This window comes from Vicia villosa, linkage group LG3, assembly GCF_029867415.1.
Source record: "Vicia villosa cultivar HV-30 ecotype Madison, WI linkage group LG3, Vvil1.0, whole genome shotgun sequence".
Lineage (NCBI taxonomy): Eukaryota > Viridiplantae > Streptophyta > Magnoliopsida > Fabales > Fabaceae > Vicia > Vicia villosa.
In genome coordinates, this window is record NC_081182.1 from 28,873,375 (window position 1) to 28,945,463 (window position 72,089).

The window sequence follows — 72,089 nt, forward strand, 5'->3', positions numbered from 1 at the left end:
ACGTCAGATCAGAAGAAAGTACAAGTGGCAGGCTACGCTGACTGACAAAAGGAACGTTGGAAGCTATTAAAGGCAACGTCAGTAGACACAGCGTGAACAAGGCTCGAGGTAGTTGACAAAAGCGTGAAACATTAAATGCAATGATGTACGGAATACGCAAAGCATTAAATGCACCCAACGGTCATCTTCTCAAACGCCTATAAATATGAAGTTCTGATGAGAAGCAAGGTTACAAAATTCTGAACGAAATTATTCTGAAAGACTTGCTGAAACGCTGTTCAAATTCAAAGCTCAGAAACTTCATCGTCATCAAAGCTCACTACATTGCTGTTGTAATATATTAGTGAGATTAAGCTTAAACGTTAAGAGAAACATCACTGTTGTGATTATAGCTTTTAAGAAGCATTGTAAAACTCTTATTTGATTACATTAATTTGTAAGTAACTAGAGTGATCAAGTGTTGATCAGGATACTCTAGGAAGTCTTAGCTTGTGTCTAAGCAGTTGTAATTAGAGTGATCACGTGGTGGTCAGGATACTCTAAGAAAGTCTTAGCTTGTGTCTAAGCATTTGTTCCTGGAGTGATCAGGTTGTGATCAGGATACTCTAGAAGACTTAGTCGCGGACTAAGTGGAAAACCATTGTAATCTGTTGCGATTAGTGGATTAAATCCTCAGGTGAGGTAAATCACTCCGCGGGGGTGGACTGGAGTAGTTTAGTTAACAACGAACCAGGATAAAAATAACTGTGCAATTTATTTTTATCGTTCAAGTTTTTTAAGACTACACTTATTCAAACCCCCCCCCCTTTCTAAGTGTTTTTCTATCCTTCAATTGGCATCAGAGCGTCGGTTCTAAGGTGCAAGCACTTAACCGTGTTTAGAAAAGATTCAGGAAGAGAAAAACGCTTCAGTAAAAGATGGCTGGTGAAACTCAAACATCTACATCTGGCTCAACTGAGCAATACTACAATGGTGATGGTAACAATGGTTACACCAGACAACCAATATTCGATGGTGAAAACTTTGAGTATTGGAAAGATAAATTAGAAAGTTACTTTCTTGGTCTGGATGCTGATCTATGGGATCTTCTGTTGGATGGTTACAAACATCCTGTTAAAGCTACTGGTGTAAGGCTCACGAGAAGCGAAATGAATGATGATCAAAAGAAAGATTTTAAGAATCATCACAAATGCAGGACTATTTTGCTGAATGCTATCTCTCATGCTGAGTATGAGAAGATATCTAACAGGGAAACGGCCCATGACATATATGAGTCCTTGAAGATGACTCATGAAGGAAATGCTCAAGTCAAGGAGACCAAAGCTCTTGCACTAATCCAGAAGTATGAAGCCTTCAAGATGGAGGATGATGAAGACATTGAAAAGATGTTTTCAAGATTTCAAACTCTGACTGCTGGATGAGAGTTCTCGACAAAGGCTACACCAAGGCTGATCATGTAAAGAAGATCATCAGAAGTTTGCCCAGAAGATGGGGCCCAATGGTGACTGCATTCAAGATTACGAAGAATCTGAATGAAGTTTCTTTGGAAGAGCTGATCAGTGCTCTGAGGAGTCATGAGATTGAACTTGATGCTAATGAACCTCAAAAGAAAGGTAAGTCTATTGCTTTAAAATCTAATGTTAAAAAATGCACTAACGCTTTTCAGGCTAGAGAAGAAGATCCTGAAGAATCAGAATCTGAAGAAGAAGATGAACTGTCCATGATCTCCAGAAGGGTAAACCAACTCTGGAAGAGCAAGCAAAGGAAGTTCAGAGGCTTCAGAAGTTCAAAGAAATTTGAACGAGGAGAATCTTCTGGTGACAGAAGATCTGACAAGAAGAAGGCTGTCTGCTATGAGTGCAATGAGCCTGGACATTACAAGAATGAGTATCCGAAACTTCAGAAGGAGAATCCCAAGAAGAAGTTTCATAAGAAGAAAGGTCTTATGGCAACATGGGATGATTCTGAATCAGAATCAGGATCAGACTCTGAAGGAGAGCAGGCAAACTTTGCGCTGATGGCGACAGAAGATGATGGATCAGAATCTACATCAGAATCAGATTCTGAAGAGGTATTTTCTGAACTATCTAGAGAAGAGTTAGTTTCCAGTCTAACAGAGCTTCTTGAATTAAAAGCTCATCTTAGTATCAAATACAAAAAGCTGAAAAAGCAATTTGAATTTGAAACTAAGAAGCTTGAGTTGGAAAATTCTGAATTAAAAGAAAAAGTTTTAAAATTATCCAATAATGTTGGATCTCCTTCTGATTCAGAAAAATCCACTCCCAGTCTGAATCATATTCTGAAAGAATATGATTTAAGTTTCAGGAAGTTCTTATCTAGAAGTATTGGCAGAAGTCAGCTAGCTTCTATGATATATGCTGTGTCTGGGAACAAGAGAGTTGGCATTGGTTATGAGGGTGAAATCCCATACAAGCTTGATTCTGTGGATGATATGAAAATATCATACAAGCCTCTGTATAACCAATTTAAATTTGGCCACTCCCATGATATTAAGCACACATCACATGCACAAAGTTTTCACATAACACACACCAAGAAACATGTGACACAACCTAAGAAATATCATGGAACTCAGAATAAGAAGTATCATACTGTTCCTCCTGCTAAATATTTTGCTAAACCCAAGTTCAATCAGAACTTGAGGAGAACTAACAAGAAAGGACCCAAGAGGATGTGGGTACCTAAGGAAAAGATTATTCCTATTGCAGATATCCTTGGCTGCAAAGAAGGAAAAGCACAACATGTCATGGTACCTGGACTCTGGATGCTCGCGACACATGACAGGAAGAAGGTCTATGTTCCAAGACCTGGTGCTTAAATCTGCTGGAGAAGTGAAATTCAGAGGAGATCAGAAGGGCAAAATTATTGGCTCAGGAACTATAAAGTCTGGTAACTCTCCTTCTATTTCTAATGTTCTTCTAGTAGATGGATTAGCTCATAACTTATTATTCATAAGTCAATTAAGTGACAATGGTTATGACATAATCTTTAATCAAAAGTCTTGCAAGGCTGTAAGTCAGAAGGATGGCTCAATCCTATTTACAGGCAAGAGAAAGAATAACATTTATAAGACAGATCTTCAGGATCTTAAGAATCAGAAGGTGACTTGTCTTATGTTTGTTTCTGAAGAGCAATGGGTCTGGCACAGAAGATTAGGACATGCTAGTTTGAGAAAGATTTCTCAGATTAACAAACTAAATCTGGTCAGAGGACTCCCTAATCTGAAATTCAAATCAGATGCTCTTTGTGAAGCATGTCAGAAGGGCAAGTTCTCCAGACCTGCATTCAAGTCTAAGAATGTTGTTTCTTCCTCAAGGCCGTTAGAACTCTTACACATTGATCTGTTTGGCCCAGTCAAAACAGCATCTGTCAGAGGGAAGAAATATGGATTAGTCATCGTTGATGATTATAGCCGCTGGACGTGGGTAAAGTTCTTGAAACACAAGGATGAGTCTCATTCAGTGTTCTTTGAATTCTGCACTCAGATTCAATCTGAGAAAGAGTGTAAAATCATAAAGGTCAGAAGTGATCATGGTGGCGAATTTGAGAACAGATTCTTTGAGGAGTTCTTCAAAGAAAATGGTATTGCCCATGATTTCTCTTGCCCCAGAACTCCACAGCAAAATGGAGTTGTAGAGCGAAAGAATAGGACTCTACAAGAAATGGCCAGAACCATGATCAATGAAACCAATATGGCTAAGCATTTCTGGGCAGAAGCAATTAACACTGCATGCTATATTCAGAATAGAATCTCATCAGACCTATTCTAAATAAGACTCCTTATGAATTGTGGAAGAACAGAAAGCCCAACATTTCATATTTCCATCCTTTTGGATGTGTATGTTTTATTCTGAATACTAAAGATCATCTTGGTAAGTTTGATTCCAAAGCACAAAAATGTTTCCTTCTTGGATATTCTGAACGCTCTAAAGGCTACAGAGTATACAATACTGAAACATTGATTGTAGAAGAATCAATCCATATCAGGTTTGATGATAAGCTTGGTCTTGAAAAACCAAAGCAGTTTGAGAATTTTGCAGATTTTGATATTGATATATCAGAAGTTGAAGAATCAAGAAGCAAAGCTGCAGAAGCTGGCAGTCTCAGAAGCAATGGATCAGAAGATCAAGTTGCTGCATCTTTAGAGAATCTTAGGATTTCTGAAGAACCAACTATCAGAAGATCACCTAGACTTGCCTCAGCTCATTCAGAAGATGTGATCCTTGGAAAGAAAGATGATCCCATCAGAACAAGGGCATTCCTTAAGAACAATGCAGAATGTCAATTAGGTCTTGTTTCTTTGATCGAGCCAACTTCTGTTGATCAAAATCTAGAAGATCCAGACTGGATAATTGCCATGCAAGAAGAACTAAATCAGTTTACAAGGAATGATGTATGGGACTTGGTTCCTAGACCAAAAGGATTTAACATCATCGGTACTAAGTGGGTTTTCAGAAACAAGCTAAGTGAGAAAGGTGAAGTGGTAAGAAACAAAGCCAGACTGGTTGCTCAGGGTTATAGTCAGCAAGAAGGGATTGATTATACAGAAACCTTTGCACCAGTGGCCAGGTTAGAATCTATTCGTCTATTAATTTCTTTTGCCACTCAACACAACATCACTCTTTATCAGATGGATGTCAAGAGTGCCTTCTTAAATGGTTATATAGATGAAGAAGTTTATGTTCACCAACCTCCTGGTTTTGAAGACTCCATGTCTCCAAATCATGTTTTCAAATTAAAGAAATCATTATACGGATTGAAACAAGCTCCCAGAGCTTGGTATGAACGTTTGAGTTCTTTCCTTCTGGAAAATGATTTCACTAGAAGAAAAGTGGACACTACTCTCTTTTGTAAAACATTTAAAAAGGATATTTTAATTTGTCAAATATATATTGATGATATTATCTTTGGAACATCTAATGCTACACTTGGAAAGGAGTTTGTTGAGTCTATGCAGGCTGAATTTGAAATGAGCATGATGGGAGAACTCAAGTATTTCCTTGGGATTCAAATCAACCAAACTTCCGATGGAACCTATGTTCATCAAACGAAGTATGTGAAAGAACTTCTGAAGAAGTTTAATCTTTCTGAAAGCAAAGAAGCCAAAACTCCTATGCATCCAACATGTGTACTGGGTAAGGATGAGGTAAGTAAGAAGGTAGATCAGAAGTTGTTCAGAGGTATGATTGGATCTCTTCTATATCTAACTGCTTCTAGACCTGACATTCTCTTTAGTGTTTGTTTGTGTGCTCGATTCCAATCAGATCCAAGAGAATCTCATTTAACAGCGGTTAAGAGAATTCTAAGGTATCTGAAAGGTACTACTAATGTTGGTTTAATTTACAGAAGATCTAAAGATTACAACTTAGTAGGATTCTGTGATGCTGACTATGCTGGAGATAGAATAGAAAGAAAGAGCACTTCTGGAAGTTGTCAATTTCTTGGAAGTCATCTGATCTCATGGTACAGCAAGAAGCAAGCTACTATTGCCCTCTCAACAACAGAAGCAGAATATGTTGCTGCTGCTGGTTGTAGCACACAAATGCTCTGAATGAGAAGTCAGCTGGAAGATTATCAGATATATGAGAGTAACATTCCTATTTTCTGTGATAATACTTCTGCTATATGTTTATCTAAGAATCCTATCTTACATTCAAAAGCTAAACATATTGAGATTAAACATCATTTCATAAGGGACTATGTTCAGAAGGGTGTTATATCTTTAAACTTTGTGGATACAGACCATCAATGGGCTGATATCTTTACAAAACCCCTTGCTGAAGATAGGTTTAAGTTCATTCTGAAGAATATTGAAGGATAGAAAAACACTTAGAAAGGGGGGGATTGAATAAGTGTGACTTTAAATCTTGGACGATAAAAATAAATTGCACAATAATTTTTATCCTGGTTCGCTGTTAACGAAGCTACTCCAGTCCACCCCCGCAGAGATGATTTACCTCAACCTGAGGATTTAATCCACTAATCGCACGGATTACAATGGTTTTCCACTTAGTCCACGACTAAGTCTTCTAGAGTATTCTGATCACAACTTGATCACTCTAGGAACAACTGCTTAGACAACTTCTAAGACTTTTCTAGAGTCTACTGATCAACCTGATCACTCTAGTTACAAACTGCTCAGCCAACTGCTAAGACTTCCTAGAGTATACTGATCACACGATCACTCTAGTTCCTTACAACTTAATGTAATCTATTCAAGAGTTTACAAATGCTTCTTAAAAGCTATAATCACAAACTGTGATATTTCTCTTATCGTTTAAGCTTAATCTCACTAAGATATTACAACAGCAATGTAGTGAGTTGATGAAGATTCTGAGCTTTGATTGAATAGCGTTTCAGCAAGTTTATTTTCGTTCAGAGTTGTTAAGAATTGGTAACCTTGCTTCTCATCAGAACTTCATATTTATAGGCGTTGAGAAGATGACCGTTGAGTGCATTTAATGCTTTGCGTGTTCCGTACAGCATTGCATTTAATGTTATACGCTTTTGTCAACTACCTCGAGCCTTGTTCACGCTGTGTCTACTGACGTTGCCTTTAGTAGCTTTAACGTTCCTTTTGTCAGTCAGCGTAGTCTGCCACCTGTACTTCCTTCTGATCTGATGTTTGTGAATACGACGTTTGAATATCATCAGAGTCAAACAGCTTGGTGCATAGCATCTTCTGATCTTCTGACCTTGAAGTGCTTCTGTTGCGTGATACCATCTTCTGATCTTCAGTGCTTCTGATCTCATGTTCTTCTGATGCTTCCATAGACCCATGTTCTGATTCTGCTTCGACCATCTTCTGATGTCTTGCCAGACCATGTTCTGATGTTGCATGCTGAACCATTTGAGACACAACTTCTGAGCGCTGAATTATGCGTACTCTTTATATATATTTCCTGAAAGGGAAATTGCATTGGATTAGAGTACCATATTATCTTAAGCAAAATTCATATTATTGTTATCATCAAAACTAAGATAATTGATAAGAACAAATCTTGTTCTAACAATCTCCCCCTTTTTGATGATGACAAAAACATATATAAATGATATGAATTTGCGATCAGAAAGAGTAGACGGCAAAAGACAAATTACACAGCTATAGCATAAGCATATGAATATGTCTCCCCCTGAGATTAACAATCTCCCCCTGAGATAAATAATCTCCCCCTGAAATAAATACTCGAAGAATTTTAATAAAAGACTTCCCTGATTATTTTGGTAGAGACGATCATATAAGCTTCTGCCTTCAGAGAATTCATAGCTTCTGACTTCTGCTTCCATTGGACAGCTTCAGAACTTGAATTTCTTTAGATCCTTAGAACACTCACAGCTTCTGATTCCTGCTTCCATCGTGGACAGCTTCAGAACTTGAATTTCTTTGATCTTCAGAACATTCACAGCTTCTGACTTCTGCTTCCATTCAGGACAGCTTCAGAACTTGAGTTTTCTGGATCTTTTAGAACATTCACATCTTCTGATTTCTGCTTCCCTCGGATAGCTTCAGAACTTTGAATGTCTACCAACATCACTTCATGCTAGATTTGTATCAGAACATTGTTGAATGTACCAGAGCATCATCAGAGCATCTCTACATCCTGAAATGTTACAGAACAAAAACTAAACGACAAAAGTCAGCATGAACGAGTTAGAACATAAAATGTATGTTTGAACACATTATATGTATCAGAGCCATATAGGCTGAAATAATGTATCAGAGCAAATAATGTATCAGAGCCATAACATTATATGTATCAGAGCAAATAGAATTTTGTCAGAACAGGATAGACAATGATATTCAAATTCTATTATCAGTGCTTCTGATTCATTCTTCTTTCTTGCTTCTGATCTCTGAAGCTTGACAGCACTCAGCTTGCTTCAGTTTCCAAGAGCTTATTCCTTTTACAGAATAACGCTTCTTATGGTTTTGCTTCTAGTGTTTGCTTCTGAAGATTCACTTCACTTCTCTGTACCTGCAAAACACTTAAACCATATAGAACTTGCAGGTCTTGTTAGTGAATGTGTGGGAGCCTTTACCCAGCAACTGATAGATTTAATCAAATCATTTATCATTTATCTTCTCCCCCTTTTTGTCATATCATCAAAAAATAGAAAAGATTCAGATGAATAAAACAGAACACATGGAGGAAGAAGATGATTTCATTAAGGTTCAACCATTGGGTACAGAAGTACAAAATGAAAAGATCAGATGCACAGAAACAAAACAGATGCAAAGAAAAGAAAGAAACAGCATAGACTCAATCTAAGATGGCCCTAGTCTTGACAAGATCTTGGCCAGCATCTCTTTCATCTCGTTGTTGTGTCCTTCTTGCCTCTCAATGAAAGCATCATACTTGTCATTGCGTGAGCTTTGCTCATCCTGTCTCCTCTGAATTTCTTCTAGCGTTTTTGCAAGACGAGAAGGTTCATCAGAAGAAGCTTCACAACTTTGATCCACAGGAATGACAACTTGATCTGCAGCTTCCATAGAAGTATCATTTGCTGGGATATCCTCAACAGGGTCTGATTCAGCAACATGATCTTCAGCATCTGCTTCTTGCATAGAAGCATTTCCATACTCTGCAGCAGGAATTTCCGAGTCTCCATTCTCAAGTGCCTGAAGAATGGCAGCTAGATTCCTTGGAGCAAAAGGACCTTCAACTTCTGGTGGGTCAACAACTTCTGGAATGACCAAGTTTGGATCTTTCTCAGACGGGTTTTCCCTCAGATAGTCAAAGAGAGTCTTGAAATCTCCTAGCAGAACAGGATACTCAGGAATCCAGATAACCATGTCCCTGCATGGGTTTGCTTCCATTGCAGCAGCCAGTCTCAACTGTTCCATCTCATCCACAAAGGGCTTCTCTTCCAAAAGATATCTTCCTTTGAGGCGGGCAAACCAGAAGTCTTCATAATTCCTCAGAATTCCACGAGGCCGTGGGGCAGCAGCTACACAGGCTTCCTGAAGTTCTAAAAACAGAGCATCTGATTTTCTGCGAAAGATCCTCCAGAAGTTCCACATAGCAACATCATTCAATCCAGAACTTTCAGCAATTCTGAGAGTATCAAAGGTACTTCTGAGATTCTTCTTTATGTTTTCAAAAACTACACCAATAGGATATACAGGGCGGGATTTTATTTGGGTTTTTGAAAAGGCAGGGTTGGAGGTGAAGTATGGAAGAGGTTCTCTATCCAACCTATAAGAAGATTCTGCTTCAGTATCAGAATCTAACACTACCACTTCAGCTTCAGGACGAGGCTTGGGAGTGTAGTTGCAATCACGGAGCAGCTGCTCATGTGATGCAGAGGTTGGAAAAGGAGAATCACAAGGATTGTTTTGAGAGGTGGAGGGAGTATGTTCAAGAGTGGTATTGAGAGAAGGTTGAGATGGAAAGAGAGTTTGAAGGGGTGGTATATCCAGAACAGGATTTATGGTAGGTGGAGAGGAAGGAATGGTTAAAGGAGAAGATGGAGGTGTAAGAACATGGACATAAACAGGTGATTCTGATGTGGCTTTTTCTGGTTCAGGTGTAGGGACAATCTCTATTGGTGCAGCTTCTGAACAAACAGCAGGAACAGAATTTGGTTCAGAAATGCATATACCTTTGGAACCTCTCAGAAAAGCTTTGGCCACATCCTCAGTCTTTTTCTGCTTCTTACTCTTCGGCTCTTCAATAACCTTTGCTTTGCCGCTAGCGATTTCTTTCCTTCTGACATAAGCCAGAACTTCTGGTTGATTCTCAGCCTCTTGAGCAGCATTTTCTTCATCTGAGCTTTGAATAATCATCTTCCTTTTTCTGATTTTCTTCTTCTCAACAACTTCAACAACTTCAGCATTGTTATTTGACTTCTTCTTCTTTTTCTCAGCTTCCTTCTTTTTCTTCTCAAAATCAGCAGAGACAGCCTTAACAGCCTTTGCAATCACTTCTTCTGGGACCACTTCTTTCTTGGTGGTAGCAGCAGGATGATCAAACTTTCTTTTGGTCCTTTCCTCCTTCTTACGATTCACTTTAATGGGAGCACCTTTGTCTTGATCTTTAAGACTCTTATCCTCTTTTTGTGATTTCAGATACTTAGTTCTGACTTGAGGTACCTCACTATTGAAGAAGGTTTTGAATTCAGCTAGAACTGGCTCTCTTCTGATTGTTGTTCCAGCAAGAGGTTGAGGAGTCTTAATGATAGCCTTAATCACGTTCATCCTCTTTAAAGTGAATGCGTTCAGACAAGCCCCAGATGTGACAGCAAGGTCTTTCACAATACCTTCAGATTCCAGACTCTCAACAATCTTGGAATGCACCAGAAGGTTTGTAATAATTCTACCAAAAGGAATGATTGTTCCACCATTTTCTTTTCTGAAAGCGTTTCTGGAATCCTTTACTGCTTTCCACATATGGTTGAAGATAATGTAAACCACATCAACCTTCTTCTGAGTGGCAATGCAATAAAGAATATATTTTTGCTCATTGTTTATGAAGTCAGCGGCATGTGTCGCTTTCCTATGGTAGAAGCACCCAAGAATGATCTTTGTCCAGATTTTGTAGATATCTCTCAACTCCTTGACGTGTTTTGTTTTCTTGATATTTAAATAGAGAGTGGATAGAACATCTTCCCAATCTTCCCTTTTATCGACTTCAAAAGCTCCTTCCGCGTTCTTCAAATCAAACATCACTCTTAGGATGTTTTCAGTAATAACAACAAACTTTCCATGGACGAAGGAAAGTATTGATTTTGGAGCAACCACAGCATGTGCCCAGAACTCCTTGACAAGATCTGGATAAACTGGGCCAACGAACTCAGCAAACAACGAGGTCCATCCTTGAAAGATGATGTCTTCTTTAAGATTAAATCCATGTTCTTCAAGGTTGTCAAAGTCAACAATAAGTTCACATAGAACTTCTAATTTGTTCTTGGGAATAGAGCATGCAACAACAGGAGTAAGTTGCAACGTTTCTTCTTGGAGATGATGAGGAACAGATGACTCAGCATTTTGGGATGAGAAGGCAGCCATTGATGCAGAACGAACGAAAACGAGCAAGAGAAGCGAACTGGGTTTTCGATTAGGGTTTTTAGAAAACGGCTAAGAACTTTTCAAACGAGAGAATGCAAGGAGAGAGAGAGAGACAAAGGAGCGAAAAAGATGTATGATATGATTTGAAAAGCATATATAGAGACGGATTTGAAAAGAAAAAAATAAGAAATATAAATTGAACAGTTCCAGAATCAAAGGAAATCAATTTTATTAAATGATGAGTGACGTGAGGAGAGAGAACGTGGTAAATGAAATGATTTAAAACAGTTACCTAGGTCGGCGTCTTTTCCACTGCACGCTTTGTACTAACCGTACAGATACGTGTTCATCATCAGATAATAGATGACAGCTGTAAATATCAGAGAGATTTTACGCCTTCAAATTCTGATTACTGCTTCTGAATTGATCTAATTTCTCTTCTGGAAATACTCCTTCTGAAGTGTGTTGATATAAGTCTGAATGATCTTCTGATGTACACAGCTTCTGGAGGTTCACTTCTTTGTTCTGCAGCTTCTGATAAGACAAAACTGTATCTGCAGAAATTCTTAAGCTCTTTGTTTCATCAGAAACAAGTTTATCATCAAAACAGATGTTTATTGATTTGTCCACAATCAATGTTTCAATGTTGTATATTCTGTAGCATTTAGAGCATTCAGAATAATCAAGAAAGAAACATCAAAGCCTTAGAGGCAAACATCATAGATGGTTCCAAGACTAATAAGCTTCTTTTCTGAATTCCTACAAACATAGTTTCTTCAACAGATTTAAGAACCAGAACTTGGAAGACAATCTTTCTTCCCTTCAAGTGTTGAAAGCAACTTGAGTCCAGGTGTCATGTCATGTTGAATGTTGTCTTCTTTGTTATCAAGAGAATCTGCAAAAGAAATAATCTTTTTCTTTGGTACCCACATCTTCTTGGGTCCTTTCTTGTTAGATTTTCTCAAGTTCTGATTGAACTTGGGTTTGACATTATAAGCAATAGGAGGAACAGCATGATAATTTTTAATATGAGTTTCATGATATTTCCTAGGTTGTGTCACATGCTTCTTGGTGTGTGTTATGTGAAAACTTTGTGCATGTGAAGTGTGCCTAATATCATGAGAGTGGCCATACTTGAACTGATCATACAATGGCTTGTATGTGAGTTTCATTTCATCAACAGGTTCAATTTTGTATGGGGTTTCACCCTCATAACCAATGCCAACTCTTTTGTTTCCAGACACAGCATATATCATAGAAGCTAGCTGACTTCTGCCTAGACTTCTAGATAAGAACTTCCTGAAACTTAAATCATATTCTTTCAGAATATGGTTTAGGCTAGGAGTGGATTTTTCTGAATTAGAAGGAGATCCAACATCATTGGATAATTTTAAAAGTTTATCTTTCAATTCAGAATTTTCAAACTCAAGCCTCTTTGTTTCAAATTCAAATAGCTTTTTCAGCTTTTTGTATTTAATACAAATCTGAGACTTGGATTCCAGAAGTTCAGTTAATCCGGAAACTAACTCATCTCTAGTAAGTTCAGAAAATACCTCTTCAGAATCTGATTCTGATGTAGATTCTGATCCGTCATCTTCTGTCGCCATCAGCGCACAGTTAGCCTGCTCATCTTCTGAATCATCTTCTGACTCATCCCAGGTTGCCATAAGACCTTTCTTCTTATGAAACTTCTTCTTGGGATTCTCCTTCTGAAGATTTGGACATTCATTCCTGAAGTGTCCTGGTTCATTGCATTCATAGCACATGACCTTCTTCTTGTCAGATCTTCTGTCATCAGAAGATTCTCCATGTTCAAATCTCTTTGAACTTCTGAAGCCTCTGAACTTCCTTTGCTTGCTCTTCCAGAGTTGATTTACCCTTCTGGAAATCATGGACAGTTCATCTTCTTCTTCAGATTCTGATTCTTCAGGATCTTCTTCTTTGGCCTGAAAAGCGTTAGTGCATTTCTTGATATTAGATTTTAATGCAATAGATTTACCTTTCTTTTGAGGCTCATTTGCATCCAGCTCAATCTCATGGCTTCTCAAGGCACTGATCAGCTCTTCCAGAGAAACTTCATTCAGATTCTTTGCAATCTTGAATGCAGTCACCATAGGACCCCATCTTCTGGGTAAGCTTCTGATGATCTTCTTCACATGATCAGCCTTGGTGTATCCTTTGTCAAGAACTCTCAATCCAGCTGTCAGAGTTTGAAATCTCGAAAACATCTTTTCAATGTCTTCATCATCCTCCATCTTGAAGGCTTCATACTTCTGGATTAAGGCAAGAGCTTCTGTCTCCTTGACTTGAGCATTTCCTTCATGAGTCATTTTCAAGGATTCATATATATCATAGGCTGTTTCCCTGTTTGATATTTTCTCATACTCAACATGAGAAATAGCATTCAGCAAAACAGTTCTGCATTTATGATGATTCCTGAAATGCTTCTTTTGATCATCATTCATTTCTTGCCTTGTCAGCTTTACGCCACTGGCATTTACTGGATGTTTGTAACCATCCATCAGAAGATCCCATAGATCACCATCTAGACCAAGAAAGTAACTTTCCAGTTTATCTTTCCAGTATTCAAAGTTTTCACCCTCAAATACCGGCGGTCTTGTATAACCATTGTTACCGTTGTATTGCTCAGCAGAGCCAGATGTAGATGCAGGTGGATTTGTCGGAGTTTCACCAGCCATCTTTTAAATGAAGCGTTTTTCTCTTCCTGAATCTTTTCTAAACACGGTTAAGTGCTTGCACCTTAGAACCGGCGCTCTGATGCCAATTGAAGGATAGAAAAACACTTAGAAAGGGGGGGGATTGAATAAGTGTGACTTTAAATCTTGGACGATAAAAATAAATTGCACAATAATTTTTATCCTGGTTCGCTGTTAACGAAGCTACTCCAGTCCACCCCCGCAGAGATGATTTACCTCAACCTGAGGATTTAATCCACTAATCGCACGGATTACAATGGTTTTCCACTTAGTCCACGACTAAGTCTTCTAGAGTATTCTGATCACAACTTGATCACTCTAGGAACAACTGCTTAGACAACTTCTAAGACTTTTCTAGAGTCTACTGATCAACCTGATCACTCTAGTTACAAACTGCTCAGCCAACTGCTAAGACTTCCTAGAGTATACTGATCACACGATCACTCTAGTTCCTTACAACTTAATGTAATCTATTCAAGAGTTTACAAATGCTTCTTAAAAGCTATAATCACAAACTGTGATATTTCTCTTATCGTTTAAGCTTAATCTCACTAAGATATTACAACAGCAATGTAGTGAGTTGATGAAGATTCTGAGCTTTGATTGAATAGCGTTTCAGCAAGTTTATTTTCGTTCAGAGTTGTTAAGAATTGGTAACCTTGCTTCTCATCAGAACTTCATATTTATAGGCGTTGAGAAGATGACCGTTGAGTGCATTTAATGCTTTGCGTGTTCCGTACAGCATTGCATTTAATGTTATACGCTTTTGTCAACTACCTCGAGCCTTGTTCACGCTGTGTCTACTGACGTTGCCTTTAGTAGCTTTAACGTTCCTTTTGTCAGTCAGCGTAGTCTGCCACCTGTACTTCCTTCTGATCTGATGTTTGTGAATACGACGTTTGAATATCATCAGAGTCAAACAGCTTGGTGCATAGCATCTTCTGATCTTCTGACCTTGAAGTGCTTCTGTTGCGTGATACCATCTTCTGATCTTCAGTGCTTCTGATCTCATGTTCTTCTGATGCTTCCATAGACCCATGTTCTGATTCTGCTTCGACCATCTTCTGATGTCTTGCCAGACCATGTTCTGATGTTGCATGCTGAACCATTTGAGACACAACTTCTGAGCGCTGAATTATGCGTACTCTTTATATATATTTCCTGAAAGGGAAATTGCATTGGATTAGAGTACCATATTATCTTAAGCAAAATTCATATTATTGTTATCATCAAAACTAAGATAATTGATAAGAACAAATCTTGTTCTAACAATCTCCCCCTTTTTGATGATGACAAAAACATATATAAATGATATGAATTTGCGATCAGAAAGAGTAGACGGCAAAAGACAAATTACACAGCTATAGCATAAGCATATGAATATGTCTCCCCCTGAGATTAACAATCTCCCCCTGAGATAAATAATCTCCCCCTGAAATAAATACTCGAAGAATTTTAATAAAAGACTTCCCTGATTATTTTGGTAGAGACGATCATATAAGCTTCTGCCTTCAGAGAATTCATAGCTTCTGACTTCTGCTTCCATTGGACAGCTTCAGAACTTGAATTTCTTTAGATCCTTAGAACACTCACAGCTTCTGATTCCTGCTTCCATCGTGGACAGCTTCAGAACTTGAATTTCTTTGATCTTCAGAACATTCACAGCTTCTGACTTCTGCTTCCATTCAGGACAGCTTCAGAACTTGAGTTTTCTGGATCTTTTAGAACATTCACATCTTCTGATTTCTGCTTCCCTCGGATAGCTTCAGAACTTTGAATGTCTACCAACATCACTTCATGCTAGATTTGTATCAGAACATTGTTGAATGTACCAGAGCATCATCAGAGCATCTCTACATCCTGAAATGTTACAGAACAAAAACTAAACGACAAAAGTCAGCATGAACGAGTTAGAACATAAAATGTATGTTTGAACACATTATATGTATCAGAGCCATATAGGCTGAAATAATGTATCAGAGCAAATAATGTATCAGAGCCATAACATTATATGTATCAGAGCAAATAGAATTTTGTCAGAACAGGATAGACAATGATATTCAAATTCTATTATCAGTGCTTCTGATTCATTCTTCTTTCTTGCTTCTGATCTCTGAAGCTTGACAGCACTCAGCTTGCTTCAGTTTCCAAGAGCTTATTCCTTTTACAGAATAACGCTTCTTATGGTTTTGCTTCTAGTGTTTGCTTCTGAAGATTCACTTCACTTCTCTGTACCTGCAAAACACTTAAACCATATAGAACTTGCAGGTCTTGTTAGTGAATGTGTGGGAGCCTTTACCCAGCAACTGATAGATTTAATCAAATCATTTATCATTTATCTTCTCCCCCTTTTTGTCATATCATCAAAAAATAGAAAAGATTCAGATGAATAAAACAGAACACATGGAGGAAGAAGATGATTTCATTAAGGTTCAACCATTGGGTACAGAAGTACAAAATGAAAAGATCAGATGCACAGAAACAAAACAGATGCAAAGAAAAGAAAGAAACAGCATAGACTCAATCTAAGATGGCCCTAGTCTTGACAAGATCTTGGCCAGCATCTCTTTCATCTCGTTGTTGTGTCCTTCTTGCCTCTCAATGAAAGCATCATACTTGTCATTGCGTGAGCTTTGCTCATCCTGTCTCCTCTGAATTTCTTCTAGCGTTTTTGCAAGACGAGAAGGTTCATCAGAAGAAGCTTCACAACTTTGATCCACAGGAATGACAACTTGATCTGCAGCTTCCATAGAAGTATCATTTGCTGGGATATCCTCAACAGGGTCTGATTCAGCAACATGATCTTCAGCATCTGCTTCTTGCATAGAAGCATTTCCATACTCTGCAGCAGGAATTTCCGAGTCTCCATTCTCAAGTGCCTGAAGAATGGCAGCTAGATTCCTTGGAGCAAAAGGACCTTCAACTTCTGGTGGGTCAACAACTTCTGGAATGACCAAGTTTGGATCTTTCTCAGACGGGTTTTCCCTCAGATAGTCAAAGAGAGTCTTGAAATCTCCTAGCAGAACAGGATACTCAGGAATCCAGATAACCATGTCCCTGCATGGGTTTGCTTCCATTGCAGCAGCCAGTCTCAACTGTTCCATCTCATCCACAAAGGGCTTCTCTTCCAAAAGATATCTTCCTTTGAGGCGGGCAAACCAGAAGTCTTCATAATTCCTCAGAATTCCACGAGGCCGTGGGGCAGCAGCTACACAGGCTTCCTGAAGTTCTAAAAACAGAGCATCTGATTTTCTGCGAAAGATCCTCCAGAAGTTCCACATAGCAACATCATTCAATCCAGAACTTTCAGCAATTCTGAGAGTATCAAAGGTACTTCTGAGATTCTTCTTTATGTTTTCAAAAACTACACCAATAGGATATACAGGGCGGGATTTTATTTGGGTTTTTGAAAAGGCAGGGTTGGAGGTGAAGTATGGAAGAGGTTCTCTATCCAACCTATAAGAAGATTCTGCTTCAGTATCAGAATCTAACACTACCACTTCAGCTTCAGGACGAGGCTTGGGAGTGTAGTTGCAATCACGGAGCAGCTGCTCATGTGATGCAGAGGTTGGAAAAGGAGAATCACAAGGATTGTTTTGAGAGGTGGAGGGAGTATGTTCAAGAGTGGTATTGAGAGAAGGTTGAGATGGAAAGAGAGTTTGAAGGGGTGGTATATCCAGAACAGGATTTATGGTAGGTGGAGAGGAAGGAATGGTTAAAGGAGAAGATGGAGGTGTAAGAACATGGACATAAACAGGTGATTCTGATGTGGCTTTTTCTGGTTCAGGTGTAGGGACAATCTCTATTGGTGCAGCTTCTGAACAAACAGCAGGAACAGAATTTGGTTCAGAAATGCATATACCTTTGGAACATCTCAGAAAAGCTTTGGCCACATCCTCAGTCTTTTTCTGCTTCTTACTCTTCGGCTCTTCAATAACCTTTGCTTTGCCGCTAGCGATTTCTTTCCTTCTGACATAAGCCAGAACTTCTGGTTGATTCTCAGCCTCTTGAGCAGCATTTTCTTCATCTGAGCTTTGAATAATCATCTTCCTTTTTCTGATTTTCTTCTTCTCAACAACTTCAACAACTTCAGCATTGTTATTTGACTTCTTCTTCTTTTTCTCAGCTTCCTTCTTTTTCTTCTCAAAATCAGCAGAGACAGCCTTAACAGCCTTTGCAATCACTTCTTCTGGGACCACTTCTTTCTTGGTGGTAGCAGCAGGATGATCAAACTTTCTTTTGGTCCTTTCCTCCTTCTTACGATTCACTTTAATGGGAGCACCTTTGTCTTGATCTTTAAGACTCTTATCCTCTTTTTGTGATTTCAGATACTTAGTTCTGACTTGAGGTACCTCACTATTGAAGAAGGTTTTGAATTCAGCTAGAACTGGCTCTCTTCTGATTGTTGTTCCAGCAAGAGGTTGAGGAGTCTTAATGATAGCCTTAATCACGTTCATCCTCTTTAAAGTGAATGCGTTCAGACAAGCCCCAGATGTGACAGCAAGGTCTTTCACAATACCTTCAGATTCCAGACTCTCAACAATCTTGGAATGCACCAGAAGGTTTGTAATAATTCTACCAAAAGGAATGATTGTTCCACCATTTTCTTTTCTGAAAGCGTTTCTGGAATCCTTTACTGCTTTCCACATATTGTTGAAGATAATGTAAACCACATCAACCTTCTTCTGAGTGGCAATGCAATAAAGAATATATTTTTGCTCATTGTTTATGAAGTCAGCGGCATGTGTCGCTTTCCTATGGTAGAAGCACCCAAGAATGATCTTTGTCCAGATTTTGTAGATATCTCTCAACTCCTTGACGTGTTTTGTTTTCTTGATATTTAAATAGAGAGTGGATAGAACATCTTCCCAATCTTCCCTTTTATCGACTTCAAAAGCTCCTTCCGCGTTCTTCAAATCAAACATCACTCTTAGGATGTTTTCAGTAATAACAACAAACTTTCCATGGACGAAGGAAAGTATTGATTTTGGAGCAACCACAGCATGTGCCCAGAACTCCTTGACAAGATCTGGATAAACTGGGCCAACGAACTCAGCAAACAACGAGGTCCATCCTTGAAAGATGATGTCTTCTTTAAGATTAAATCCATGTTCTTCAAGGTTGTCAAAGTCAACAATAAGTTCACATAGAACTTCTAATTTGTTCTTGGGAATAGAGCATGCAACAACAGGAGTAAGTTGCAACGTTTCTTCTTGGAGATGATGAGGAACAGATGACTCAGCATTTTGGGATGAGAAGGCAGCCATTGATGCAGAACGAACGAAAACGAGCAAGAGAAGCGAACTGGGTTTTCGATTAGGGTTTTTAGAAAACGGCTAAGAACTTTTCAAACGAGAGAATGCAAGGAGAGAGAGAGAGACAAAGGAGCGAAAAAGATGTATGATATGATTTGAAAAGCATATATAGAGACGGATTTGAAAAGAAAAAAATAAGAAATATAAATTGAACAGTTCCAGAATCAAAGGAAATCAATTTTATTAAATGATGAGTGACGTGAGGAGAGAGAACGTGGTAAATGAAATGATTTAAAACAGTTACCTAGGTCGGCGTCTTTTCCACTGCACGCTTTGTACTAACCGTACAGATACGTGTTCATCATCAGATAATAGATGACAGCTGTAAATATCAGAGAGATTTTACGCCTTCAAATTCTGATTACTGCTTCTGAATTGATCTAATTTCTCTTCTGGAAATACTCCTTCTGAAGTGTGTTGATATAAGTCTGAATGATCTTCTGATGTACACAGCTTCTGGAGGTTCACTTCTTTGTTCTGCAGCTTCTGATAAGACAAAACTGTATCTGCAGAAATTCTTAAGCTCTTTGTTTCATCAGAAACAAGTTTATCATCAAAACAGATGTTTATTGATTTGTCCACAATCAATGTTTCAATGTTGTATATTCTGTAGCATTTAGAGCATTCAGAATAATCAAGAAAGAAACATCAAAGCCTTAGAGGCAAACATCATAGATGGTTCCAAGACTAATAAGCTTCTTTTCTGAATTCCTACAAACATAGTTTCTTCAACAGATTTAAGAACCAGAACTTGGAAGACAATCTTTCTTCCCTTCAAGTGTTGAAAGCAACTTGAGTCCAGGTGTCATGTCATGTTGAATGTTGTCTTCTTTGTTATCAAGAGAATCTGCAAAAGAAATAATCTTTTTCTTTGGTACCCACATCTTCTTGGGTCCTTTCTTGTTAGATTTTCTCAAGTTCTGATTGAACTTGGGTTTGACATTATAAGCAATAGGAGGAACAGCATGATAATTTTTAATATGAGTTTCATGATATTTCCTAGGTTGTGTCACATGCTTCTTGGTGTGTGTTATGTGAAAACTTTGTGCATGTGAAGTGTGCCTAATATCATGAGAGTGGCCATACTTGAACTGATCATACAATGGCTTGTATGTGAGTTTCATTTCATCAACAGGTTCAATTTTGTATGGGGTTTCACCCTCATAACCAATGCCAACTCTTTTGTTTCCAGACACAGCATATATCATAGAAGCTAGCTGACTTCTGCCTAGACTTCTAGATAAGAACTTCCTGAAACTTAAATCATATTCTTTCAGAATATGGTTTAGGCTAGGAGTGGATTTTTCTGAATTAGAAGGAGATCCAACATCATTGGATAATTTTAAAAGTTTATCTTTCAATTCAGAATTTTCAAACTCAAGCCTCTTTGTTTCAAATTCAAATAGCTTTTTCAGCTTTTTGTATTTAATACAAATCTGAGACTTGGATTCCAGAAGTTCAGTTAATCCGGAAACTAACTCATCTCTAGTAAGTTCAGAAAATACCTCTTCAGAATCTGATTCTGATGTAGATTCTGATCCGTCATCTTCTGTCGCCATCAGCGCACAGTTAGCCTGCTCATCTTCTGAATCATCTTCTGACTCATCCCAGGTTGCCATAAGACCTTTCTTCTTATGAAACTTCTTCTTGGGATTCTCCTTCTGAAGATTTGGACATTCATTCCTGAAGTGTCCTGGTTCATTGCATTCATAGCACATGACCTTCTTCTTGTCAGATCTTCTGTCATCAGAAGATTCTCCATGTTCAAATCTCTTTGAACTTCTGAAGCCTCTGAACTTCCTTTGCTTGCTCTTCCAGAGTTGATTTACCCTTCTGGAAATCATGGACAGTTCATCTTCTTCTTCAGATTCTGATTCTTCAGGATCTTCTTCTTTGGCCTGAAAAGCGTTAGTGCATTTCTTGATATTAGATTTTAATGCAATAGATTTACCTTTCTTTTGAGGCTCATTTGCATCCAGCTCAATCTCATGGCTTCTCAAGGCACTGATCAGCTCTTCCAGAGAAACTTCATTCAGATTCTTTGCAATCTTGAATGCAGTCACCATAGGACCCCATCTTCTGGGTAAGCTTCTGATGATCTTCTTCACATGATCAGCCTTGGTGTATCCTTTGTCAAGAACTCTCAATCCAGCTGTCAGAGTTTGAAATCTCGAAAACATCTTTTCAATGTCTTCATCATCCTCCATCTTGAAGGCTTCATACTTCTGGATTAAGGCAAGAGCTTTTGTCTCCTTGACTTGAGCATTTCCTTCATGAGTCATTTTCAAGGATTCATATATATCATAGGCTGTTTCCCTGTTTGATATTTTCTCATACTCAACATGAGAAATAGCATTCAGCAAAACAGTTCTGCATTTATGATGATTCCTGAAATGCTTCTTTTGATCATCATTCATTTCTTGCCTTGTCAGCTTTACGCCACTGGCATTTACTGGATGTTTGTAACCATCCATCAGAAGATCCCATAGATCACCATCTAGACCAAGAAAGTAACTTTCCAGTTTATCTTTCCAGTATTCAAAGTTTTCACCCTCAAATACCGGCGGTCTTGTATAACCATTGTTACCGTTGTATTGCTCAGCAGAGCCAGATGTAGATGCAGGTGGATTTGTCGGAGTTTCACCAGCCATCTTTTAAATGAAGCGTTTTTCTCTTCCTGAATCTTTTCTAAACACGGTTAAGTGCTTGCACCTTAGAACCGGCGCTCTGATGCCAATTGAAGGATAGAAAAACACTTAGAAAGGGGGGGGATTGAATAAGTGTGACTTTAAATCTTGGACGATAAAAATAAATTGCACAATAATTTTTATCCTGGTTCGCTGTTAACGAAGCTACTCCAGTCCACCCCCGCAGAGATGATTTACCTCAACCTGAGGATTTAATCCACTAATCGCACGGATTACAATGGTTTTCCACTTAGTCCACGACTAAGTCTTCTAGAGTATTCTGATCACAACTTGATCACTCTAGGAACAACTGCTTAGACAACTTCTAAGACTTTTCTAGAGTCTACTGATCAACCTGATCACTCTAGTTACAAACTGCTCAGCCAACTGCTAAGACTTCCTAGAGTATACTGATCACACGATCACTCTAGTTCCTTACAACTTAATGTAATCTATTCAAGAGTTTACAAATGCTTCTTAAAAGCTATAATCACAAACTGTGATATTTCTCTTATCGTTTAAGCTTAATCTCACTAAGATATTACAACAGCAATGTAGTGAGTTGATGAAGATTCTGAGCTTTGATTGAATAGCGTTTCAGCAAGTTTATTTTCGTTCAGAGTTGTTAAGAATTGGTAACCTTGCTTCTCATCAGAACTTCATATTTATAGGCGTTGAGAAGATGACCGTTGAGTGCATTTAATGCTTTGCGTGTTCCGTACAGCATTGCATTTAATGTTATACGCTTTTGTCAACTACCTCGAGCCTTGTTCACGCTGTGTCTACTGACGTTGCCTTTAGTAGCTTTAACGTTCCTTTTGTCAGTCAGCGTAGTCTGCCACCTGTACTTCCTTCTGATCTGATGTTTGTGAATACGACGTTTGAATATCATCAGAGTCAAACAGCTTGGTGCATAGCATCTTCTGATCTTCTGACCTTGAAGTGCTTCTGTTGCGTGATACCATCTTCTGATCTTCAGTGCTTCTGATCTCATGTTCTTCTGATGCTTCCATAGACCCATGTTCTGATTCTGCTTCGACCATCTTCTGATGTCTTGCCAGACCATGTTCTGATGTTGCATGCTGAACCATTTGAGACACAACTTCTGAGCGCTGAATTATGCGTACTCTTTATATATATTTCCTGAAAGGGAAATTGCATTGGATTAGAGTACCATATTATCTTAAGCAAAATTCATATTATTGTTATCATCAAAACTAAGATAATTGATAAGAACAAATCTTGTTCTAACAAATATCAGTATGGATTTATGCCCAGAATGAGAAGATGAGAAGATCTTATGTATGAGTATCTTCTAAAATGAAATTGGATTTTTTTTAAGAAGTTCTGATTGAAATCAATTAGAAATTGTGATTCAGTTATTACTAACGTTTCATTGTCTAAGTTGATTCAGAATCTCTTTAAAAGCAAAACAGCTGTAACTGGCTATCCAGATGGTAAACACGTGTTCACTATTTCTGGACAAGCGTGCGTGCAGTTGAGGGGACGTCTACTTAGGTAACTGTGCAAATCTCGTCTTTTGTCATTATTATCTCTCCTCACGTCATGTTACATTAAATGCCATTCATCATTTCTTTTATTGTCCTTCTTTTCATTTTTATATTCCTCGAACGTTTCCCTCTTCTTTTTCCCTCTATTTATTCCTTCATTTCGTTGCATTTTTTCAATAAGTCTTGGCTCTCTTTCTCTTTCTTTTTCTCTCTTGTCCAACAAAGTTTTTTGGCATAAACCCTAGTTCATTCATCTTCAACCTAGCGTTCATCATGAATCCTTTCAACTCAATGAGAATGGATGGAAGGGTTAATCAGTTACAGGATGTGAAGCATATCTTGGGATGGCTCTCCAAGTCTCTTTCAAGACAGATCTCTTCTTCAATGCTGTTATCAACATTTATCCAAAGGAAGAAGACCTTCTTGAGTCACTGGAGCCCGTTTGCAACATTAGCTCCCTGTCTATGAACTGTCCCTCACTTCCTCTTTGGTCTCTTGGATCTCTCCTACAGTGGAGGTTCTAGTCTGGACAGGCATGAAGAGTTTTCAAGCTTTCATGGCTGAACAAACTGAAGACCAGAGGGTTCTTGAGTTGTTTGCGCAGTCTTTGCGTAGGATAGAGTCTTAGGCTTTAAGTCTTTGTAGTTTTCTTTCCTTGTTGCATCTGTTTTCCTGCATTCCTCTTTTGTAATCCTTCTTGTTGAAATCAATGAAAAGTTATTTATGTTTCTTTCCTTTTGTCTCTTGCTTTACATCTGAATCTTTTATGCTTTTTGATGTTATGACAAAAAGGGGGAGAAAATATATGATAAATGATCTGATTAATATTATCAGTTACCGAGTAAAAAGGCTCCACATTTACTAACAGAACTTGCAAAGTTCTATGTTTTTAAGTTGTGTTGTTGCAGGAATCAAAGATTCAAGATCAACATAAGAAGCAACAAAATGAATCAAGCTCTTGGATTCTTGAAGCAAGCTGAGTGCTAGGAAGCTTCAGAATCAGAAGCAAGAAGGAAGAATGATCAGAAATAGCTCTTGGATTCTTGAAGCAAGCTGAGTGCTAGGAAGCTTCAGAATCAGAAGCAAGAAGGAAGAATGATCAGAAATTCTGATAATAGAATATGATCCAAATCATTGTCTATTTGCTCTGACACATTGTCTATTGGATCTGATATATTCTATATGGCTTATATGGCTCTGATACATATTTTGTGTTCTGATACACATTTTATGTTCTAACTCATTCATGCTGACTTTTGTCGTTTAGTTTTGTTCTGTAACATTTCAGGATGTAGAGATGCTCTGATGATGCTCTGGTACATTCAACAATGTTCTGATACAATCTAGCATGAAGTGATGTAAGAAGAAATTCAAAACTCTGAAGCTATCCGAGGGAAGCAGAAATCAGAAGCTGTGAATGTTCTAAAGATCCAGAAAACTCAAGTTCTGAAGCTGCCCTAAATGGAAGCATGAATCAGAAGCTGTGAATGATCTGAAGATCAAAGAAATTCAAGTTCTGAAGTTGTCCTAAATGGAAGCAGGAATCAGAAGCTGTGAATGTTCTGAAGATCAAAGAAATTCAAGTTCTGAAGCTGTCCTAAATGGAAGCAGGAATCAGAAGCTGTGAGTGTTCTAGGGATCCAAAGAAATTCAAGTTCTGAAGCTGTCCAATGGAAGCAGAAGTCAGAAGCTATGAATTATCAGAAGACAGAAGCTTATGTGATCGTCTCTACCGAAATAATCAGGGAAGTCTTTTATTATTAAAGTTCTTCGAGTATTTATTTCAGGGGGAGATTATTCATCTCAGGGGGAGATTGTTAATCTCAGGGGGAGACATATTCACATGCTTATGCTATAGCTGTGTAATTTTCTTTAGCCGTCTGCTCTTTCTGATCGCAAATTCATATCATTTATATATGTTTTTGTCATCATCAAAAAGGGGGAGATTGTTAGAACAAGATTTGTTCTGATCAATATTCTTAGTTTTGATGATAACAAGGATATGAATTTTGTGTGAGATAATGTGGTACTCTAATACATTGCAATTTCCCTTTCAGGAAATATATAAAGAGTATGCACAAATCAGCGCTCAGAAGCTTTGTCTCAGAAGGTTCAACATGCAACATCAGAACATGGTCTGGCAAGACATCAGAAGATGGTCAAGGCAGAATCAGAACATGGGTCTATGGAAGCATCAGAAGAACTTGAGATCAGAAGCAGAAGCACTGAAGTTCTCATGGTATCACGCTCAGAAGCACTTCAAGGTCAGAAGACAAGAAGATGCTATGCACCAAGCTGTTTGACTCTGATGATATTCAAACGTTGTATACACAAACGTCAGATCAGAAGAAAGTACAGGTGGCAGGCTACGCTGACTGACAAACGGAACGTTGGAAGCTATTAAAGGCAACGTCAGTAGACACAGCGTGAACAAGGCTCGAGGTAGTTGACAAAAGCGTGAAACATTAAATGCAATGTTGTACGGAATACGCAAAGCATTAAATGCACCCAACGGTCATCTTCTCAAACGCCTATAAATATGAAGTTCTGATGAGAAGCAAGGTTACAAAATTCTGAACGAAATTATTCTGAAAGACTTGCTGAAACGCTGTTCAAATTCAAAGCTCAGAAACTTCATCTTCATCAAAGCTCACTACATTGCTGTTGTAATATATTAGTGAGATTAAGCTTAAACGTTAAGAGAAACATCACTGTTGTGATTATAGCTTTTAAGAAGCATTGTAAAACTCTTATTTGATTACATTAATTTGTAAGTAACTAGAGTGATCAAGTGTTGATCAGGATACTCTAGGAAGTCTTAGCTTGTGTCTAAGCAGTTGTAATTAGAGTGATCACGTGGTGGTCAGGATACTCTAAGAAAGTCTTAGCTTGTGTCTAAGCATTTGTTCCTGGAGTGATCAGGTTGTGATCAGGATACTCTAGAAGACTTAGTCGCGGACTAAGTGGAAAACCATTGTAATCTGTTGCGATTAGTGGATTAAATCCTCAGGTGAGGTAAATCACTCCGCGGGGGTGGACTGGAGTAGTTTAGTTAACAACGAACCAGGATAAAAATAACTGTGCAATTTATTTTTATCGTTCAAGTTTTTTAAGACTACACTTATTCAAACCCCCCCCTTTCTAAGTGTTTTTCTATCCTTCATACCGATTATGGCAGGGAGAGGTATACATATTTTATGTTTAACTTTAATTTAATTATCATTGTTCCATGATGTGTTGAAAGCTAACTGATAACTTTAAAACTTTGCTTGTTACAGGACCGTCCTACATTGAAGATGGCATCCCACGACTCCAAGATGAAGAACTTCCAAAGAAGTTTGATGCTTGAGCATGTCAAGTGAAATGTAATATATTTTGGGCTCCTATCATTTGTTGAGTGCTCCCTCACCATGCTTGACGCTTCACTTCTGTCTACCTTTGTTGAACAATGGCCCAAGGAGACATCTGTCTTTCAACTTCTATTTGGGGAGGTGACTATAACTTTAGATGATGTCTCCTCATTGTTCCATATCCCTATTGTCGGTAGATTCTTCACCGCTACTGTTATTAACCATATTTGCATGTATGATAGTTGTACAAGATTTAGGTGTCACTGAGGAGGCCGAGTTAGAGGAGTTTGAGTTTAACAGGGAGCTCACCTACGAATATCTTGGCTTCGAGATAGGTACCACGAGCTTATGGAGGCACAAATGTATGATGAGCCTACCACTAGGGTGTACATGCTACATTTGGTAGCATGTACTTTCTTTGCGGATAAATTAGATGTTTATATTGATGCTCAGTATATGTGGTTGTTAAGTAACCTTGACGATACCAACTGGGATTGGGGATGCGTTGCATTGACCATCCTATATGAAACACTTAGAGTTGCATGCGAATGCCTTTGAGACCAAACAACTTGCTGGTTATTTGAGTTTATTCCAGGTATAATAGAAATTATTATTTGTAGTGTAGTTCTTATTTAATTGTTACGAATAACATTTCTTAATTATTTTTTGTTGTATTTGTGTTCTTTTATCAGTGCTAGATATATGAGCATTTCTCCACCATCTGTGACAGGATGGTGAAACATATATACGGGAACTCCACAGACGAGGAGATTAAAGGCCAGTCAAGCACATCCAGGTGGTGTTGCAATTGAATCAAGAACTCTCTAAATGATTTTGGACAAAATTTATATTGTCCAATCGATTGGCACTTATACCCATTCAATTAGGTTATTGCAAGAATTATCCTTAAACGTTTGGGACAACATCTTGATGTGACTATATACCATTTCCCTCCTTTTTAAACATCCTAAATGTTTATTTTGAGGTCTTTCAATCAACTCGAACATGGTGCCAATCAATTTACATATTAATTTTGACCCAATAAATTTCATTTTTTACCCATTTTCTAGCTTATAAATAATGGTCTTTCCTATCACTTTTTTACATCCAGGATCATGAGTATTCTATCTCATACCTCACTCTCTCTAAAATATTTTTCAACTTTCTCTTACTTAAATTTAGTCGTAGCGCTACGAGAAAGTTCTTTTGTTTAGTGAGGCGTCTTTGTAATTCTGGAAGGACATTATTGTAAATTCACCAAGAAATATTTTACTTTAGTTGAATAATCTATTCATATGGGATTATGAATTTGGGTTAAAAGCTAAACCCCTTTTTTGGGGATTTAGATTCCAAGTCACCATTTAGGTTCGCCAGCTAAGCCTAGTTAAAAGCTTATTTGGGTTTGAGATCAGTTCGATTCAAAACCTCAACTTGGTTTATAGTTATTCTGGTAAAAATCTCGGGTCGATTCGTAAGCTCATCCCGGTCAAAACTTTCTTTGGTTCGAGATAGGTTTGGTTCAAAATCTCAATGGTTTGTGGTCGGCCTAGTCAAAATTTCGGTTCAGTTTATGAGTTCATCTTGGTTCAAAAGTTCACCTTGGTTCGAGGTTAGCTTGGAACTTCATTATCCTTGTATAAGGGATCTGAGAGTTCAACCTACTAAAAGCTCTCAAGAATTATTGAATACTCTCAAGACCAAATCTTTGAGAGAGTATTAAATCACTTCCTTTCGACCGAACTTCTAAAATAAAAGCTAAACTCCTTTTCATTGTTACTTCTCTTACCCTTAACTCTTTATTTTTAAACAATGAAAATAATTATAATAGTTTTCAAATTATGGTTTTTTTGAAATACATAATTCACCTCTGTCTCATGTGTAGTCACATGTCCAACAAAAAATTGAAAGTGAGGAATGAAATTTGATTTCAAGTGTATGAAAATAAGGAAGAGGGAGACCAGACGCGTTTGTAATTAAAAATCTGTCTGGAGGTGCATGTTCGTAGGTTATACGGTAATAGATTTATGTATTATTTTAAAAAAAGGGTTTGACTCACTTAAGAATAAACTGCGTGTAGATTAACGTGTGTTTGAAATTACATTTCAACTGTTATGGTTTTTCAAAGGCTGAGATAAGTAATTCCATTCTCACAAAAGTTGAAAAACATCATTAAATGCATTTTCAGATATTTAAACTCAATAACTAATCTTCTTCTCATAAAAGTTGAAAAACCTCATTAAATACATTTTCAGATATTTAAACTCTGTATGATAAGTAATATCCTTTTTACAAAAGTTGAAAAATCTCATTGAATGCATTTTTAGATATTACTCTATATTTAAGATATTATGGGTGTATTCGGAGATATTTTATGAAAACTATGCATTTTAAGCTATTTAAACAACATACAGGGGAAGGTGAACTCTCTTTTTGGTCATACAGGGGCTGAAATCATTCTTAGAGTTCCGTTGGTGGAGGATGTAGTGGAAGATAGGTTGGTTTGGCAAGAGGAAAAGAATGGCGATTATAGTGTGAAATCGGGATATAGTCTTTGGAAAAGGTTGCACACTGGTACTCTGCAGTATGGTATTGAGGGTAATTGGAAGAATTTGTGGAACATTTCCGCACCACCTAGAGCCAAACACTTGTTATGGCGGATTTGTCGGGGCTGCCTCCCGACTCGTACTACGTTGCAACATCATCATGTCCCTTGCCCATCTCTTTGTCCGTGGTGTGATTGTGAAGATGAAGATGATTGGCATGTTTTTTTCGGTTGCGCGTCTACTTCTCAAAGTTGGCGGGCAGCAGGTTTGTCATCCTTAATCGACTCTCGTTTACAATCATTTCATGATGCTAAGTCCCTTATTTTTGACGTTTGTAGTCGAGAGGACCGTAGGGATGCTGGTAGATTTGCTGTTATGCTTGAGGTCCTTTGGCGCAGTAGAAATAATGTGGTCTGGCAAGATGTCCGAGAAGATGCTATAAGAATTGGTTTACAAGCATATCACAACTGGTATGATTGGTTTATAGCCATAGAGGAGCATGCTATGGGTGATAATAATAATAATTTAGTAGCTTGGAGTCCGCCTATGATAATTCAGTTGAAGTGTAATGTTGATGCATGTTTTAATAACGTTCGTGGTACGACTAATAGAGGGTGGTGTTTTAGGGATCATTTGGGGAGATTCATCAGAGCAGGTGTAGCTTGGGATGTGGGTCTTTTTTCTGTCCACGAAGCTGAAGCCATGGCTTTGAAGGAAGCTATCCAACATGCCATCTCCTCCCATTTCTCTTATGTTGTCTTTGAAAGTGATTGTCAATTAGTCGTAAATTCTATTAAAGCCAAGCATGTTGGCTATTCTGAGTTTAGTTTTATAATTAAGTCTATTCAGAATTTGTTATGTTGTTTTCCGAACTTTGAGGTAAAGTTCATTAAGCGCCAAGCGAATTCGGTTGCCCATTCCTTAGCTAAGGCGGCCGATTCTTGGTCTAGGCGTAGTTCCCTTACTATGATACCTCCTTGTATTGAGATTGATTTGATGAATGAAAGCTCTTAAGTTTGTTCTTGTCAAAAAAAAAAAAACAACATTTCACTCTGAAAACTCAATTGAATGCATTTTAAGTTATTTAAACAATTTATTACATATTTGCACTTATTTTGTAAAAAAACGGTGCGTCGAGATACATATTCAAATACAAAGACATTTTTTACTTTTTGCCAAAAAAGAATTTGACAATTTCTTTATACATCTCACAGGCTTCTTGGCAACCCCTAACGAAACTCCATAAATGTCTCTATAATTCGGAAATGTATCTTCGAAGACATATTTTTTTTTGAAAAAAAAAGGTTATTTCGGCACCACATATCCGAAGACATTTTTTTTTAGAAAACATATGACTTCGGAGACGTACTTTCGAAGACACTTTTTTTTATAGAAAAAATGTGTTTACAGAGATGTATATCCAAAAGAACTCACTACTTATTCAAAAATTAAAATCAAGCTGAATCAATACAATTAATTTGTATAATTAATTATATTAATTAAAATATATTATTAAATATATATAATTATAATCAAAATATAATAATAATATTAGCCTAATAAATATTTAAATCAACACCTTATTTATATATATAAAATTAATAATAATAATAAAAATATTTATTTAATATTTATTTATTATATTTTATGATACATAAAAAATCATTTCATAAACACATTTTCAAAAATAATTTAATAGTTAAAAAATTTTATTTTATAAACAAAATTTCCAAAATAATTTTAAAGTTAAAAATGATTTTATATATAAATGATTTGTTATCATAATTAGTTATTAAAATAATTTTCATTTTTATATTTGGGCCCATAACAATCGAGTCCACTAGAGTTTCAGGCAGGTGGAGCAGTGAAGGAGGAGGAGGAGGAAGAAGACCAATACGACTTTCATGGTGGCCGCACTCTCAACACACAGACACCAACAACTGTCCCCCCCTTCTTAAAACCGAACTCTAAATTCAAAGATGCTCCGAATATGGATACGTGGAAGAACCTCAGAGACAGAGAATCCGGAAAATCGCGTCCACAATCCTTCGCTAACCGCATAAAATCCAATCGCATTTCGCATCTCCAGTTATCAAATCACAAAGAACTCGTTTCCCCTCACAAAGGCGCAATCAATTCCCTTCAGGTTCTCTTTCTTCACTTCACTGCTCTCAAATTTCTCACATTTCTTTGAAAGGTTTCTTAATCTGACTGTTATTAATAATAATTCAGATTGATTTGACAGAGGGAAGATATCTGTTATCTTCTGCATCTGATGCATCCGTCGCGGTTTTCGACGTGCAGCGGCCGAGCCAATGCGACGGTTTGATCTCGAAACATAATTGCTTATTTGTTGTTGATAAGCAACATGAACTAGCTCATAGGTTTGCTGTATCTTCAGCTATATGGTATCCCATTGATACTGGATTGTTTGTTACTGGTTCATATGATCATCATGTTAATGTTTGGGACACTAATACTACTCAGGTTCACTTTAACCTAATTGTGGTAATAATTTCATAATTATTATACATTTTACACTCAGATTTAACTTCTTTATTGTGTTGTTATTGTATTGTAGGTTGTGGTGAATTTTAAAATGCCTGGGAAGGTGTATAAGACTGCAATGTCTACATTGTCGACTTCTCACATGCTTATTGCAGCTGGAACTGAGGATGTGCAAGTTCGTCTTTGTGATATTGCTTCTGGGGCATTTGCTCATACTTTGTCGGGTCATCGAGGTGTGTCGTGTTCTCATTTCAACTTCCAACAAACTGTTTTCTGTTTTGTTATTTATGCTATGTGTTTCTTACAACAAGTGTTAACTTATGTTTTCAGTCAAATTATTTCACAGTTAATCTTATAATAGTAAAGATCCTGTATAAGATGGCGCAGATAGGAAAAATATAGCGGGAATTATATGTATGAAAATGTGCCTTATTAGTGGAGGACTTTAGTAGTGGCTGGCAGCTACCTCTTGCAGTCCTTTAGGCTATGTTTGTAATAAGTTAGACCTTTAAGTTATTTTTGTACCATATTGGTCTTTTAAGTCATTAAAGTGCACGCCATTGTCTTTTTTATCTGTTTTCCATCCAGCTCCGTTAGTGTTCTTCAAACTCGTCTATGTCTATCCGTTTTTGGGGTTTCAAATCCAGTAATTGCTTAGGAGAAAATGGGTTTTTTTGGCAATCATAGTTCATAAAAAACTTCTCTAATTTTTTTTCTTTTGGATTTTTGTGTTTATGCATCAAACCCATAAATTAACACCAAAAGATGAAATGAGTTTTGGATTTTGGTTCTTGCATCCATATTGATTCTTTTCGATTCCAGCATACAATGAAATGGGTTTTGGTTCTTGCATCCTTATTGATTCTTGCACCTTTGTTTTGGATTTGGATTCTTGCATCCTTATTGATTCTTGCACCTTTGTTTTGGTAAACGGTGTACATATATTTTATGACTTAAAGGACCAATCTGATACAGAAGAACTTAAAAGACTAATTTGTTGCTAACATGTACCTTAAAAGACCGCAGAATGTATTTTGACTGTAATATATTATGCAAGTTATAATACAAATTTTACACTACGGTTTAACGTTTGAGCACTGTACTAAACCAGAAACATGCAGGTTTGAGCCCTAGAGTTTCTATTTTTGTATCTCATTTATTCTTCCTTGTGCAAAGATAACAAATAAGACATCAAAATATAAGAATTGAAGCCCCTTACGTCTGGTGAAATCAAAGGGGCTATACCACTGTGTCAACATCCAATTCTTAACATAACAAGTATAAATATTTTTAATATATTTATGTATATTTTTGCCGCCTCATAAAATATGTCAAATTCTGCCACTGGTAGATAAATATATTGAATTATAATATACTGGGAACTGAGGTGTCTGTGTGTGTGATTGTTCTTATAACATGATGTGATAAATATTATTAAAAGGAGGTTTTTGCCTCACATGATTTCTGTGATGTCAGATGGTGTAATGACTGTTGAATGGTCTGCTTCAAGTGAATGGGTCTTGATTACTGGGGGGTGTGATGGCGCCATACGTTTTTGGGACATAAGGCGTGCTGGTTGTTTCCAGGTTTTAAATCAATCTCGTACACAGCTTGGAAAACGTCCACCTATACTCAAACGTTCTGTCTTAACTAAGGTTTCTTTTTTTAACTTTGGCTTATTCCTTGTTTATAATTTGCGAGATTTAGTAGTTGATTATTGCAAGTCATGATTATTTTGTTTGTGTAGCTGAGATTTCACCAAGTACTTAATTTCAATGCCAGTATTTGTGCTTGTTATAATCCCAAAGCCTTATTTATTAATCACAGGAATCAAGTACAAAAATGCGTGCTGCACAGAAGAAATTTGTCAATGGTAGTGGCAGTGGACAACTGCAAATTGGCAGGCTATCATCTAAGGGACCCATGAAGCAGAAATTACATCCAGGAATGATTTCTACACAGGATCGTGCAACTGCTCACTATGGTGCTGTTACAGGATTGAAAGTAACAGAGGATGGCATGTATCTCTTAAGTGCAGGTTGTTTATTTATTATTTATACAATTATACCGTATTACTCAATAGACCCATGCTAAGAACAGTGTCTTATACAAGTCGAAGGAAATTTTAAGAACATTTTGTTTAGAAATATGTAAACATAATAAAAGTTAAACATTGCAACTCATACCCAAAAATTGAAGTTAGACATTACAAGTTCAATTAGAAAATTGTTTTTCTTTTGTTTTTTCTCGAAAAATGAGCTATATATTTATCTTTCAAACCTATTATGTTCTTTGAGAGGAGCTGTTTGTAGTGCGCCTATAAAACACAAGTGTCTTTCATTGTAATATAATATTCATTGAGCAATTGTTGCCAGAAAAAGATAGACACCAGTGCATCTTTGTAGGCCTATTTATATAAGCTCTTGGAGCCGGTGCTCTATAATACATGAGTTGTAAGTACACAATTATCCCTTTTTTCATTGTTAATTGTTAACAATCATCGTTAGACCATTATAAAACATACACACCTTTCTTATACTGAACATACACATGACAGATTGCTTTAAAAAAAATTCACAAGGAAATACTTTATCTACCTTCTGTCAGTCTGCAATGCAGTCACATTTGCTACAGGTAATCAAAGGGATGCCTTTGGGCTTATCTTATATTTAATGGTTCACGATGGTTTCCCACTGGTGTGTAATAATATTCTAACACCAATAAATTATCAGAACAAATCACAAGACATAAACATGGTCTTGGACAGATTCCTTACTGAAAGTTGAAAACTCTTCTCTGAAAGTCATAAGCAGAAGTTATTTGTACAATAAAATCATTAACATGGAAACCACATAGACATTAGTGATTAGTCAATTAATTTACCTCCAAACGATAATATAGTTGAGGTTTTGAAAAGTGAGGCTTTGTTTTTGAAAACTAATATCGGCAATATTATATAGAAGAGAAGAAATACATCAGGGTGAGGTAGAGATGTATTCTGTGTGTGAGGCAGAGAGAACACGGTAGAGACTGAGAAGTTGTACCTTGAGAGTGACATCCATATGAGAAATGTCAACAAACATATGTACAGCAGCAACTTTGCTCTCAATAGAACTGGCTAAGGCACATAATTGCCTTAAATAAAGATATATTCCTATATAAATAACATTAAACCTGTATTTAACAAAAGCTTGGGCATCACATATGGAAAAATATATTATCATCCATTGATTTATGGGGAAGGGAAGGGTTGAGCCGTTGAAGAGAGAAGTTCGCAAAATAAACACGATAAAGACAAATCATTGGTAATGTCTTTCGTTATCTGTTGAGTAATATTTTTGACAGTGCTGCAACAGAAGGAAGATAAGTACCTATAACAATAGTAAATGTTTCGCTACATAAGTCTCATTGGGAATGTTTATAACCAAAAACAACAATTAGTAGTCACACATGAGGCGGCAAAATTTAACTGGTACCAATAACAAAAATGGTAAGAGCAGTTTTCTAATTAGAAATTAGATGACACAATCAAATAATGTAGCTAGAATTATAATCTTATATCGTAATGTTAAATAAAAATTAATTTTTAAAGTGATTCTAAGTTTAAGCAACTGAATGAGAATGCTAATTTGAAAGAGATAATATGGAATTATTAGTGTCTATGCAATAGCTAATTTGAATCAGTTGTTACCCGATTTCTTATATCTACATTGATGTGCTGTTTGATCACAGGGTCTGATTCAAGATTGAGGTTGTGGGATGTTGAGTCAGGCTGCGACACTCTTGTGAACTTTGAAACAGTCCGCTTGCAAACAAGCAAACCTATTCAATTAGCTACAACTCAAGACTCGACCGTTGTTTTTGTTCCATGCATGAGAGTTGTGAAAGTATGTTGTTCATTTCATTTATTGCCTAGTTAACTTAAAAATTAGACGTACAAATATAACTAGGAATACTTTTTTTGAAGCATCATAAAAGGCAATCAAATATAAAGAAGTGATCTCGGGTACTCAAACCCAAGAACAACAACAAAACAAAAGGAACAAAATTAACAGAAGAAATTAAATCCACCCCCACAACTGCTAATAAACTAATTTCTAAGAATACAGTGAGGAATACTGATTTCACTTTTGCATTATTCAGGCATTTGATATGTGGTCTGGGAACGCACACACGATACTACGTGGACACTATGAGTCTGTAAACTCCTGCTGGTTTAATCAACAGGATCAGGTATGTTCAACAGTTGGTTGTTCATTTTTTATCCTAATCCATAATAAGTCTTCCATCTAAGCGGTGAAATTTGTTTGGTTGTTTGGTCCAGCATGTTCATTTTACAGTTAAAAGTATTTTTTCTATGGTTATGAATTAGATAAATGGAAACAGAACTCAGAAGACATATGCCTTTATTGTAACTCAGCTATAACAAGTCATAAAACAGCAGAGGCCCTAATATGGATCACAATTACTGACATAAATATGGCTATAGATTGTATTGAATTGAACACTTTGTTGATATGTAATGTAATACATGGTTGCAGAATTAAGACTCCATGTACTTTTTTACAGTTTTTGTTATTGTCACAGGAGTTGTACACAGGTGGAAATGATAGACAAATTCTTGTATGGTCACCTGCTAGGTCAATTGCCGATGAAATGGTACATTCTTTGAATCAGTTTTTTATTTTTTATATACGAACGGTGAGAGCACCTTTCAGCCTGACATTGTCTGACTATGTGATAAACTGTAGGACGAAGGAGATCCCGACGATCAAGATAACTGGAGCAACTGAGTTTCGCCTTCCATTCGTGTCACACATTTTCCCGTTCATAATTGATCTGCAGTTTGTAACTTGCATGTTTGCGGGATTTGTAAATAAAGGTTTGCTCTGGTTTTTGAGCATATGTGAAATGCTGAGAATGAGAAGGACAAGCCTCAAACATTGTATAATAGTAGCCTACTACTTTTGTAGATAGATTTCCTTCTTTCTTTTTTGTCTTGTAAACTATGTCAGTGTAAATATCAACACATTTACATATTGTTAGTTTGAATTTGGATGAATTTTTAGACTTAAAATGCATACTCTTTATAATTTTCTTTCAAGATTTTTTATTTTTTAATTAATCACAAGATATTTGATTTGTTTAGACTATAAATACACAGATTTGTTATTAAAATGTTCAGTTTTTATTAATCAACAACATAATCATATCATTAAAAATCCCTCAAAACAAGTACATCTTTAAAAACTTGCCCAAAATGAGTTATACCATCAAAAACAATTGTATCATTGACATAATATAACTATCATCACACAATACACGGTCATACCCGTCTATCAAGTGATTTAAGACACATGATAGTATTTTGAAATTCTAAAAGAGTATGATTAATAAATCGACGCTTGTCGTGACCAGACATTATCGCAAACCCAAAGGATTTTGTCCAGGTGTTTATAGTACTTTTAGAGGAATGCAAAACCAAGCTCCTTATTTTCAAGCAAGTCAACTGTCTCTCAAGCTCATCCATCAACAACCAACACATCCCTTGTCTTCTATGTTGTTTTTTGGTAGCCACAAAAACTATTTCTGCAACATTTGAACCATAAATTCTTATAGTTGCCACTGAAATCACTTCATCCATTTTCTCTAAAATCACATTATAGAAACCACTAAAGTTACATCGGTTATGTTCTGAGTATCTACTAAAAACAATATCTTCAACCAATTCTCTTTTGGTTATAACATCAACAATTGGGTCGAAACTCTCACGCAATACACCAAGAGTTGCATTCAACTTACTCTCCTTTTGACTAACCTCATCAGAAGTAAAATCTCCACCATGATCATCATCACCATTACTCACATTCTTAAACAATGTCCAAGTTAGATCATTTGCAATCTTGATTGGTTTACCTAACATATTTTTTAGAGATACGAATATTTTCCCACAATCTACGCTACAAAACCAATTCTTCTTTTCAGCATTGCCCTCCATGTCACCAAATCCTATAGCCTTTAAGCATCCAAAGTGAAATTTTTGCTCACATTGAACACACATAATAACAACGTTACTATCCTTCTGATCCGGACCTTCTTCTTGTTCACATTTTGGTTGATGACATATTTTGCAACAACAAGTCGGACAAAACCAATCACCATCCGGAACTCGATCAAGACCTAAGCAACCAAGGTGAAACGAAGAAGGACATTGATCGCATAGTATTAAGTCACCTCCTAAACCACAAACCAAACAAATAGTATCGTTGTATCTTTCCATCTTTTCACCACGTAAACTCAGAGCCTCTCTTTGACATTCAGACAACGACCTCCCGTCTTCTAAGAAAATACTACTAGACGGTCTATGCCTTGTACAACAAGCATGAGCCTCAAATGCAGTCATAGTGAAACTCTCTTGACAACAATCACAAATTATACCATCACTAAATATACTCCCTTTTTTGACTATATCATTACCACCACGACATAACACATTAGTCCCTGAAGCCAAAACTTGATTATCTATCAACCAATAAAGAAGCGTAGACCTTTTCCTCATACTCATACTCAATACCTTCCCTCTTTTACTACAACCTTCTGAACTATTCTCCATTGTACTAGTAACTTCCGATTCACATTGATTCGCTAATTTCTCATTCTCCTTTGAAGTCGAAGTTATAGTATCACTCACTTCAGAATCATCACTAGAACTTGATTGATCGGATTCTTTAGAAGATCTCAATCGCTTTCGTTTCTTAGAAATTATTGTTTTTGGTGCTTGTAGCAAAGTTGAAGGGTCTTGAACCGAAATACTTCCATCCTTAATACAAATCTCACATGCATTCTTAAGAGTGATATAATGTTTTCCACTAGAAGGCGAAGTATAACGCATTTCCCATCTACATTTTTTATCGATATACCAAAGCTTCCAGCCCAAGAAAACAAGATGTTGTTTTGCTTTCAAACTCAAATCTTTTTTTCGAACACCCTTTTCTTTTTCTTTAAGTCTCGTTAATCGATACCATTCAATCACAGCTTCTGGACAATATTCAGCTTCAATATTAATATCAGGAGCTTCTGATCTTGAAGCCATATCAAAATCTACAACTATATATCAATCAAATCTGCATGACACAATTTCATTGTTAGTAAGATTAAAGTTGCATGTTTTAAAGATGAAATTTAACAAAATAACTAGCAAAATGGAAACAATAAATGCATAAAATCTAAAAAGATATTTGATTTGTTTAGATTATAAATGGATGGATTTGATACTATAGTCCTAATTAACATTTAATGTGCAACTCTTATTCGTTAAGAATATTATTTTGACTATTTTATTTTTTATAGTAATTGACAGTAAATTACTTTAAAGGTTCATAACATATCTATTAGGTGAGTTTAGATTGAATGGTTTTATATCAAAAATTAACTATTACGGTTTAGAAATTAATCTCATTTACTAGTTAAAAAAATCTTTATTAACAACTTATTCCAATTATGTCAAGAAAATATTTTTGAAGATTCTAAAATTAAAAAAATACCAAATTTATAAAAATTTAGTGTGATAGTCAATTTTATTCAAATAACCTAATGCATTAAACTCAACATATACATGTTTGGATGCCTAGAAACAGAAAAGCAAGAAAAGCAAGAAATCAGAAGAATTTGAATGGAAACTTTTATTGTTGAATGAATAGAATTAGAATGAAGAAGAAAGAAATTGTAAAACTTATTTTAATTAGTTTTGATATAGTTCAATGTTTAAATTTTCTCACTTCAAAAAAAAAACTCAATTGACACCAATATCATTATATAACTACTACATGATAGAACATTCAAAACAATTCCAATAAAAGACATTGAAATTGAAAATAATAGTGGAAGATGATGAGATGCTAACCTTTGAAATTTGAATATTGAAGAGGAGAAAAAGTAGCAAGTATTGCGAAATGAAGAAAACCGAAAGCTACAACGAAAGTTTCAAATTCAGAGAGCATGGCATATGATATGGATTGAAATAAGGTTTGTTTTGAATTTTTATAGGGAATAGCTAAAATAGTGGGTCAATTATAGGCCCAATATTCATTTAATTTTTATTTATGCAAGATTTAATTTGCTCATTAAAAGTCACATGATATATATTATTTAACAAGATTTGATTTTTTTTATAATTTATTTTGTTATTAATATAAATTTAAATATGTAAATGGCCTTTATAAATAGGAGTTTATTTTGATTTTAGTTCGGATAGAGAAAATTTTAATTTGACTCTACAATTTTAAAATACTTTTAAAGTAGTTATTTATTAAGTTTTTTAATTTTAAAATACGAAAGAACTTAACTTTCAATGATGTGGCAATGTGTGAAAATGAATGAATGATATAATTTGAAATTTTAAGATTTTGATTTGTTAAAGTGAAAGAAAATAAATGAATAAAGTTAAAAGAAAGATAAATAAAAATACATTTATTATTAAGTAGTTTGGTATGGATAAGAGAAAATAATATTATAAGATGAGAGAAAAAGAAATATGTATATTTACAAAGCTATGCTAAAAAGAATAAAATAAATTAAAATAAACATGTATATTTTCCATTCAATGAAAAATTATTAATTGAACATTAAAAAAAGAGAGAACAAAAATATATAAATTAAAATTTCATAAAATAAATTTTTTCTATTTATTAATTTAAAAATATTTTTTATTAATAATAAATAAAATATAATATATCTTTTAGATTTTAAAGTAATAAATTATAAATTAATATTACTAATAGATGAAAAATGTTATTAAATTGAATATTTTAAATGGATTATTAATTGTTCAAATATATTTATTTATCTCTATTTTAATTTTTAAAAATAAGAAAAGATGCGTGTGGGATCCATTACAAAATTATTCTAAAAGAAAAAAAAGCTATAAACAATTCAAATGACAACAATAGTCTATATCAAATATTTATAATTAATTATATAATGTTTGATTGAAATAATTTTATTTTATTTTGCTTAAATATACTTCTTTTTAAGTTGCTGAAACTAGAATTAACTATAAATTTAGTTGTCTATATTATATTATTCATCGAATTAGTTATTGTTCTATTTTGAAATCAGAAATAGAGTGATGGTCGAAAATGATACTGGATCCGAGCTTTTGGCGCGATGGTTCTTCAAAATCATTATGATGATTTAGAAAGAAGTCAAATTGAAGATGCGTCTGATAAATTCTTGGGTGAATATGAAATGACTCTTCAGGAGTTTGTCATTTATAGATTTAATAGGATGAAACTTGCATCCATGATTTATGGTGTAAGAAGAAGTTGAGGAAAAGGTCTTGGTTACTCTAAAAAATCTGACCATCAATGGTTTTGACCTACAGTTAAACCAAATTATCTTTCTTCTTCAATTTCTGCTCATAAAGGACTCTATTCATACTTTGTATCCGCTGCTGACAAAGTAGAGCTTCTGAACCAGCCAAAACCTAAGATTGTAGAATCAGAGATTCTGAGAGAAATCAAAATCAGAGATCTCAAAGTTAAAGGTTTCAAAGAAATCAGAACCAATTATTTTAAACTCTAAAGTTCTGAAGAGACCAGAACCTAAGACATCAGAGTCTAAGGTTTTGAAAGGCTCACAACCAAAGGCTAAGATCAATTCAAGGCATAAAACTTTTAAAGTAAAAGTCTTGAATGATTCCAAGCCCTACTGCATGAAGTCTAAGGTACAAAGTCAGAAGAACCCTTTCATAACTAACCCTAGAGGACCCATGAAATTATGGGTACCTAAATCTGATTTTTTTTTTTACTATAGATATGTTTAAAGGGACGAGCAAAGTAGCAGTCTTGGTTCCAAATCCTAACTCTGAAAGAGGAAGGAAATATGGGATTTGGAGGAAACAGACAGGGAAGATCATTGGTACATGTACTATTGGTAATTTCTCTATATCTATTAATAATGTTTGGTTAATAGATGGACTAAATCATAACCTACTTAGCATAAGTCAATTTTGTGATAATGGTTATGAAGTAGTGTTTGATAAGAACATATGTATAGTCATGAATAAATTTGACAAGTCCATAGTGTTCAAAGGTAAGAGGGAAGGAAATGTTTATAAAATAAAGTTTTTATGAATTGGTTGATTAAAAGGTACTTTGTCTTCTACCCGTGAGTGATAAAAAATAGGCTAGGGCATGCTAACTAGAGATTAATCTCTAAGCTCAACAAGCTAAAACTTATTAAGGGTTTTCCAGACATTAATTATCACTCAAATGCTCTTTCTGGAGCATGCCAATTAGGAAAATTTAATAAAAACTCTTTTAAACTTAAGAGCGTTGTCTCTACCTCCAGACCCTTAGAACTGCTTCACATTGATTTGATTGGTCCTGTTAGTACTGCATCAATCAATGGGAAGAAATATGGATTAGTCACAGTTGATGAATATAGTATATGGACTTGGGTGAAATTCCTTAGATTCAAGGATGAGTCATATGATGTGTTCAGCATCTTCTGCGTACAAGTACAAAATCAAAAGGAATCAAAGATTTTAAAAGTTAGAAGTGATCATGGAGGAGAATTTGAAAATGAGTCATTTGAAACCTTTTTGAAAGATATAAAATTCTTCATGAGTTCTCTTATCCTAGAATTCCCCAACAAAATGAGGTTGTAGAGAGAAAGAATAGATATTTGCAAGAAATGTCCAGAACCATGATCCCTGAAAACAATTTACCGAAGTACTTGTGGGAAGAAGCTGTAAACACATCATGTTATATTCATAACAGAATCTACATTAGACCAATTTTGAACAAAACATCATATGATCTATTCAAGGGAAGAAAACCTAATATATCTTATTTTTTTCTAGTTTGGATGTACATGTTACATCTTAAACAATAAGGTCTATTTAAAGAAATTTGGTGCTAAAGCTCAAAAGGATATCTTCTTAAGATATTGTGAACGTTTTAAGGCATGCATGGTGTATAACTCTAAAATCAAAATGGTTGAAGAGTCAATACACATTATATTTGATGACAAAGAGTATGACAAAAAATGTCAAATCTTGTTGAAAGTTTTGCAGAAATACATATATCTGAATACTCCCCAGGTTCTGGTCATTTAGTATATGCTTTATCCTCAACAGTTGGATGTCCAAAAGCTGATGTTTTAGAAACTATCCAACATTTAGAAGATGCTCAAACTCCATAAGCTAGTAATTAGAAACTGATTCAACCTCTGAAGCTCATCCAGATGAAGAAGCTTCTAAACAAGCTCATGATAGGTATCAAGAAGCAACACAATCTAGAAAGACTTTCAAGTACAAGTCTTCTCATCTAGAAAATCTAATCATTGGAAATTAGAATTGTCCTAGGAAGACAAGATCTGCATTCAGAGAAAAAATGCTATTGTAGGACTTATCTCCATGATTGAACCTACTTTTGTTGATGAAGCACTATCGGATGATGGATGGATTGTTAAGAAATGCTAAATAAGTTTCAAAGAAATGACGTTGGGATCTGGTACCCAAACCTCATCAGATGAACATTAATGGAACAAAATGGGTCTTTAGAAACAAGGTCAATGAACAAGGAGAAGTAGTAAAAAATAAAGTTAGAATTGTAGCACAAGGCTACAGTCAGCAAGAAGACAATGCATGATGAGTTTGAGATGAGCATGATGGGAGAACTGAAGTTCTTCCTTGGAATTAAAATTAATCAATGCAGGATTGAATTTATATTCATTAGACTAGATACACAAAGGAGCTTCTAAAGAAATTCAAGCTAGATAATTACAAAATTATGACAACTCTTATGCATCCAACCTGCAATATGAGAAAAGAGGAAAGAAACTCTAAAGTCCGTTAGAAGATGTACAAAGGTATGATTGGATCCTTGCTTTACTTAACAACTTTTATACCTAATATTTTATATAGTATTTGTCTATGTGCAAGATTCCAATCAGATCCTAGAGAGACTCATTTAACTGTTGTTAAGAGAATTTTTATATATATGAAAGGACAAATTTAGGAATATTGTATAAGAAATATCTAGATTACAAGCTAGTTGAATTATGTGATGCTGACTATGTTATGGATAGAATTGAGAGAAAATCCACTAGCGGAAGTTGTCAATTCATTGGTGAAAACCTTATATCCTGGGCTAGCAAAAAACAAACAACGAATGATTTGTCTACAACAGAAGCATAATACATCTCAGTTGCTATTTATTGCACATAACTACTATGGATGAAATATTAGCTGGAAGATTATCATATTTGTGGGAGCAGTATTCCAATATTTTTTGATAATATTGCTACTATCTGTTTGACAAAAAATCTCATTCAACATCCTAGAATCAAGCACATAGAAATCAAACATCATTTTAGTAGAGAATATGTTCAGAAGGGTGTAATAGATATTTAATTCATTGATATTAATCACCAATGGGCTGATATATTTACTAGGCCTCTTACTATTGAAAGATTTGATTTTATTAAAAAGAATTTGAACATGCATTTTGTAGAAGAGTAGTTCTTTCTTCTGAATGGAGGACCAGAGTCTAATGATGATCAAAAGCTACTATGATTAGAAGCTCTGAACCAACTTCTGATGAATAATAGCCTCTGAAGTGTCTCAGACTCTAATACTCAAAGTATGATTTTTTGTCTCTAATATAATTCTAGTAATTAGCATCTTTATGGTATAATAAAATTATGTCTTGTTTCTCTAGTCAAAATTTTATTAAAATTTTTCAATTGATATTTTCAAAAACTCACTCTTTCCACACACGACTAAAATGGTTGAACCACATCTATCAACACCAGTGGTTAAATTAAAGGATTATTATGGCAAGAAATTCATAAATAAAAGCATTGAAAAAGTATCTGCTAGTTTTATTTAAGATGAAACCAATACATGTTCTAAACCATTCTCAAGATAGCAGATACAATACACTAAAGGATTACGACCTTCAGTATTGGTCGTTATGCCATCCACCTGATCTGACAAAGTTAATACAGCCTTCATCAGTTTTCTGAGTCTAATTCAAGTTCTTCAGTCAGATCCTTCTTCTTCTTGGGTTTCTTCATCTTGGACTCTGAAGTTCTTCCTACATTTGATGCTCCAAAAAATATGAAAGACTGGGCTCTTGCATCTTTAATGGAGTTGATCTTCCTCCTTCTCCTGCTTCTTCATGATCTTGCTGATCTCCTTGGAAAAGTCTCTCCTCAAATGCTTATTTGGCTTTGTCTTACCCATATTGCTTGATAAGAAGAGAGTTATTTGGAAGAAAGAGTATTATGTTGTTACTAGTATTAAAAATATGATTTTATAGGGAGTTTGAGGTAAAGCTAAGTAAGTCTTGGACTCTGTGAACCAATGGACATGAGAGAGAGAGAGAGAGAGTTAGTATTGGTCTTAATGCACGTCTTCTGAGCTTTGACCCCTATTGATCTATACTCAATTGTGAGAACCGAGACTTGACCATCTTAAATTTTGAAGATGCTTTTCACAACCATCTTAGCCAAATCAATATTCCTTTAAAAAAAATTGTCCAAGGGGGAACAAAGAATGGTTTTATCTCATTTTTATTCAGATCTAATAAGTCCCCAAACATTTTATCATACTTATGTATTCTAGCTTATTTTCATTCTTCCTTTTGTGTTCTTTTTGTTGATGACAAAGGGGGGGGGGGGAGTAAGATAGTAAGTATTTAAACACCTGAATCTGATATTGTGTATGCTTTAATTTTGAATAATTAATTATTTGTGCTTTAAATATGAATTTAATTAACTTGGATAGGACTTACAAGGAGCTTACAAATCTCACTATAACACCCCAAATTCTACCCAAAAATATCATGCGAGAAATTAAAGTATTTTAAAAACTATCAACAAGCATTTGGGATATCACATTTACTTCATATAAACAACTCATAAATAGATACATAGCAGTTTAATCTCAGAGAAGCACAAAACAACTTATAACAGCTCTTAGACAAACCAACTTCATTTTAATATGCAGCGGAATCATAACATTCAGCTTTATAAACAAATCATCTTATTTAATCGGAAACAACTTCAAACATCATAGTACTTCTCATTATCCAATTGGGAACTCGACAACTAAAACATGAACAACATAGAAACAACAATATAGACAACCCCCCAAGTGCTACGTATCAGAGCGACACACCAACCAGACACGATGAAGCTACAAACTTCCACATCTATACTTGAGTATCTGCCCATTTCCCATGGTAGGGGAAACATCAGCAGAAGGGGTGAGATATCAAATATTATAAAGGAAAGTATGATAATACATATAGCAAAGGTAAAATCATACACAATTCACCACTTCTCAATATAAGCAATTTGCATCACAACAATAATGTTAACTATCAACTATAACAATGTATTCAAGTTTACAAGTATGTCATTCAAGCACATAATAACATACACTTCATAATCACAATGTAAATTAATACAACTATCAACAATGGCAAAACATGGTTCATATATTCCACATATATACATATATCATTAATACATACATATTTATATATATATATATATATATATATATATATATATATATATATATATATATATATATATTTGCATTCTCATCGTATACATTTCATTTACATATATCACATCTACACACATCAACAATTCATATCAAATGAATTCAACTTCACAAAATATGCATTCACACATCATAGCATTCACTTCATAAACACAATAATTCAAAATGTGACTCAATATGTGACTCAACTGTGCATATGCATGTGGTACCAATCGGAGCTTCATTCCTCGTCACCAATTGCCCAATTCAGAGGCACAAGGCATAAGCCTTCGTCACTTGTTTGCCAATCCAGGCCGTCACAGAGTATGCATATGAAATGTGACTCAACAAACAAGACAACACAACATACTCATCACAATCACATATCGTCACGAGGCATAAGCCTATATCACAATCAATTTCCATTTATACGAGGTAATTCTCGTCACCATAATATTTCATCTTCACTTAGTCACAAAATCATATATACAACATCACGTATTCACAAAACAATCACAAATATACAATTTGCATATCATCAAGATCATTACAATAATCATCATGTTTCGGCACATCGGCACAATTACTCAATTTCACATATTAACGCAGTCATCGCAACTATCATCATAATCCACTAAACTAACGACAATTAGCTAGGATTCATACCATAAGGTTAATCACATAACAATGCACAATAATTAATCATATTGGCAATCACAACATTATTCGCAACAAAGGCATCCAAACCGAAATCACAAATTTTGGTCAATTCTCAAAATAATCTCAATATGCCAATATATCAAGTAAATCAAATCGACTTTCAATCATCAACTAAATCAATTAGAAATAATGTTAATTATCAAAACAACATCATTGGCATAACAATATATTATTCTCAACTTGAATATTAAACCAAAACACAATTATGATCAATTTCTCAAAGGGTTAATACCTATTTTACCCCCTGCCATATGGGCCCTAGTTGAAAAACCCCCTGCCAAAAAAAAAGTTTCAAAACATGCCTCATAAAATTTCAAAAGTTTGCATTTGGACCTTTATCACGCCACATCATTAAAAAATCTGATGTGGCATTATTTTCTGTAATTTTTTAATAAAATTATATGCCACATCACTAAGTCATGAAATGGAATGACCTAATTACCCTTAGTCTTTTTAACTTCATTTCTGATGTGCATTTGATTTTGTTATCGTTTCAGACCCTACAATTAGGGTTCTTCATTTTCATCTTCCACTGTTGTCAAGACTTCACCGTAACAAAGCAAAACTTGAATACGATTTTGCACTCTCTGAATACGATTTCGCACACTCACTCTGATTACGCTTTAGATTCGAAGTTAAAAAAGGTACGTATTGTCTTCTTGTGATTTCTATTCTCGTACGTATTGTCTTCTTGTGATTGTGGTCCCAAGTGAAAATCTTTCTGAAATGTTGGACGGAATATTGTCTCTTTTCTGCAGGTATGGGTGTTTTTGGTGTAGTATTTCACCATGGGGGACACTTCGTGCAAGAGGGTCATATGTATTACAGAGGGGGTAGCGACACTATTGTTGAAGGTCAGGATGAAGATAAATGGAGTTTTTTTTAAGCTGTTAGTTTGGTTAGGGATTGGGGATATGAAGGTTTTAGGCTATGGCGAAAGATACCGCAACTAGATGAAGGCTTTATGAATGTTGTTGATGATGCAGCTTGTGTAGAAATTGCTAAGCATTGTATGGCTTGTAAGGTTGATGGCCATATTTGGGTGGAGCATGGTGTCAAGGACATGATGACCAAGGTGGTTCATCCTAATGTGGATGACTTCAGCACATCTAGTGAAACTGAGAGCAGTGGTTCTGATACTGATGCAGGAGAATGTTTCGATGATAGTGAAGAGGAAAGAGTGATTGAAGTAGAAGATGAACAATTCGATCAAGTGGAGGTAGTTCTGCCCGAGAGTGGGAATAGGGTGAATGTCCATGGGAAATCTTTGAGATTCAAGCGTTGTGCATCCAAGGATCCCAAAAACATGAAAGCCAAAAGCATGGTAAAGAAGGTTAATCTATTGGTGCCCAAGAGTGTCTTAGGATCTAGTTCAAAGAGGAATACAACCAATGATGAAGATGTGGATTATGCTAGTGAGGAACTTGATAGTTCAGATGCTGATGAAAGTGATATGGGTGAGAAACCTTCCAAGCCAAAGTATGACAAGTTCAGATCAGAGCTGCTCAACAAAGACTTTCAATTCAAATTAGGTATGGAGTTCAAATCTCTCTCTGAATTTAAAGATGCTATTAGGGAGTGGTCTGTATTAAATGGTAGAGAGATAAGTTTTGTTAAGAATGAGAGTTATAGGGTTAGGGTTGAGTGCAAGGGTAAATGTGGCTTTTTGGCATTATGTAGTAAAGTGGGAGACAGTCACACATACCAGATAAAGACTTGGGTGGGGACCCACACATGTGCAAGGGTATTAAATAACAAGTCTGCCAATTCCAAGTGGGTTTCTAAGTTAGTGGTTGAAAAGAGGAAATCACAAGGGAAAGTAAAGTTGTCTGAAATTATGGCTGAGCTTAGACAGAAATATGCAGTAGGCATCACCAAAGGAAAAGCTTGGAGAGCAAAAGCTATTGCTGATGAAATAATTGAAGGTGATGCAAAGGAACAGTATAATATGTTGTGGAGTTATGCAGCTGAGTTGAGAAACCATTGTGCTGGTAATACTGTCAAGATAAACACTGAGAGACCACATCCAACACTACCACCAAGATTTGGGAGGTTTTATTTCTGTTTGGATGGCTGCAAGAAAGGGTTTACCCATGGTTGTAGACCATTTATAGGTGTAGATGGGTGTCATCTTAAGACACAATATGGAGGTCAACTGTTAATTGCTGTAGCAAGGGACCCAAATGACCAATATTATCCTTTGGCATTTGGTGTGGTGGAGACCGAGACAAAGGAAAGCTGGAGATGGTTTATGCAATTGCTGATGGAAGACATTGGATCTGAGAGAAAGTATGTTTTTATATCAGATCAACAAAAGGTACATTATGTGTTTGTTATTCATTTTTATGGTATAGTACTAATTGATTCATTTCTATAGTATAGTGCTAATGTTGTTCTTTTTCTGTTGTGTGCTTATGCTGGTTTTAGGGGCTTGTTAGTGTTTTTGAGGAGATGTTTGAACAGATAGAACATAGGGTGTGCCTCAGACATTTGTATGCAAATTTCAAGAAGAAATTTGGTGGTGGAGTTGCCATTAGGGACCTTTTAATGGGGGCTGCCAAGGCCACATACTTCCAGGCTTGGGAGAAGAAGATGAATGAGCTTAAGCAACTTGACAAGAAGGCATGGGATTGGTTGATGGGAGTGCCAACAAAACTGTGGTGTAAGCATTCTTTTTCATTTTACCCTAAGTGTGATGTTTTGATGAATAACTTGAGTGAATCTTTCAATAGTACCATATTACAAGCTAGGGATAAACCAATACTCACTATGGTAGAATGGATTAGGAACTATGTCATGAATAGGATTGCTAATAGTATTGTGAAGCTTGATAAGTGGAAGCATAATGTCATGCCTAATCCTAGGAAAAGGCTTGACAAGGAAACTCATTTTAGTGGAGAATGGCTGCCTACATGGAGTAGTGGTGATTTGTGGCAAGTTCATCACCCATATAATGGGTTGCAGTTTGTTGTTGACATTGGGAAGAAAACTTGCACTTGTTGCTTTTGGGATCTTGTAGGCATACCTTGTAGACATGCTGTTTCTGCCTTGCAATATCAGAATTTAGATCCTGAAAAGTATGTTGATCCTTGTTACATGAGAGATGCTTATAGGGCATGTTATGAAAACAATGTTAGTCCAATAAATGGCATGGACATGTGGCCCACTGTGGATGCTGAAAATTTGTTACCACCACAATACAAGAAGGGACCTGGAAGGCCTAAGAAACTGAGGTTTAGAGAGTTGGATGAGAGTGGATCAAGGATGAGAAGGGTAGGTGTATCCTATAGATGCACAAAGTGTGACAAATTGGGCCACAATTCTAGGAAGTGTCAAGCTACTGAGCAAAATCCTAATGCACTCAAGAGAAAGGTATTCCCTCACAATTCATGTCTTTATATGTTCTTATATTTGACAAATTATATGTTATGATGTTTGATAATGAATGCAGAGGAAGACACCCAGGACCAAAGTATCAAGAAAACATGTACAAGAGCCGGCTCCAACTGAGGCAGCTCCAACTGAGGCAGCTCCAACTGAGGCAGCTCCAACTGAGGCTCCAACTGAGGCTCAAACTGAGGCAGTTCCATCTGTGATTGAAGACCCAGAGTTGGATGCATTGCTTAATGATATGATGTCTCTCTTTGAAGAACAAACATCACAAGTTGATAACCCCACACAACCTGCTGTTATGCAACCTGCTGCTGCAACAAGTGTTCCTTTAGCTGTTTCAGAGCCTGCTGCAACGACTGAACCAGTGCCAGCTTCAGCAAGTGTCAAAAAACCTCCTACAAAGAAAAAGAAAAATGTCTTGCCTGTGAAGCCAACAAGAAAAAGGGTCAGTGAGAGGTTGAAGGGGGTGAGAAATGCCAAACGACATGGTGGGCCTGGATCAACACCCGATGTACCATTGACAATTGATGAACCTGAAGGATCTGGTTGGAGTGCATCAAAGAAGATCTCAAAACAGAAGTGGAAGGGAATTGCTAGGAGAATGACTCAGTAGCTGTGTTAAAAGTTCAATCTGACTGTTTTAATGTCTTTAAGTTATGTACTTTAAGTGCCAATTTGGTGCCATTTTGGTGATTTCAAATGTACTGTGTTATTGAACTTATGTTAAGCACATTATGTGCCATTTTGTAACTCCTACTGATCAGAACATATTGGATCCAATCCAAGCTTTTAATTATGTGACATTTTGGTACTCATCCAAGTTGTTAATTATGTGCCATTTTGGTACCATTCCAAGTTGTTATTTATGTACTTGTTATTGTCAATATTTTGGAATCAATCCAAGTTCACTTGGTATTGGCTTAACTAAAACACATGAGAATTTCATATTTTGGTATAATAAAACACATAAGAATTTCATATCAGAACAAATGTCATTTCCATTGTAGTCTATTTCAATACAACCATACACCTTCATAAAGACATTACAACACAGACAAATTAATTGTCAGATAAACCAACATGAGTTAACTTGAACCAACATAACATAAATTGGACTAAATTCAATAACAGAAGTCTTACAAATTAACACATAGACAAATTATTTGTTACATGAACAGAGAAAGAAAACCCAAAGACAAATTAACACAACTAAAAGATAATTCATCTTCTTTGTTAGCACATCAATCTTTTTCTCTATGGCTTCCATCTTTAGTGGAAAGTCTCTCTCAATTTTGCTCATTCGTTCTGCAAATCCTACATCAAGATGCCCAAATTCTCTTACACCGCAAAATTCATCATCCCAAATAAATGCGTTGCAGTCGTCTTCTTTACCCCACAGCTTACACTTCCAATATTTTCTTCCTGGATTTGAAACCGATTTTGAAACAAATAACTTCATGGACACATTGTGGCCACATTTGGGAGTTACTCTTCCATTTGAAGATAAGCTTGAGTTAGATGAAATTTGTTGACTCATGAAGAAAAGAGTAGAAAATAGACGAAGTTTGTTGACTCAAATCGCAAAACGCAGCAACGAAACAAGAAGGAGAAGAAGAAACCTTGGGTGAACAAGAATAACGCAGCAACGAATGTGAATTAGGGTGAGAAACCTGGGTTTATGAAGTTAAAAAGACTAAGGGTAATTAGGTCATTCCATTTCATGACTTAGTGATGTGGCATATAATTTTATTAAAAAATTACAGAAAATAATGCCACATCAGATTTTTTAATGATGTGGCGTGATAAAGGTCCAAATGCAAACTTTTGAAATTTTATGAGGCATGTTTTGAAACTTTTTTTTTGGCAGGGGGGTTTTTCAACTAGGGCCCATATGGCAGGGGGTAAAATAGGTATTAACCCTTTCTCAAAATACCGTAATTTATCGATAAACTGAATAATTGGTCCAAGTCCAAGTATATTCCAATCACATAGACTTATTGGAATAAATTCAACTAATAATTTAATTATCCAATTAATAATCAAAATATATTAATTTTAATTCAACTATTATATTTTTATTCCATTATTTTCCAATTCTACAACAAAACCCATTATTTCACTATTAATGATTTACCCACAAAAAACACAACAATCTAATACACATAGATTATCAATTGCACACAACTTATCACATTTATAGAATCACATTCCAACAAATTATCAAATACCCAAAATTGAAACATAGAAGAACATGGATATCAAAGTATAGAATCAAACCCACCATAACATACTATCATACAACCCTTTAGCATGAAAGAACCTCACCCTTACCTTGGTAAATATGGACTCTTTCACCATAGCTCTAAGCTTTTCTCCAAAAGAAAACCTTTCTAACATCATTTGGAGACACACCTAAAAACCAGTTCGGAAATCAGCTTATCAGACGAACTTAAAACCCTTCAAAATCAAAATCGCTCCGGTCAGAACTTACCTCTATGGTTCAGAAACGTTGTGTCCAAGTACCGCAACGATCCAATGGTTGGATTGAGAGATACGTCTGTTTTGCTAAGGTGACTCTTTGTTGAAACATAGCTGCAAAAATGGGGTTTCTTCTAGCTTTTCTCTTCCACCATTGTTCTTTTCTCTTTTGCCTCTTTTCTCTTCTTCCTATCTTTTCCCCCCAAATGAAAATAGTAGCCTCTAAAACCCCAACCTTCTCTTACTATCTCACTTATGTCAATTGGGCTTAACCCACCAATCCATTCATTATGTTTCTATCACTTAGGCCCATTTAGTTATATCTCTCTAATAACTCAATTAAGTCAAAGAACACAAACACTCACATAATTAAATACTTAAATAATTATTATATCACATAATAACTAAATAAATAAGTAATTATTAAAAACGCCAAATAATATAATTACTAAGATAATCAATAAAAATATTAATAAAAATCGGGATGTTACACTCACCCTTAGAACTATCAGACTTAGGGGGTTACAAACCTCAAACCCTGAAGTCAACTTGTTAATTAAATCAACAACCATTGTTTTAAATACTTGTGTTTGTCATCATCAAAAAGGAGGAGATTATTGGAACAAAATTGGTTTATATGACATCCCTTAGGTTTTAATGATGATAAAGTATTTAAAGAACAATTGAGTATAATAAAATCTGCTTAAGTGTGCATGAACAAAGATTAAAATTTTGATTTGAAGTCAGTTATGATAGTAAATTGAACATATAAAGAGAAGCTCTAAAGATATAGATTATGAAGATGAGACTCTAAAGAATCAGCTTCTGAAGAAGGTCAACTTCTGATCAGGTCATCATTTAAAGATCAGAACTTGAACATCCCAGACTCTGATCAGGTCAATATATGAAGATAAAGTCAACCTCTAAAGACCCAAACTTTGATCAGGTCAACATCTGAAGATATAGTCAACCTCTGAAGACCCAAACTCTGAAGGATCAAAAATTGAGACTCAAACTCTAAAGGATAAAAATATGAAGTCAGTCAAAGCTCAAAAACCAAGGAAAATCTGACAGGTCACTATCAGATTTTAAGTTCAATTTGTCCTTTTATGATCACATGAAGACTTGGCAAAAATCTACAAAAGATAGAAGGATTACAACTAATAACTCTTCTTGTAGTAAAGGATGTTCAAATGGCCTCTCAACAACATTAACAATATCAGGAAGCTTTTCAACGATTATGATGATGCTTCTCTCAAAGACTCCATATGTGTGAAGTCTTCTCCAACGTCTCTCTTATGTTTCTCTTTAAAAAGGAGCTAAAGAGTTTTGCAGACAACGCAATACTACGCCTTGACAAACAAATAGTTGTTACTCTGTCAAAACAATTGCACAAGCTTAACATATAATTTCATAACTCTTGTATATTCTAAAAATATCTAAGCTTTGGAGTCTTTTTGTGTTGTATTCTGTCTACACCTCTGATTGTATATCAAGTATAGTTTATCACAATCTCTTAATTGTTTGTTAAAGAGTTTGAAGTCTCTTGCTTGTGTGCTTGAGCATTAAAGTCTTTTGTGTATTTGAGCAACTCGAAGTCTCTTGCTTGTATGCTTGAACACTTGTAATCAGACCTAATTATAGTGGAAATCCTTTGAAAGTGTAATAGAACTGAACTACACCTGATTTGTGGGATCAACCAGGATAATTGTTTGTGTTCTCTCTTTCTCTATTCTCGGACTCTCAATTGTTTAATCAACTGCCACTCATCAGATTCTGATAAGAAAAAGAAGAAAAATTAAAACAATTAAACCTCTTTCTCGTGTTTTTCTCACCTTAAGTTGACATCAAAGAATGATTTATGCTTTAAAACTTAACAGTGATAGAGAAAAATATCTTGAGAGAAAAACATGACTGAAGAATTTGGAACCTCTGGTGGTCCAAGAAACAATGTTCTGCCCTTTGATTATAGTGTTTCATAGAAGAATAGTTATATTTCTAAACCTCTAACATTCAATGGAAATTCTACTGAGTTTGAGTGGTAAAAAACAAGATGTACACTCACATCGTAGATCTTAATGATGAGTTATGGGATATTCTTGAAGATGAAATTGACTTTGAAGTAGATGGAGTTAGTATATGGTGGCTAATAGAAAAAAACCTCACACCTGCTCAAAAAGATATATAGAAAACATCACAATGATGATAGGAGGTTCACTTCAGGCAGGCACATGCATGTTCTTTGGACTAAATCTCATATGATGGAGCTCGAAGAAACAAGCGGTGGTAGTTATATCTAACATTGAGGCCGAATATCGTGCACTTGCTCATGCTACGTCAAAACATTTATGGATTAAATCGCTGTTGAAGGAACTACTTGTCAGGTGTCAACACTACTCTGTGATAACATCATGGTGTCCCATAATCTAGTCCTCCATGCTCGCGCGGAAAACATAGAATTGGACATTCACTTTGTGAGAGAATGCAAAACAGCTGACAAGCTTCTGATTCAACAAATTCCAAGAACCTTATAAATTGCAGATGTTTTAACCAAACCACTTTCACGTATCACATTTTAGGCTTTCGAAGACAAGCTCAAAGTTGCACCCTTGCTCCAACTATAATCTTGAGGGGAACACATTAGATATACAAAATCAAAAATAAGAATGAGATAATTAGTTAGATTGATGATTTAATGTAAGAAAGTTAGTTAGAACATATAACTAACTTATTTAAATTAGATTAAGTGATATATCTCTCTCTGAATATTATTCATGCATGCCTATTAAAAAAAAATACAAAAGTCATGTTTGAGTTTTAGTTGTATCCTTTTTATATTAAAATATAGACATATATTTCACGATCTACTTATCAAGCAAAAGCTGTAATGTAATTAGAAAATTACACTAGAATAAACTATAAATCGTTGTATTTCTTTGCAATTAGTTTATCTTAATGGTACTGACCATTTTTGTGATATTGATTTTTTTTCTACTAAATGAATATTTAGACTTCAAAAAATTATCAAATCAATTTTGGCTTGCAGACTGAATTTTAATTTGAAGAAGTACATAAAATCCTCTAATTTTAATACTCCCTTAATTATAATAAAGTGTTTTTTTATGGAAGCACATGGAAATATTTGTTTTTTTATGCTAAACCAAAAGTTTCACTCAGTTAATAGCTGATCAAAAATATCAGGTGCAGAATCGTGTACTTATAACATCTCACTTATTCATTCTTTAAAGGATATGAACTCAAGTCTGACCAAACTCAATCTACTGCAAGATACATTAAATATTAAATAAAAATGAGAGATGACACTACAGTAAAAATATACTGCAAGACACACCTCAAATTTTAATTAATTTGATGTGATCAAATGTTGATACAAAAATGTTTAGACTGGTGGAGTAAACTTGTCAGAGTTTAACATAAAACGACTAAGGGAGTTGTGATGAATTTATTTTTCTTTATAATACAAAATTTCTTAATATAAAAAAAAATAAAAAAATAATCGTACTAAAATACATCAAATATCCTAAAGAGGGCAGTTATAAGAAAATGAGAATTAAAAAAGGTGTTTTATAACTAATGAGAAATAGGACTAGCTAGAGTAATGTTTAAAGTACAGTACTATCATATCATATTAGGCGAATCTACTTCGCAATCGATTAAGTTAAACAATTCGATACAACCCAGCTGACAGTGGACACAATAAATACATGTCCAAATGAATAATATAATCCCGGAATAAAGTATTACATTTTATTAAGTTCCCACTCAAACTCATGTTTCATCATCACCCATACTCACTGAATAATGCCCGAAGTTCCTGCCCTGTTTCATTCAATATAAATGGAACCCAGTCAAATTAAATTGAAAACAACAAAAACAGATAAATTTATCAAATGTTTGTCCAAGTGACAGCAAAGCTACGGTTTTCATGTATAAAGAAAAAATGTAGATGAAATCATGAAACTGAAATTCTTTAATACGGTAAGTGTTCTTCTAAAAATACATAGTAAGAATGCTAACCTCTGATAATACGCGCTGCTTATTAAGTAATTGGGTCCTAGCCTTGTTCAAAACAGAATTTGGTGACTTGAACATCCTCTGCGTGTAAAAAAAAAAAGGGAGATCAGCATAGAATTAGTTAAAGAAGTAAATCCGGGGAAAGTCATCAACGAAATCACGAGATTATGTAGCACAGCTACCAGGACAAAACTCACCTTTTCACCACCAGACATTCTGTGCTCGCCGTTGTTAAGCTTTTTCTTGGGTGTGAAACCAAAGACATCATGTAGGAATTCATTGTCCTAATACCATGGAAGAAGAGGGGCATTAAAAAAAGGCAAAAACAAACTCAGTGTTGCAAACTTTTTAACAACTAGATACCGAAAATGGAAAAATGCAACAAAAAACCAACCTGCATATGCTTAATGAATCCGCCTCCAAGGAAGTGCTTGATGAAATTTAGCTGCAAAACATATTACTTGTCAACAACGCCATTTAGCCTGTGTAAAACTAAAAACACCAGATGAAAGAATGCAAAAGAAACCTGTATCATTTGGGACCAGGAGGATGTCTGTAGAGAATCACCGCCAATCTTCATTGAAATTTCAGGGGCGTAACCATCCTAGTATGACAACAAGAGATCAGTATATAAGCCTTCTGACATAGATACATATCTTTTATTCTCTAATAACAGCAACAACAAAGGGGGAGACAAAGAGTATGACTAACATACCTCAAAAAAGTCCAAGATATCTTTGAACAGGTTCCTCTGATTATTCAGATCTTTCTTAGCGGAACCTTTTCCACCGGCCTCCACCGCAAGATTTTTGCATTGATTTATCACTTTTCCTTTTAATCCTTGTAAAAATATGTAACTTTCCTGTGGCTTACTCTCTTCTTGAGTTGCATCATTTGCGTTAAATTTATCTATAACACCAATCTCGAAAAGTAAAGCCAGTGCTTCACCAGCAGCAATTCTTACTGACCTATCTTCTTTATCTAGAAGACTAGATAAATAAGATATTGAACTGCATTGAAAGTAAAATCATTTAGCTGAAACCAAGGCCAAGACACAGCTATACAAGGAATATAATATATAGCATAGGTAGGGGCTAATATTATCTAGAAATCAATCAGAGGTAAAATGTACCCCCTTGGTGATCAACTTTCAGTAATATTACATATTTTTACACTTACTAAGGATGGTAGTTAATAAATTATAGTCTTGATTCCATGTGAAAAAGAAAATGCATCTACTAATCTGCCCCTAAGTATACTCATAATTCAGTCCTTGCAACATTAGTGAACTAATTTAAGGGTATTTATTGACTTATAGAATAGCCTGTCAGGACTCTAATTTAAACAGTCATCATAACTGCATTAAACAATTAACATAAGTTGAAAACTAGCAATAGAAACAAACATCAACAAAATATGAATTGGGGTTATATTTCTCTTAAAGATTGATAAATACTTAAATATCAAAATTTTAATTCAGTATTTTTAGAATATTTCAATTCAACTACTATTAATTATTTTAATGAAGAAGCTTCTACTCAATCCGTGTTTCCATACTCAATCTATTTGTTAAGTGTTACTCTTTTGGTATTCGCCATACTGCCAATACAAGCCCCCATGTTCTCCTCCTTGTTTGATACAACAAGAGCTCTCTACATCAGTACATCTTTAATGGCTCTATCTATTTTTACATCCCCCTTCCTATGGGTTATTCCAAGATGCGTGAAGTGTTATTCTCATGGTATTCTCCACACTTCCCAATACAAGCCCTCATCTTCTCCTCATTTGATACAATAAACAAGAGCTCTCTATATCCTAATTGGGTAAAACTTCAAAAGAGTTTCAAATTGATCTACTCTTAAAAAATGAAAGCATGGACTGCAATTAAAAAGTAGTGATCCTACACCATCAATGAAATTGACTAGCAAAATAACTTGACTGTAGAAAACCTCTTGCAAGAGGCATGAATGCATTGGGACTAAGCTAGAGTATAATGAAATCAAAATATGCAAGCAAAAGAATAAACTGAGCTTACCTCTGCCAATTTTTTGAATTCAGCTTCAAATTGCCCACGGTAGAGAGGAGAAAAGACCATGCAGACACCACAGCAGTTATTAATTGAGCAGAAGGTTTGACTGCAACTACCTAAAGAGTGAATAATATGAAGCAGTAAATAAAGTGAAAAGAAATGGGTGTACACAATTAAAAAGAGAAACTTCTTTATAATGAAAGTAGCACATTTGTCATATGTAAAAAACAGTTCTGATTAGAAAATAAAACAGCTAGAATATTTCAACAGATGCATACATTGGAACCTAATTTGGGATGGATTACACGCCACATTATGTCCATTGATCGCTCTGTTTCTTCTTGAGCATTCCCTCCAACAAAGGTGATTATAGCCAAGCAGTCCAGCAACTATACACATAAACAGCATTAACAAGTTAGCATATAACATCACAAATCATAAAGGAAAAAAAAAAACAAATACAAAAGATTATTTCTAAACTCCTCACCGACGGGGCCTTCATAACATCTGTACTTCTAGCAAGTGATTCATCCAAAGGAGTGATAGAATCTTCAAAAATCTCGCGTGCATTATCACTACATCCAACTGTCAAGGCCAAACAACCTGCAATATAAAGAAACTTAATATTTAATGAACAAGGCGATATAAACTATAAAACAAACAAAGTTAAGCAAGTCAAAATACCAATGGCATGAGATGCCAGAGTTATCTCCTTGGCAGATGCCTTCTTAGATCCCTTTTTTATTGAAGCAAGGCACTGATGCAATAAAGTAGCAAATCTGATAAAAACACACACACACCATAGTTATGATAAATTATAATCATCATTCCAATATATAAATATATACTCAAGATATAAATAAAGCTTACTTTTTTTCTACAAACTGATGTTGCATGTTGCTCTTAAAAGCATCAATTATGGTAGAAAAAGCGTTTTCCCTCGTGGAACCCCTATAATAAATTCAATAACAACCAAATCTTAACTTCAATTCCACATTCAATGTCCATAATTAACTTATTGAACAAAAATCAAGTTACCTTTTTTCATCCAAAGCATCAAGAGCTTGATCAAGCACAGATTCTTGATCAAATTGAACATCTTCGTTACCAGAAACAGACATAAGATCAGATCGAGCAGTCGACGACGAAGTCACGCTACTATCATCATCGCTATCAAACATTGCAGCAGCTTTAATACGAGAATTACCTAAACACAACACACAAAACCATCAATTACATAACCTAATTAAAACAATTATCAATTAAACTGAGTTAGATGAATAAGAAACCCTAGAAACTCACGTTTTCCCATTGTATTGTAACGGCTCTTTTTCGGCTTGATTTGGATTGTTAGAAGAACGAATCGGAATTGGAGAAACTCGAAGATGAACAATAATTAGGTAAACAAGAACGAAAATAAACGGAATTCGAAGGTATAGAAATAGAAATTGGGAATGAAATTGAGATTAACGAAAACACAGTATTTGATTCGATTGATGAATAATCCATTCAAAAATTTCTATTATATAAGTTGAAATTCGAAACGCTACTACGAAAAAAAGCGATTATTGAGATTAAGATTTTGATTTGTTTATCTGAAACGGTAGCAACCGAGAAAAAATGAGGGTTAGGTTTTTTTTTATATAACGAAGCAGCACCACACGGCGAGGGTTTTTTTTTAATTTTTTTTTTTTATTTTTGGTATTTATTTATCGCGTGGACCGAATAAAAGTATAAAAGTATAAGTTAATTTCGGTAGTGAGGATATTCGGTGGGTTTCTGTATGGTTACGTGGCGTGTTTTGAGCTGTTGATTGGGCTTTTTGTGTGCCGACATGGTGACACGTGGCATCTTGTCGACATGTTGCGATTGTTTGCGCGGATGTGTGTAACACGTGACGTGATGAAGTTGGTTACTTGTGATTTTGCTGTTTTGGAGTTGAAAATTGAAATAATGCGTTTCTACTTTCTACTACATTTGCAAGGAAGGACCTTTAATAGAAGATATTTTATATTGTACTACCTCTATTCTAAATTAACTCCAACTTATAGTATATGACGACACTCATGACATTTTGTTAGCTAGACGCTGATTTGAATTAAGAAATTTAACTCGAATTAAAATACAAAATTTTGCCAACTAAAGAGAAACATTGAAACCATGACAAAAAAAAAAAAACATACATAATTTTTGTAAAAATACAATTGAAAATATAATTTCAAATTTTAAAAATCGAATTTACAATTTTAAATTTTTGAAAATTGTTACGAGCAGACCATAATAATTATCGACAAACCACTCAAAGGGAGTTACAATTTAAATCTATAATATCTGTGGCACAGAGGAACTATCCTATAGACGAATACATGTAATTCAAGTCCAATATACATCCAACAGTTTATCGCATCAAACGCCTTGCAAATAGTAGTTAGTTATAATTGCTTCATTATATAAAGAGAACGCACGCCAATTTCAAATATAGAATTTCAAGTTCAAACTTCATTCATTTTTCTCTTTCTTATAGTAATCTGAGTGTTGGAGTGTTAATTTTGTTGATCAGCCCCCCATCCACCGCAGTGTAAGCTCAAATCAACCATTATCCATTGCAACCACTAATTCGCCAACTAATTTTGGTATTGCAACGGAACATTGACATCATATGTGGGAATCGACTTCTGATTCCTGCATTTTCTACAATCACACATTCTCTTTTTGATCCAACTGTTTGAAACGTTTTCAGTCTATCGGATCAGAGTTCTCAAAATCGAACACTTGATCCACCATATTTAACATAATCATATAGCATATCAACCTTGATTTCCTAAATTTTCAAAATCTCGACTTCCTAACCTTTCATCAATGGTTAGATTTAAAGGTATTCGTTCTGCGCCGCATTACGCAAAGTCGTTGCCACTCAAGTGACGATCAATCAACCACCTTCTCCTCAAGGTATTATAGATCAAGTAGTAGAGGTTATGTTGCATCCAAATCTACTTCAACTTCTACATGTTGTCGGATCCACTTTGTTGCCTCTGATCAGACCTTCGATACTACCGACATCTTCACAATCAGAAGCATTGCCTAGTTTCCAACTACTGCGAGTCAATCTCAAAATACAAGACGCCAATGAATTTATAAACAACATGTACAACATTGTTCGACAACATGATTCACATGTGATAAAGAAAAGGTTGCTTCGTCTAGAAGAAAACACACACAGCGCGCCTACACTGGGAAAACCATGCAAAAGGCCATGTCAAAGAGAAGGCAAGTTGGTGTCCTTGAGTAGATCGCGTCGAGGAGATACAAAGCTATGAAGTCATAGAATCACCAAAAAAGCAAGAAGTGCCATACTTTTCCTTAGAGCCCCAAGGGAGGCCGTGGCATCCATGCTCCTCCACGTGATAAAGTAGAGAAACAGTCAACAAAGAATCCACATAAGCATCCTCTATGCGTCCATATTTTGGATAGTAGAATACCAAAATCATTGGAGAAACCTCCTAAGCTGGACGTGCAACTCGTCAACGATCAATTAAACTACTTTCACATTGACGAAGCTTCCAAGTGTAAATTGTTTGTGTTAACCTTGATCTAATTGGCTAGACTATGGTTCAACGTTTTGCCGATTGGAAGTGTCCCTAGACTGACCTGTGTGAGAGCTTCACTGCTCACTTCATAGCCATAAAAACGCAATTGGTAATAGTAGTTACCTTAAGTGGGATCATTCAAGGAAAGAATGAGATTCTATGGTCTTACATCGACCATTTCACACAAGTGACTGTGGAAGTTAAAGGAGCCGAATGGGGTCTCGAGTGCTAGATACTCGATAATGGACTACTAAAGGATAACCCTTTCAGATAGAAGCTGAGAAGAAGAGAAACATGCATCGTGAAGAAACTGTTAAATCAGGCCCAATCTTTCATCAATCATGAGGAAAAGTTGAACACCCAGTTCGACAACCTGATTGCTCCTGGCGCCAACACGAGCCTTCCAACGGGGAAGGATTCCTGTCGGTAGAAAGATGAATATGATCGGGGAATGCACGGTCATTACGATAAATACACTTTTATCAATGCATCACAGAAAAAGATTTATCAAGAGTGTGCTAACACATCATTTCAAAAGGGAGGAATCGGAACCCCGTTTCTCACCAAAGAGTCATCCCAGGAGGACAAGACAAAGTATTGTCGCTTCCACAAGGGCCATGACCCTAACAATGATGAATGTATACAACTAAAAGATGATATTGAGGGGTTGATCGAAAAAGGTTTGTTGTCTCAATATGTTAAGAGAGGAAAAAGAGAATGGGGAGAGTCTCTTAAGAGTAAGTCCCCCTCAAAAGTTGCAGATGCTGGGACCGTTGGCGAGGATAAGGAGTTGACAAAGGGTACACCAATACATTGCCTCTATCACTATGGGAGTACCCCCGAGCAAACATCACGTCCAAAGGGATGATAAAGAGAAAGATCATCGAGATGTTAGTTATTCATAAGAAGGACGAAGAGACTTCAACCAAAATCCCTAACAGGCTAATGCTTGGGTTTCAAGACTTTGAGAAAATCGGGGGAACCCCAAATGAAATCTTCCCCTTAATCATAACAATTATGATTGGATATTTCAACGTGTCTTGAATTTTGGTTGATAGTGGTAGCTCATGCGACATCATGTATTATAAGTTATTTAAAAATATAGGCCTCAAGGAAGTTTATGGTCGTACGAAGGCTCAGATTTGCATGCGTTTAATAGTGAAATGTTGATCCCTAGGAGTATATATGTCGAGTTGATTAAATTTGTGGGAGAAGAGATAAATGTCTAGTCTGTCAACTTGTAGTTCTTTGTAGTCCCCTATAAAATTGTTAATAACTAAACTCTCAGAAGACCCTTTGCGGCCACATTAGATGTCATGGCCTCACTAGTCCACCTTAAACTCAAATTTCATAATCTTCCTGGAGAACCGGTCACAATCAATGTTGACTTGGAGTGAGAAAAAGGAAATATATATATATATATATATATATATATATATATATATATATATATATATATATAAAGCACTTTAGCATGGTTGTGGAGAAGGCAAAGCAATGGAAATCAATGTGGCAACATTAACTCGTCAGCTCAGAAGCATGAACATCCAATCTCCTAGAAGTGGCTAATCCAACAAGAGGCAAAACCAGGAGAATAAGCGGCGCCCATCCCGCCTAGTTATGTTTTCAAATTCCTGTTTGATTTAATTTCGGTAAAATTTATTTTTTTTCCAAAAATATAAGATGAATTCCTAATTGTTAATGAATAAATTGCAAGTTCTTAAGTATTTATTTTCTTTGTGACTATGTAAGGTAACAGAGATTCTGGGGTGCAACCGAAAGGATTGAAGCCCCAAGACAAAGACTCAAGGGTGTTGTCCAAAACGCCATGTGCATGAGATCATATTAATCAAAACCCATAACACACGCACAAATAAAATGTAAAACCACTCTAGAGGTCATGGTGGGTTGGCTACACGACGATCTTAGACCGGGATTTCACCTGGGCGAGGGGACGGGAATCGATCATTGGCCGGGAACAACCCCAGAGATGTTCAATAAAACTTCGAGAGAAGACCTCGTGAGTTTGCACAGAATTCAGAGCACTATATTCGAGATGAAACACACATACCTCAAACAGGTACAAACAAAAATGCATTTATTTCTTCATTACAAATATACTTTACACACAAGATATGACAAAAAAAGGAAGAAAGTTAGCCTAGTAAGGAAATGATCTTCCCGTCTTTGAGAACTATCATATAGTCAAATACATGCAATCCAGGTCCAAGATACATCCAACGGCTCCTCACATCACACGCCCAACAAATAGTGAGTTGTTATAACGGCTCATTATACAAAGGGAACACATGACAATTTCAGGTACACAATTTCAAATTCACTTTTCTCCTTCCCATACTGACTTTGTAAGAACAAGATTGGTTTTGCATCTAGCCTTAGCTTTTGATGATAAGTTTACATGTTATCTCAAGGAACAATTATATACACTATCGATTTTCTTTCTACTGTGTGGCTTTTTCTTTGCAGGTTCTGACTCTGGTAAGAAGGCGTGTGACATCATCGGATTCTAAACTCAACACTCTGGAAGAATACTAGTGTTGTGTTATAACGGAAGTCAAGATTTTGGAATGATACTTATGCAACGGTTCTAAGGAACGTTAGTACAAGAGCTTCCGATTGTGACTTTGTAAGGGAAGCTTTGGAGGCTTTCTAAAGCTTTACTTATATGTCCCATGTTCTGAAGATGCTGAAGATGAGGTTCTGCTAAACGAGCTCTGAAGATTTGAAGACTTCGCTTCTGAAGATCAAGTGCTGAAGACTATAAAGACAAAGGTTATGCTGAACAAGCTCTGAAGACTCAAAGACTTAGGTTTGAAGATTCAAGTTCTGATCATCTACAACATACTTCAATCAACATACAATCAAAAGCCTCTGAATACTTAGAATATGCAAGGATGACTTACTTGTGATGGTGAGCATAAAAGTACTAACATAAATTGTGACATATACTCTTATAGGGTGGCGTGAGGAAAGTCCAACATGTACTTGTTATCTACCATTCCTACCATGAACGTTGGGGACTTTACAGTTATACTTTGCATTTCCTATTCTACCCTTCAACTGATCTATCATTCTTTATAAAGGAAGCCATTGAAAGAATTTGAAATCAACGAATCAGTTCTACAAAACTACACCAAAGCGCTGCACAAACTCTATTAGAGAAATTCTTTGTATAGTTTTGTTTTTTTAGCAAGGAGCTTTTGTTCGTATCTTGCTTATCAACACTTTTGTGTTGCTGTGTAATATGCTTAATAGAAGCATCTTGTAATCAACTTAGTTGATTATTTCCTTAAGGGACTAGGTGCTAGTCAGAAGCCCTGAGAAGATTGTGGTTGCGGTCATAGTGGTTTGACCAAGCATCCCCAATCATTAGCAGAATCTCTCACCTCACATGAATAGGTCTCCTAAATCACCTCAAAACATTACCATACAAGGCTTCTTTTTGACGCCCTAAATCCCAAAATAATCTTTTTGATATTTATAGATTTTTAAAGTATTTAAAACTAATAAAATTTACGAGTTTCAAAAACTCTTAGAGATAAAGGACATCACTTCATCCACTTACACATTACAAATGATTCTAAAAAAAACTCCATTAAATTAAAAACATTCTACATTTCTATATTTAATATTTATAATCTTTTAATACGGGGAGGTGGAAATATTTATAAAATATTTTTCCCAACATGGTGTCACCTATTAGAGTAGGGCTTCTCCCAAACTTGAAGTTCAAGACTCATTAACCTGTATTCACTGTGATTTTTCAAATGCATGGCCAAGTCAGACAAACATAAACATAAAAAGGTGAGCTTCGAAAACATGTAACAATATAAAATAATTGAGAAGACACATAAAATATCAAGTAAACCCCGTGTCATATCAAATCAAATTTAATACTGACCAGTAACATCAAACATCTATATAATTCACAATTTCACGATATAAATATTTTCATCTCAATGCAACCTTAATAAAAGCAATAAATATAGAATATCAATATAAATCACGAGAATCATAAAATTTGGTCACAAATTAAACTACGGTATGCATGCTCTTATAATCTAAATTTCTTCTCTTTCCTGATACCATTATATTCTATAGAGGGTCGTGCTTTTCTAAATGATAATGAACCATATTCATAACATAAAGAAAAACGTGCTTCTCTTAATTAATACTGCACCACACTCATAACGTAAAATCCCCTAACGTTTAGTCCCTCCCCTAGTTAGCCTAGGTTACTCCTTAAGAGTATCGTCTTCAGCATGGGTCAGAACAATCACTATTTCATCGTCTATGTGATAAATCAAATAATTTTACACCTCGATTTCATAACATCTTATTCTTCATTTATACACCATCATTATATATTTCATACATTCAAACAACACTTAATACCTGTACTTCAAAATTAGTTATATCAATTCATCTTAATCCTTGGTGGAAAAACACTCATTATTATAACATACTGATTACAATCACAGTATTTTCACTAGTAATTATATTTACCAATAATAATTTTTCAAATCAAGCTGTCATAACATCTCAATTTCATCACATCAAATTCATCATTTTTTTCATTATTTTTAGAGGAATGCTATGCATACACTCCATTTTTTTACATTGTATTTACACTGTATATTTTTTCAAAGCATTGTAAACATTAACACAACATCCAATGCAAAAAGAAAATTATTTAAAAACAAATATATATTAAAGAGTATATTAATATGGTGTTGATGTCACTTTTGGTGTCATTATAACATTTATGTTATTTTTATGTATTTTATATCGTCACACATTACTTAACATAAAAATACATTGATAAGTAAACCAATTAATAATCTAGTACACCAAGTATTCACACAAAGTCAATCATAGTCTTAATATCGTCACTAGTAAACTATTATGATAAATTACCACATCATGACATTTTACGATAATTAAATAACTACGACAATTATATCAATTATCAAATAATTACGATAATTAAATAACTACGACATTTTACACATGAACAAAATGAAACACGATATTTCATAATAGCATCAATTATCCCACATTCGCCATAAATTAAATCTATTAATACATTGATAAAATTTAAGTTCCTCTTTTAACCCCACACTTCCATATTTGCACATTTATTTAATTATCGCCCAAGGGCTACAACTATAGCAACAAGCTCCAGATGAATTTTGGAAAATATCCCATTCATCTCACTTATTTTACACTCATGATTCGAACTCACTCACCATATATCTTATTTTGATGCTTTCCCATACAAATCCATATCACCTAACAAAGATCTTCCATTAAATCAAATTATTGCCTTCTTTTAATCAATCCAATTTGACAGTATATGATTAAATATAAAAAAAAAGAGAATACACTCTAAAAATGTCAATTTTGAAATTTGGTTCAAATGAACTTACCCTAAATCAAAAATTAAATTGGTGAATAATATTGATAATATATTTATGGTCGTTTTGAAGTTGGTTCCATTCAAATCGAGGTAATGCAATGACTAAAAAATATAAATAAATATATAAAATTCAATAACTCAGTAATAGGAAGTTTATACTGAAATTTAGAATGAAATAGAAAAAACATTTTGCTCAGTTGTGTGACAAGAAACCGAGTTTCCCCTTTTTCCCATGGTTGTAACCGGTTCTGCCTCTAATTCTCAATATCGTACTATTGCTTTGCGTGGTACTGTTCACATGGTTAAGAATTATGTTTTTTTTTTAATTTTCTTTTTTCTTTTGTTTCATAAATAGGCTTTCTTCATATACTAAATACTTAATTACTATTTAAACCTTCTTTAATTCTAACACAAGGTTTTATTAACTTAAACACACATTAACTTATTTTATTGTATTTTTATTGTATTTTTTTATTAACAAACATATTATTATTTTAAACACTCTAATTAAAATACTATAATTTTTTATAACAATCAAAATGATAAAATCACAGGATATCATCAACATTTTATATTATTTATTTAATTAATTAAATATGTATATAATATCACTTTATAGCAAATACTCTATAAACTAATCATAATGCCACTTATGTATAAAAACAATTTTTTATAAAATAATACATTAAAATGGGATAATAATAAGTTAAATAATTTTATGTATTTACTCTTAATCTATTGCGCACCAAAATATCTATCATAAATAATAGCACAAACACACACCTAAAATAATAATAATAATAATAATAATAATAATAATAATAACTAATTTAAATGATGGAAATATATATAGATATATGAAAACATGTAAATGTAGCGTTTTAAAATTAGGGGTGTTACACTTCTCGAGTCTATTAAGGCCTGTAGCAACCTGCCTTAAAAATTAATGTTTTAGAGTCGCCACCTATTCTGAAGGGCGAATAGGAAACCCTACGCAGTGAAGAAATCTGGGTAAGTTATTATAATCAGGTCGAGGGAAGGTGTTAGGCACCCTCAACCCTTTCCTAAGGTTTGTATCTAAGGTTAAGGCTTATGGCTAAAATATTTAGGATAATAGCTAAAGAAGTGAAAAGGGAAAAATTGAGATTTTAAGTGAATTGAGATTTTAGGGAGGGGACTCGCCTTGGTTATCCAAGTGCCTACGTATCTCCTTATGGAGAATCAGAGTCAACGTAGTTCGGGCGACGGGTTGTACGCCCTTAAGGTTTGAAATTTGATTTGAAGGTTTGAAGGCTTTGAATAGCCTGTCGTAGATAAAAATCTGTATTTGGAGTTTGAAGTTTGAAAAAATGTTTTGAAGTTGTTTTAGATATTCTGGGCGTACAACCCTGATTTGGCACAATTAACCGCAATGATCAATAGGTTTGATCACCATAGTCAAAAGATTAGGGGTTTTGTACCATTACCAATTCAAATCGATTGATTCGATTATCACTAATAATGAATTATTGTGTTTTATTGCATTTTATTTTTGTATTGTTACCCCTCATAACCGATTAATACGATTACGAATAATAACAAATTGACGTCTGGAAAATAAGAAAGGTTAATCATCGCGACTAATAAGATAGTCGAAACCATTTAACCAAATAGGAATTAATTGTATTTTAATTAAATAAATATTTTAAGAAAATTAATTATTGCCCATCACGACTAATGAATTTAATCGGAACGAATCAATAAGTTAGAAATTTAACATTTATAATATATATTAACTTATTTATAAAAATAAATTATTATATAAATAACTATTAAATATAATTAACCAAAATATTTAAATTAATAAAAACAAATAAGTTAATTAGTGATTTTGATTCCATATGGTTGGTTTGGGGAGAAAATTATATTGAATCATCCAAAAAAACAGTTAATCAACTATTAAAATTATCATAGAGAAATTAGTTGGTTTTTATTAATTATTTTTATTAGGCGCAGGGGGGTACATTTTGTGTTTGGGAAGTGATTTGGGGTGTGTAGTTAGCAAGTGAATTAGGCCCAAAGTGTTTTAAAATCCGTTGGATCAGGTGTAGCGCAGGTGTATGGTTTACGGTGCGTTCACAAAGTGTAAGACCAAGATTTACTCGTTCCAGTATCAAGGGTCTGCATGTGATCTAAGAGAAGACGCATGGTAAGAGGTGCATATTAAATCATGTTCAATTGTTCCAACGCGTGGCCGTCGTGAGGCCACGTATTCCTCATCCTGCGGTTGGGGAAGGCTTAACCCAGAAAATCAAAAGAAGAATCCCCATTTTGTTAACTTCGTTCTCTCTCCTCACTATCAGAGTCCCCTCATCTCTCTTCATCCTCTTCTTTTTCAGAACAAAAAAAAACTCACAACCTACCACCCACAAACCCAGCGAATTCAACCAAATATGAACCCTAACCCCCAATTTAACAAACCCTAAACCTAATCATGAACCCTAACCATCTTATTTTTCCAGAAAATTCAACAGTCAAACGCATGTAATGGATTCAACAATGATCTAAGCTAAGTTCGGTTGGGTTACCTTTGTTCTTGAATTGTTGGATCGTGTTAGCTCCTCTCCTGATCTCCTTCTTCTGTTTTCTCTTTCGCAGGTACGGAGGCGAAAAGCGTTCGTTCTCGCGGCGGCGCAAGGGGTCTCTTTTCCAGAAAAATCTCCTCTCCCTTTCATCTGGTTTCTTCTTTTTGATTTATAGTTAGGTTTAGATTTCAATTAGGAAATTAGGGATTAGGTTTGATTCGCTTCAGATTTCCTTGTAATTTGTTAGTAGATTCAATGTAATCTCTGTTTTAAACTAATAAAGATTTTATCTTCTTTACTTGTTAAGATTAGATTTATTTGAAGATTGATCTTGTGAATTGATTTGTTCATGTATTGTTTTGATCCGATTTTGGACTGGGCTTGATTAGTGTGTTGCAGCGGCGCTAGGGTTTTTCTGAAGGGTGGGCGGCGGCTGCGCAACTAGGGTTTTCCGCGTGGGGAAGAAAGGTGAATAGGAACCGGGTTGGATTTGACCCGGTCCGATCCACGCGTGACCCATCAGGCCCAATGACCTTTTTTTATTTGTTTTTGCTTTGTGGCCCAAAAGACAAACAAAAACGCCAACATCAACACTAACCCCAATTAACTTCAATTAATTAGTTAATTAATTAATCAGTAAAAACAAACTAATTAACTAATAATATTAATAATTAAGATTAATAAAAAAAACCCTAATTGAACTCCTATTATTTTAGAAACAAAAATTATATAATAATTTCTATCAAAAATAATCCAAATAGTTATTAATAATAGTAATATTATTTAATAGACATAATGGAAAATTTGTAAAGGAAATGAGTAAATGACTAGAAACAAATGGGCCAAAATGAATTGGGCCTTGAATATTTGCTGTTCACACTCTACTTATTTTAAACCAATTTATACGAGAGTTTTATAGGAGAACGAGTTTAATAATAGGTATATTAAACCCTATGGCTCCTAATTTTTAACGCCCTTAATAAATGGACAGATGCAAATTATATCGGGTAAATTTTGGGGTATGACAAGGCCTTACTATCCAATTGTGTTATTGTCATACCCCAAAATTTGCCCATCATATTTAATTATATTTCAGTCCATCTGACTTTCAAATGCTTAAAGATATACAAGAAGGAAGCATGCAGTCTCTCTCCTAAACAACAACCCTCAAACTAGGGTTTTGATCTTCTCAAAGTAAAAATCAGTCTCTGATACCTCAAGTGGATCCCATGGTCTCTCATATGCCTCTGAGAATCCTCACATCAAGTTTCGAGCTCTGATTCATAAGATTGCTCGGTCTACAGTTCAAATGGTCAACAGTCGACTAGTTTGACCTAAAAGTCAACTATGGTCAAATCATAGTCAAAACTCCTGATTTTTGGTCAACATCAATATTTTGAAGTCACATTCATCATTTGATCAAGTTTTGATCATGATTCATCAAGGAGAGCTCAAAAATCATCAAAAGTCCAAGTTGCTAAATTAGGGTTTTAAGGAGAAAGTCAACCCAACTTTGACTGATCATATCTATCTCATACTTTATCAGAAATTCCTCAACCAAAGCTCATTCTCAAGGAAATTTTATTCTCTACAACTTCTATGTTGGGCCCAAGGTCAAGAAAT

The 72,089-nt window shown here is 35.2% G+C and overlaps 4 protein-coding genes across 4 annotated transcripts; 2 read left to right on the forward strand and 2 right to left on the reverse strand.

The window, feature by feature from the left end:
* The first annotated feature begins 30,967 nt into the window (after positions 1–30,967).
* On the forward strand, positions 30,968–36,737 carry LOC131660813 (WD repeat-containing protein ATCSA-1). The gene is made up of 9 exons (XM_058930148.1): positions 30,968–31,298; positions 31,385–31,639; positions 31,734–31,893; positions 33,137–33,315; positions 33,488–33,698; positions 35,393–35,547; positions 35,804–35,893; positions 36,248–36,319; positions 36,412–36,737. Exons 1-9 carry the CDS (start codon positions 31,143–31,145, stop codon positions 36,451–36,453), a joined length of 1,320 nt encoding a protein of 439 aa, XP_058786131.1. The 5' UTR covers positions 30,968–31,142; the 3' UTR covers positions 36,454–36,737.
* A 183-nt stretch (positions 36,738–36,920) lies between these two features.
* Positions 36,921–38,401, reverse strand: LOC131660814 (increased DNA methylation 1-like). The gene has a single exon (XM_058930149.1). The coding sequence runs from the start codon at positions 38,271–38,273 to the stop codon at positions 36,987–36,989; it is 1,287 nt and encodes a 428-aa protein (XP_058786132.1). The 5' UTR covers positions 38,274–38,401; the 3' UTR covers positions 36,921–36,986.
* A 9,045-nt stretch (positions 38,402–47,446) lies between these two features.
* LOC131655274 (uncharacterized) lies at positions 47,447–50,995 on the forward strand. Its single transcript, XM_058925167.1, has 4 exons — positions 47,447–47,584; positions 47,699–49,257; positions 49,368–50,312; positions 50,392–50,995. Exons 2-4 carry the CDS (start codon positions 47,905–47,907, stop codon positions 50,944–50,946), a joined length of 2,853 nt encoding a protein of 950 aa, XP_058781150.1. The 5' UTR covers positions 47,447–47,584; positions 47,699–47,904; the 3' UTR covers positions 50,947–50,995.
* A 5,381-nt stretch (positions 50,996–56,376) lies between these two features.
* LOC131660815 (uncharacterized) lies at positions 56,377–60,534 on the reverse strand. Its single transcript, XM_058930150.1, has 13 exons — positions 60,178–60,534; positions 59,914–60,082; positions 59,746–59,826; positions 59,560–59,654; positions 59,363–59,478; positions 59,154–59,264; positions 58,882–58,991; positions 57,562–57,856; positions 57,373–57,450; positions 57,241–57,291; positions 57,044–57,130; positions 56,850–56,927; positions 56,377–56,651 (listed from the first exon to the last, which is right to left on the reverse strand). Exons 1-13 carry the CDS (start codon positions 60,185–60,187, stop codon positions 56,601–56,603), a joined length of 1,332 nt encoding a protein of 443 aa, XP_058786133.1. The 5' UTR covers positions 60,188–60,534; the 3' UTR covers positions 56,377–56,600.
* Positions 60,535–72,089: the final 11,555 nt, after the last annotated feature.

Coding starts and splice junctions, on each gene's coding strand:
- LOC131660813 (XM_058930148.1), top strand. CDS start 31,143: ATGGATACGTGGAAGAACCTCAGAGACAGAGAATCCGGAAAATCGCGT. Junction 33,316..33,487: donor AACGTTCTGTCTTAACTAAG/GTTTCTTTTTTT, acceptor TATTAATCACAG/GAATCAAGTACAAAAATGCG. Junction 35,894..36,247: donor GGTTTAATCAACAGGATCAG/GTATGTTCAACA, acceptor TTATTGTCACAG/GAGTTGTACACAGGTGGAAA.
- LOC131660814 (XM_058930149.1), bottom strand. CDS start 38,273: ATGGAGAATAGTTCAGAAGGTTGTAGTAAAAGAGGGAAGGTATTGAGT.
- LOC131655274 (XM_058925167.1), top strand. CDS start 47,905: ATGAATGTTGTTGATGATGCAGCTTGTGTAGAAATTGCTAAGCATTGT. Junction 49,258..49,367: donor TTATATCAGATCAACAAAAG/GTACATTATGTG, acceptor TGCTGGTTTTAG/GGGCTTGTTAGTGTTTTTGA. Junction 50,313..50,391: donor CTAATGCACTCAAGAGAAAG/GTATTCCCTCAC, acceptor TAATGAATGCAG/AGGAAGACACCCAGGACCAA.
- LOC131660815 (XM_058930150.1), bottom strand. Junction 59,265..59,362: donor ATGTTATGAAGGCCCCGTCG/GTGAGGAGTTTA, acceptor TTATGTGTATAG/TTGCTGGACTGCTTGGCTAT. Junction 57,292..57,372: donor CCTGGTCCCAAATGATACAG/GTTTCTTTTGCA, acceptor TATGTTTTGCAG/CTAAATTTCATCAAGCACTT.